The sequence below is a fragment of the Zosterops lateralis genome (assembly GCF_965231275.1).
Source record: "Zosterops lateralis genome assembly, chromosome: 37".
In the NCBI taxonomy this organism is placed as follows: Eukaryota; Metazoa; Chordata; class Aves; order Passeriformes; family Zosteropidae; genus Zosterops; species Zosterops lateralis.
In genome coordinates this window covers 1,315,091-1,370,079 of record NC_139797.1, presented here as the reverse complement: position 1 = coordinate 1,370,079, position 54,989 = coordinate 1,315,091, and the positions used below count along the sequence as shown (strand labels likewise).

The window sequence follows — 54,989 nt, the reverse complement described above, 5'->3', positions numbered from 1 at the left end:
GGTGTGTCCCAGGTGTGTCCCCAGGTGTGTTACCTGTGCAGACAAGCCCTGAGCCCTGCCCAGGTGTGTTACCTGCACACAGGTGTGGCTGTACCATCCCCTCACCTGAGCACACCTGGACTCACCTGAGCACAGCACACCTGTGGGGAAGAGCAGGGACAGGTGAGGGACAGGTGAGCACAGGTGAGGAACAGGGAAAGAGGATTTGGGGAATGGGGAAAGGAGGGAAAAATTGGGAAAAAATTGGGGAAATTTGGGGAAAAGGAGGAGAAAAAATGAGAAAAATGGGGAAAAATCAGGAAAATTGGAGGAAAAGGGAAATTGGGGAAATTTTGGAAAAAATGGGAAAAAGGAGGAAAAAAATTGGGAAAAATCGGGGGGAAAATGGGGAAAATTGGGGGAATTTGGGGGAAATGGGGAAAAATTGGGAAAAATTGGGAAACATCAGGAGGAAAGTGGGAAAAATTTGGGATAAAAGAGGGAAAAATGGGGGAAATGGGAAAATGTGGGGAAAAGGAGGAGAAAATTTGGGAAAAATGGGAGAAATGGGAAAAAAATGGGGAAAATGAAAAATGGGGAAAATGAGGGAAAAGTGGGGAAAAGGAGGAGAAAAAAATTGGGGGGAAATGGGGAAAAATGGGGGGAAAATCTGGAAAAATCAGGGAAAATTGGGGAAATTGGGGAAAAATTGGGAAAAATTGGAGAAAAATTGGAGAAAAATCAGAAAAATCAGAGAAAAAGGGAAAAGGTGGAAAAGTGGGGGAAATGGGGGAAAGGAGGAGAAAAATGAGGAAAAATTTGGCAAAATTGGGAAAAAATCGGGGGGAAAGGGAGAGAAAAGGGGAAAATTGGGCAAAACCTGGGAAATTTGGGAAAAATGGGGGAAAATAGGGAAAAATGGGAAAATTTGGGGAAAATGGGGAAAAAAAGAGGGGAAAACGAAAAATGGGGGAAAATGTGGGAAAAGTGGGGAAAAGGAGGAGAAAAAAAATGGGAAAAATTGAGGAAAAATTGGGGAAATGGGGAAAAAATTGGGAAAAATGGGGAAAATGGGGGAAATGGGGAAAAATGGAGAAAATGGGGGGAAATGGGAGAAAATGGAAAATTGGGGAAAAAGGTGAAAAATGGGAAATAAGGGAAAAAGGTGGGAAATTTTGGGAAAAATGGGGAGAAACGGGAAAAAAGAGGGGAAAATGAAAAATGGGGGAAAATGGGGGAAAATGTGGAAAAAATTGGGGGAAAAATGGGGAAAAAATGGGGAAATTTGGGAGAAATTGGGGGAAAATGGGGGGAAAAAGGTGAAAAATGGGGGAAATAAGAGGAAAAGGAGAAAAATTGGGGAAAAAATTGAGAAAAGGGGAACAAAAATTGGGGAAAATGAAAAATTGGAAAAATGTGGGAAAAAGGGGAAAAATGAGGAGGAAAAATTGGGGAAAATGGAGGGAAAATGGGGAAAAGGGGAGGGAAATTGGGAAAAACTGGAAAAGTGGGAAAATCTGGAAAAAGGTGAAAAATGGGGAAAATGTGGGGAAAAGGAGGAAAAAAATTGGGAAAAATTGGGAGAAAATGGGGAAAAATTGGGGGAATTTGGGGGAAATGGGGAAAATGTGGGAAAAATTTGGGAAAAAATCAGGAGGAAAGTGGGAAAAATTTGGGATAAAAGAGGGGAAAATGGGGGAAAATTGGGAAAATGTGGGGAAAAGGAGGAGAAAATTTGGGAAAAATGGGAGAAATGGGGAAAAAAAGAGGGGAAAATGAAAAATGGGAAAAATGTGGGAAAAGTGGGGAAAAGGAGGAGAAAAAAAAAGGGAAAATTTGAGGAAAAATTGGGGAAAATGGGGAAAAAATTGGGAAAAAAAATTGGGAAAAAAATTGGGAAAATGGAGAAAAATGGAGGAAAATGGGGAAAAATTGGGAAAAAATTGGGAAAAATTGGGAAAAAATTGGGAAAAAAATTGGGAAAATGGGGAAAAATGAGGGAAAATGTGGAAAAATTTGGGGAAATGGAGGAAAAATGATAAAATTGGGGTGGGGGAGGGGCAGCCCAGGGAATTTTGGGAAATTGGGAAAATCGGGGAAAGGTCAAAGGTCGGGCCCGATGAGGCAATTCCGGGATGAGCCAAAATCCTGGAATTTGACCCCAAAAATCAATGGGGGCCCCAAAGGGGGAAATCCGGAATTTGGGGGGGGAAAAATGGGGATTTGGGGCAAAAAAATGGGAATTTTGGGGGAAAAAAAAAGGGAATTTTGGGGGCAAAAATGGGGATTTGGGGGAAAAATGGGGATCTTGGGGAATAAAAATGGGGATTTTGGGAAAAAAATCCCAGAATTTTGGGATAAAATTGACGAATTTTGGGATAAAATCTCAGATTTTTGGGATAAAATCCAGGAATTTGGGGGTGAAATCCTTTGGGGTGGAGCCAAATTTTTCAATTTTGGGTCAGACCCCTCCGAGTTTGGGGGAAAAACCAAAAATTCGGGGCCAAATCTCAGTTTTGGGGGTAAAAAATTATCCCGCAATTCTTGGGGATAAAATCTCTCCATTTTGGCCCCAAATTCCTCAATTTTTTAAATATAAAATCCCTCAATTTTTTGGTTAAAATCCAAAAATTTCAGCCCCGAATCCCACAACTTTGTGAGATAAAATATCTCAACTTTTTGGGATAAAATCCCTCAGTTTTGGACAAAAAATCCTCAATTTTCGGGGAATAAAATCCCAAAATTTCAGCTCCAAATCCCTCAAAATTTTTGGGATAAAATCTCCCAAAATTTTGGGGATAAAATCCCAGAATTTTGGACAAAAATCCTTCAATTTCTTGGGGTAAAATCCTTCAATTTTGGGGGATAAAATCCCCAAATTTCGGCCCCAAATCCCTCGATGTTTTGGGGATAAAATCCCTCAATTTTAGCCAGAAATTCCTCAAATTTTTGGGATAAAATCCTTCAGTTTTGGACAAAAACCCCTCAATTTGTGGGGAATAAAATCCCCAAATTTCGGCCCCAAATCCCAGAATTTTTTGGGATAAAATCCCAGAATTTTGGGGGTAAAATTCCTCAATTTCAGCCCCAAATCCCACCGTGGTTTTGGGATAAAATCCCACAATTTTGGACAAAAATCCCACTTTTTGGGGGGAATAAAATTGCACAATTTTGACCCCAAATCGCTCAATTTCTTGGGATAAAATCCTTCAGTTTTTGGGATAAAATTCCACAAATTCGGCCCCAAATCCCTCGATTTTTTGAGGATAAAATCCCTCAATTTTGGTCCCAAATGACTTAATTTTTTGGGGTAAAATCCTTCAATTTTTTGGGATAAAATTCCACAAGTTCAGCCCCAAATCCCTCAATTTTTTGGGATAAAATCCTTCAAGTTTTGGGGATAAAAACGCTCAATTTTGGACAAAAATCCCTCAGTTTTTTGGGGTAAAATCCTTCAAATTTGGGCATAAAAACCCCCAAATTTGGGCCCCAAATCCCAGAATTTTTGGGTCAAACCCCCCGCATTGGGGACCCCCCGATGACGTCACTCACCGCGCAGGTGGAGCAGCCCCAGGAGGGCCCAGGTGACACACCTGGAGGCCCCGCGCGCACCTGGGGCCGCCATGGCCGGACAGGTGACCCCGGGACCCGCCCCTCCCCCACCCTGACCCCACACCGGGGGGGGAGGGGCGCCGTGACGTCACAGCAGCGCCGGGAAAAGGCGGGAACGGCCCGGCCGGGGGGAGGCGGCGGCGGCAGGTAAAGGGTCACCTGGGGGGGACCTGGGGGGTACCTGGGGAGGGGAAACACCTGAGAGGGTCAACTGAGGGAGGAAACACCTGGGGGGTCACCTGGAGGTCACCTGGGGGAGTAAACACCTGGGGGGTCACCTGGGCACAGACACACCTGGGGGGGGGAACACCTGGGGGGACACCTGGGGGGGGGTTACCAGGGAGGGGAAAAACCTGGGGGGGTCAACTCGGGGTCACCTGGGGAGGGAAACACCTGGGGGGTCACCTGGGGGTCACCTGGGGAGGTCACCTGGGGGTCACCTGGACTGGGACACACCTGGGGGGAGGTTACCTGGGGAGGGGCACACCTGAGGAGTGACAACACACCTGGGGTAGGACACACCTGGGGAGGAACACCTGGGGGGGTCACCTGGGGGGGACACACCTAGCTCAGGTATGGGCAGACCCTCACCTGTTCTGCTCCCTCACCTGTGCCCCAGCTCAGCCTCAGTGCGGAGATCTCACCTGGCCTGGCCACGCCTTCTCACCTGGGCTCACCTGAGCTCACCTGAGTTCACCTCTGCTCACCTGAGCTCACTGTGCTCACCCGAGCTCACCTGAGCTCACCTGCCATGAGGATTTGGGGCCCCCTTTACCTGCCGGCTCACCTGGGGCTGCTCCTGCACCTGTGGGGCTGCGGTGAGTCCCTGGGGGGGACAGGTGACACTGGGACAGGTGAGGGGGGTGGGACAGGTGAGACTGGGACAGGTGAGGGGGATGGTACAGGTGAGGGGGATGGGACAGGTGAGGAGGGGCTGGTGAACAGCGCCCCCACGTGGCTGAGGCGCTGAGCCCTGTCCAGGTGAGCTCACCTGTCCCTGTTCTGTGCTCCAGGTGTGCCCCCAGGTGAGGCCCTGACACCCCCAGGTGTGACCCCGACAACACCCTCAGGTGAGTCCCTGACACCCCCAGGTGAGCCTGGGACACGCCCAGGTGAGCCCCGGGAGGGCCAGGTGAGCTCACCTGTGCGTTGGGTGCCCAGGTGAGCCCCAGGAGGGCCAGGTGAGCTCACCTGTGCGTTGGGTGCCCAGGTGAGCCCCAGGAGGGCCAGGTGCGCCTGGCCGGGGGCCCGCACAGGTGCGCGGGGCGTGTCGAGGTGTTCCACGCGGGCAGGTGGGGCACGGTGTGCGACGACTCCTGGGAGCTGCCGGACGCGCAGGTCACCTGCCGCCAGGTGCGCTGCGGCCCCGCCCTGGCGCTGGCGGGCACAGGTGAGTTCGGGCCAGGTGAGGGCCCCATCTGGCTGGACGAGGTCACCTGCCGGGGCTCGGAGCCGGCGCTGGAGCTCTGCCCCCCCCACACCTGGGGCCAGCACAACTGTCACCACGGCGAGGACGCAGGTGTGGTGTGCGCAGGTGAGTGCAGGTGACACAGCGACAGGTGAGTGTGGACAGGTGTGTGTGCACAGGTGAGTGCAGGGGAGGCATGGACAGGTGAGCGTGGACAGGTGTGTGTGCACAGGTGTGTGCAGGTGAGACATGGACAGGTGAGGCACGGACAGATGTGCTCAGGTGGGCATGGGCAGATGTATGCATGTGAGACATGGACAGGTGTGTGCAGGTGAGTGTGCGTGGACACAGGTATGGACAGGTGTGCTCAGGTGTGCCCCTCCCATCTCTCCCCCCACACACAGGTGACGATCCCCTGCAGCACCCCCAGGTAACGCCACAGGTGAGTCCCCAGGTGAGTCCCCAGGTAAACCCCCAGATACACTCACAGGTGAGCCCCAGGTGGACGCCCAGGTGTATTCACAGGTGAACCCCCAGGTGAGCTCACAGGTGGATGCTCAAGTGGACTCGGAGAGGCAGTTGAAGGTAAGGCCAAAGGTGTGATCCCAGGTGAGCCCAGGTGTGTCCCTGGGTGACCCCAGGTGTCCCCAGGCACCCTCAGGTGACCCAGGTGTGTCCCCAGGTGCGGCTGGTGAACGGCTCCTCCAGGTGCGTGGGGAGGGTGGAGGTGCTGCACAGGTACAGGTGGGGCACCGTCTGCGACGACACCTGGGACATGGCGGACGCACAGGTGAGCTGGGACACCTGGGGTGGGGACACACCTGGGGACACACCTGGGGACACACCTGGGGACACACCTGGGGACACCTGGGACACACCTGGGGACACACCTGGGGACACACCTGGGGACACCTGGGGACACACCTGGGGACAGCTGGGGACACACCTGGGGACACACCTGGGGACACCTGGGGACACACCTGGGGACACACCTGGGGACACACCTGGGACACACCTGGGACACACCTGGGGACACACCTGGGACACACCTGGGACACACCTCGGGACAATGGGACACACCTGGGGACACACCTGGGGACAACGGGACACACCTGCACTGCTCTCACTCCTCTCCCCACACCTGTCCCAGGTGATCTGCCGTTACCTGGGCTGCGGCACCGCCCTGGCCGCCCCCGGCCACGCCCACTTCGGGCAGGGCCAGGACCCGATCTGGCTGGACGGGACCCACTGCACAGGTGAGGAGCTCACCTTGAGCCAGTGCCACCTGCACACCTGGGGGGAGCACAACTGCGGCCACAGCGAGGACGCCGGAGTGGTCTGCTCAGGTGAGACACCTGGGACAGGTGGGGGCAGGTGGGGCAGGGGGCACAGGGGGGACACCTGGGACAGGGGGGACAGGGGGGACAGGTGAGCTCAGGTGAGCTCAGGTGTGCTCAGGTATCAGGTGAGCTCTGCAGGGCCCAAGGAGGGTGCCCAGGTGTGCTCAGGTGTGCCCAGGTGCTCTGTGGGGGGTTCAGGTGGGTCCTGGCAGTACCCAGGTGTGCTCAGGTGTGCTCAGGTGAGCACTGGGGGGCCAGATGTGCTCAGGTAACACAGGTGGCCTCACAGGTGTGCTTGGATGGTGATGGGGTGAGGTGTCCAGGTGTGTCCCAGGTGTGTCTCAGGTGTCCCCAGGTGTGTCCCCAGGTGTATCCCCAGCTGTCCCCAGGTGTGTCCCCAGGTGTCCCCAGGTGTGTCCCCAGGTGTGTCCCCAGGTGTATCCCCAGCTGTCCCCAGGTGTGTCCCCAGGTGTCCCCAGGTGTGTCCCCAGGTGTGTCCCCAGGTGTATCCCCAGCTGTCCCCAGGTGTGTCCCCAGGTGTGTCCCCAGGTGTGTCCCCAGCTGTCCCCAGGTGTGTCCCCAGGTGTGTCCCCAGGTGTATCCCCAGCTGTCCCCAGGTGTGTCCCCAGGTGTGTCCCCAGGTGTGTCCCCAGGTGTGTCCCCAGCTGTCCCCAGGTGTGTCCCCAGGTGTCCCCAGGTGTGTCCCCAGGTGTGTCCCCAGGTGTATCCCCAGCTGTCCCCAGGTGTGTCCCCAGGTGTGTCCCCAGCTGTCCCCAGGTGTGTCCCAGGCGTCCCCAGGTGTGTCCCCAGGTGTATCCCCAGGTATCCCCAGGTGTATCCCCAGGTGTCCCCAGGTATCCCCAGGTGTCCCCAGGTGTGTCCCCAGGTGTGTGACCCCCCTCCCGTCCCGGCAGGTACCGACCCCCCCCAGGTGCGGCTGCAGGGCGGCCCCGGGCCCTGCGCGGGGCAGGTGCAGGTGCTGCTGAACCGCACCTGGCTGCAGGTGTGCGGCCTCACCTGGGGGCTGCCCGAGGCGCAGGTGCTGTGCCGGCAGCTGGGCTGCGGCCCCGCCCTCAGCGCACCTGTGGGGCCGCACCTGCCGGGGGGGGCGTGGCTGGCCCAGCTCACCTGCCGGGGCAACGAGGAGCTGCTGCTCGAGTGCCGCGGGCTCCGCACAGGTACCTGCGACTCAGGTGCGGCCGCCCAGGTGGCCTGCCAGGCGCTGCCAGGTGAGTCAGGGGCTCACCTGGGCTACCTGTGGTCTTCTGTCCTCACCTGTACTCACCTGTCCTCACCTGTGGTCTCTTGTCCTTCTCCTGTCCTCACCTGTGCTGCCCATCCCTCACCTGTCCTCACCTGTGGTCTGCTCTCACCGGTCCTACTCATCCCTCACCTGTCTCACCTCTCTCACCTGAGCCCTCACCTGTTGGTACCTCACCTGCCCCACCTGTCTCACCTGTCCTTCATTGTCACACTTCTCACCTGCCTCTCCTGCTCCTCATTTGTGTCAGCTGTCCCTCACCTGTCTGTATGTCCCCTGTCTCACCTGTACCATTTCCCCTCACCTGTGCTCACCTGTGCTCACCTGTCCAACCCATCCCTCACCTGTCTCACTCTTCTCACCTGAGACCTCACCCTCACCTGTCTCTCACCTGTCTGCATCTCACCTGTCTCACCCTTGTCCCTCTCCTGTCCTTCACCTGTCTCACCTGTCTGTCCCTCACTTGTCCATCTCTCACCTGTCCCACTTGCTCGTATCTCACCCGTCCATCTCACCTGTCCATCCCTCACCTGTCTCACCTGTTTTCCCCTGTCCCCCGTCCCATTTTCTCTCACCTGTCCTCACCTGTATCTCACCTGTCTCACCCTTGTCCCTCCCCTTTCCCTCACCTGTCTCACCTGTCTGTCTCTCACCTGTCTCACCTGTCCATCTCACTTCTCCATCTCTCACCTGTCTCACCTGTGGGTCTCACCTGTCTGTCCCTCATTTGTCTTACCCTCACCTGGCTCACCTGTCTCATCTGTCCATATTTCACCTGTCTCACCTGTTGGTCTCATCAGTCTGTGTCTCACCTGTGTGTCTCACCTGTGTGTCTCACCTATCAGTGTCTCACCTGTCTCACCTGTCTGTATCTCACCTGTCTCACCTGTCTGTCTCACCTGTCTGTATCTCACCTGTCTCACCTGTCAGTATCTCACCTGTGTGTCTCACCTGTCTCACCTGTCTCTCACCTGCGCAGCAGGGCCCAGCTGGTGCTCGGTTCTGGAGGGGCTGTCGGGGCTGTGGGCGGGGCTCTGCGGGGCCCTGCTGGGCCTTTACCTGTGGGCCAGGTGTGCCCCCCGCGGCCCCGCCCGCTGGGGCTGGCGCCGAGCAGGTACGGCCAGGAGCCCCAGAATACCCAAAAATACCCAAAAATACCCAAAAATACCCCCCAAAATACCCCAAAATTACCCCAAAATACCCAAAATTACCCCAGAATACCCAAAAATACCCCCAAACACCCCAAAATACCCCCCAAACCCCCTGAAATACCCCAAAACACCCCAAAACAACCCCAAAATACCCCCAAAACACCCCAAAATACCTCAAAATACCCCAAAATATCACAAAATACCCTAAAATACCCCAAAATACCCAAAATACCCCAGAATACCCCAAAATACCACAAAATACCCCCAAACACCCCAAAATACCCCAAAAAATCCCCAAAACACCCCCAACCCCCTGAAAACACCCTAAAACACCCTAAAATACCCCAAAACACCCCAAAATACCCAAACCCACCCCAAAATACCTCAACCCCCCAAAAAACCCACAAAACACCCCAAAATACCCCCCAAACTACCCCAAAAAACTCCCCAAAATACCCCAAAACACCCCAAAATTACCCCCAAACCCCTGAAAACTCTCCCAAAAAACCCCCCAAACAGCCCAAAAAAAACCACTCAAACACCCCAAAACAGCCCAAAACGCCCCCAAACACCCCCCAAAATAATAAAAAAACTCAAACAGTCCAAAACACCCCCAAAACCACCACAAAACACCCCAAAATTACCTCAAAACCACCCCAAAATACCCCAAAACATCCCAAAATACCCAAAAATACCCCAAAACATCCCAAAATACCCAAAAATACCCCAAAACAGCCCAAAATACCCCAAAATACCCCAAAATACCCCAAACACCCCAAAACCCTAAACCTACCCCAAAAGACCCCCCAAATGCCCCCAAAACATCCCAAAACCTGAAAAACACCCAAAAAAACCTCAAAATTACCCCAAAATTACCCCAAATACCCCAAAATACCCAAAAAAACCTCATGAAACCCCAAAACTCCCCCGGGACTCCCAGACCCCCCAACACTCCCCAAATCCCCCCCAGGACCCCCCAGGGACCCCCAAAATCCCCTAAAATCTCCCGGGACCCCCCAAAATCCTCCCCAGGACCCCCCGGGGACCCCAAAATTCCCCAAAATCCCCCTAAAATTCTCCAGGACCCCCCAAATCCACCCCAAATTCCCGAAGACCCCCAAAATCCATCCCAAACCCTTCAGGACCTCCCCAAGGACCCCCCAAAACCCCTCAGGAACCCCCCAAAATTCCCCGGGACCCCCCAAATTCCCCAAGACCCCCAAAATCCATCCCAAATTCCCCAAAGACCCCCCAGGGACCCCTCAAATCCACCCCAAATTCCCCAAGACCCCCCCAAATCCATCCCAAATTCCCCAAAGACGCGCCAGGGACCCCCAAATCCTCCAAGCCCCCCCAGGGACCCCCCAAAATCCCTCCCAAGCCCCCCCAGGAACCCCCAAAACCTTCAGGACCCCCCCAAATCCCCCCAAAATTCACCAAAGACCCCCCAAAATTCATCCCTAATTGCCCAGGACCCCCCAAAACCCCTCCCAAGCCCCCTCAGGACCCCCAAATCCTTCAAGAGCCCCCAGGGACCCCCCAAATCCACCCCAAATTCCCCCAGAATTCCCCTGGACCCCCCAAAATCCACCCCAAATTCCCCAGGATCCCCCAAACCCTTCAGGACCCCCCAAAATTCCTCTCAAATTCCCCGGGACCCCCCCAAATCCAGCCCAAATTCCCCAGGACCCCCCAAACCTCCAGGACCCCCCAAAATTCCTCTCAAATTCCCCGGGACCCCCTAAATCCACCCCAAATTGCCCAAGACCCCCCCAAATCCACCCCAAATTGCCCAGGACCCCCCAAAATCCACCCCAAGCCCCGCCCAGGGACGCCCAAAATTCCCCTGGACCCCCCAAACCTCCAGGACCCCCAAAATTCCCCTCAAACTCCCCGGGACCCCCCAAATCCACCCAGAATTCCCCAAAGACCCCTCAGGACCCCCAAATCCATCCCAATTTCCCCCAGAATTACTCAGGGACCCCCCCCAGGGACCCCTCAAACCTCCAGGACCCCCCAAAATCCCCCCCAGGACCCCCCAAACCCCCTCAGGGACCCCCCAAAATCCCACCGGGGGGTTCTGGGGGAGGGTCTTGAGGGGGTCCCAGGGAGGGTTGGAAGGAGTTTTGGGGGGTCCTGGGGAATTTCGGGGAGATTTTGGGGGGTCTTGAGGGGTTTGGGGGGGGGGTTGGGGGGTCTTGTGGAATTTGGAGGAATTTTGGGGGTCTTGGGGTGGATTTGGGGGGTGTTGAGGAATTTGGGGTGGATTTGGGGGGTCCCTGGGGAGGTCCTGGAGGTTTGGGGGGTCCCCGAGTAATTTTGGGGGAATTTGGGGGGTTTGAGGTGGATTTTAGGGAGTCCCTGTGGAATTTTGGGGAGTCCCTGGGGTGGATTTGGGGGGTCCTGGGGAGTCTTAGGGGGAATTTGGGGGTCTTGAGGTGGATTTGGGGGGGTCTGGAGGAATTTGGGGTGGATTTGGGGGGTCCTGGGGGTTTGGAGGGGTCCCTGGGGGGGTCTTTGGGGTAATTTGGGGGGTTTGAGGTGGATTTGGGGGGGATCTTAGGGAATTTGGGGGTATTTGGGGGTCTTGGGGTGGATTTTGGGGCGCCCTGAGGGGTTTGGGAGGGGTCCCTGCACGTTTGGGGGGTCTGGAAGAATTTGGGGGGCCCTGGGGGGTCTTTGGGGGGTTTGAGGTGGATTTGGGGGGTCCTGGTGAATTTGGGGGGTTTGAGATGGATTTTGGGGGATCCCTGGGGAATTTGGGGTGGAATTTTGGGGTGTCCTGTGGAATTTGAGGCGGATTTGGGGGGTGCCTGGGAAGTCTCGGCAGATTTGGGGGGGGTTTAAGAAGGATTCGGGGGGTCCTGAAGGGGTTTTGGGGGGTCTCTGGGGGGTCGGGAAGGTTTTGGGGACCCCCCTGACCGCCCCCCCGCCATGTCCCAGGTGAGCCGCCGCTGCTGCCGGAGGAGTCCCCGAGTTCACCTGAGCCCTAGGGACCCCCAAACCACCTCCGAGTGACCTCGAAACACCCCTCAAAACCAATAAAAACCAGTATAAACCAGCACAAACCAGTACAGACCAGTATAAACCAGTATAAACCAGTATAAACCACTCAAGGCCGATAGAACGGCAGCGGGCTCGGGACTACATTACCCAGCGCGCACCGCGCGCGCTTCCGGGGGAAAGGGGGTGTGGCCTGGCCCGAGGAGGCGTGGCCTGATTGGCCGTGGCGAAGGCGGGAAGGCGCAGGGGGCGTGGCCTCGTGAGGCGGAGGGGGCGTGGCCTCGGGCGGCGGCGCGGCCCGGGCGTTGCGCGGCGGCGGCGGCGGCGCCGGGCCCGGTCCTGTCCCGGTTCTGTCCCGGTTTTATCCCGGTTTTATCCCGGTTTTATCCCGGTTCCGGCCCCGGCGGAGCCTCCGCGAGCTCGGCAGGTGAGCGGGGAGCGGGGCAGGAGGAGGAAGAGGAGGAGGAGGAGGAGGAAGCGGCGGGGCCGCGGCGGCGGCGGCTGCGCGGGGCGGGCCTGGAGGAGGCGGGGCCTGCGGGGGCTGAGGGAAAGGGGCGGGGCCTGAGGGCGGTGGGGGCGGGGTCTGTGGGGAAGGGCGGGGCCTGGGGCGGTCTGGTCACACCCCCGTCTTGGCCACGCCCCCTCGTGGCGAGTTTGGGGTTCCACCTGCACACCTGGGCTGGGTCTGGGGTCTCACCTGTCCACCCTGTGTTGGGTTTGGGGTCCCACCTGCACGCCTGGGGTGGGTTTGGGGTCTCACCTGTCCCCGCCATGTTTTATGTTTGGGGTCTCACCTGGCCCCAAGCCTGCCCCGTGCTGGGACTGGTGCCCCACCTGTTCCCATGGTTTGGGGCTGGGCTCTCACCTGTCCCTGTGTTTCATGTCTGGGGCCTCACCTGCCCACCTGTGCTGGGATTGAGGCTTCACCTGTTCCCATGTTCTGTGTCTGGGCTCTCACCTGTCCCTGTGTTTCTCACCTGCCCTGCACGTTTCATATCTGGGCTCTCACCTGTGCCAGGTCTGGGCTCTCACCTTTCTCAGGTCTGTGCTCTCACCTGTCTCAGGTCTGGGCTCTCCCCTGTCCCAGGTGTGTGCTCTCACCTGTCCCCTGTCCCCTGTCCCAGGTGCGGCCATGGCGGGCACAGCGCCCCCCTCAGGTGTCCCCGAGCCGCCGTTCACCTGCCGGGAGTGCGGGAAGTCGTTCCGCTGGTCGTCGCGCCTGGCCCATCACCTGCGCAGCCACACAGGTGAGCGGCCCTACAAGTGCCCCGAGTGCCCCAAGGCCTTCAAGGGCTCCTCTGCCCTCCTCTACCACCTGCGGGGCCACACAGGTGAGCGGCCCTACACCTGCTCCACCTGCGGGAAGAGCTTCAAGCGCTCGTCGCTGCTGCAGACGCACCTGCGCGTGCACACGGGGCTGCGCGCCTTCAGGTGCGCCCAGTGCGGCCTCACCTTCAAGTGGGCGTCGCACTACCAGTACCACCTGCGGCAGCACTCAGGTGAGCGGCCCTACACCTGCCCCACCTGTCCCAAGGCCTTCAAGAACTCGTCCAGCCTGCGGCGGCACCGCCACACCCACACAGGTGAGCGCCCGCACACCTGCGCCACCTGCGGGAAGGGCTTCGCCCAGGCTGCCAACCTGAGGCAGCACCTGCGGGTGCACACAGGTGAGAGGCCCTACACCTGTTCTACCTGCGGGAAGAGCTTCACGCACTCGTCCAACCTGCACCTGCACCGGCGCACGCACGGCCCCGCCCCGCCCTGCCCCACCTGTGCCGCGCCCGTGGCCTCGCACACCTGCCCAAGGGAGCCTCTGCAGGGCCCCGCCCCCTCCGGCCCTGCCCCCTGCACCTCACCTGAGCTGCTCTGGAGGCCGCTGGGGGTCACCTGTGCCGAGCCTGAGAGCGCGGCCACGCCCCACCTGGCCACGCCCCACCTGGCCACGCCCCAGCTGGCCACACCCGACCAGGCCACGCCCCACCCGGCCACGCCCCACCGCTGCCTCACCTGCGGCAAGAGCTTCAAGAACGGCTCGGGGCTGGCGCGGCACCTGCCCGGCCACGCCCAGCGGCCCAGGTGTGCGGCCACGCCCCGAGCCCCGCCCCGCCCGGCCACGCCCCCGCCAGGTGACCCCACGGCCGCCGCCCCGCCCCCGGCCACGCCCCCCGAGCGGCCGTACAGGTGCGGAGAGTGCGGCAAAGCCTTCAAGGGCTCCTCGGGGCTGCGCTACCACCTGCGCGACCACACAGGTGAGCGGCCCTACACCTGCGCCACCTGCGGGAAGAGCTTCAAGCGCTCGTCGCTGCTGCAGACGCACCTGCGCGTGCACACGGGGCTGCGCGCCTTCAGGTGCGCCCAGTGCGGCCTCACCTTCAAGTGGGCGTCGCACTACCAGTACCACCTGCGGCAGCACTCAGGTGAGCGGCCCTACACCTGCCCCACCTGCCCCAAGGCCTTCAAGAACTCGTCCAGCCTGCGGCGGCACCGCCACACCCACACAGGTGAGCGCCCGCACACCTGCGCCACCTGCGGGAAAGGATTCGCCCAGGCCGCCAACCTGAGGCAGCACCTGCGGGTGCACACAGGTGAGAGGCCCTACACCTGTTCTACCTGTGGGAAGAGCTTCACGCACTCGTCCAACCTGCACCTGCACCGGCGCACGCACTCGGCCGCGCGGCCCTTCCGCTGCCCCGCCTGCCCCAAGGCCTTCGTCATGGCCGCCTACCTGCAGAGACACCTGCGCACACATGGCCCCGCCCCGCGCCGCGCCCCTGCGGCATCACCTGCGGCATCACCTGCCGCCTCACCTGAGGCATCACCTGGAGCCACGCCCGCCCCGCCCGCCGCTTACCTGCTGCTGCCCGCCCCGCCCGGCCACACCCAGCGCAAGGTGCTGCTGCTGCCGGCCCTGCCCGGCCACGCCCAGCGGCACCTGGGGCAGGTGGGCAAAGGGGGGAACACCTGGCAGAGCGTGGTGCTGGTGCTGGGGGCGGGGCACGAGGGGGCGGGGCTACAGCTGCAGGTTGCTGAGGTCACAGGGGTGACAGGAGTTACAGGTGTAGGTGTGACAGGTGTAGGGGTAACAGGGGTCACAGGTGTAGGTGTCACAGGAGTCACAGGGGTCAGAAGTGCAACAGGTGTGGCAAGTGTAGGTATGACAGGTGTGACAGGTGTAGGTGTCACAGGAATCCCCAGTGTCACAGGAGTCTCAGGTGTTCAGCTTCAGGTGCTGCCGGTGGCCCCAGAGGTCACCAATGTCCAGGTGCAGGGCAGGGAGGTCACAGGTATCACAGATGTGACAGGTATGACAGGTGTCACAGGTGTGACAGGTGTGACAGGTGTAGGTATGACAGGGGTCACAGGTGTCACAGGTGTGACAGGTGTAGGTATGACAGGAGTCACAGGTGTGACAGGTGTCACAGGTGTCACAGGTGTAGGTGTCACAGGTGTGTCAGGAGTGCAGCTCCAGGTGCTCCCAGTGCCCTCGGAGGTCACCAACGTCCAGCTCCAGGTGTTGCCACCACCTGAGGTGACCAATATCCAGCTCCAGGCGCTGTCACCACCTCCAGGTGTCACCAATGTCCAGCTCCAGGTGCTGCCAGCACCACCTGAGGTGACCAGTGTCCAGCTCCAGGCCCCTGAGGTGACCAGTGTCCAGCTCCAGGCCCCTGAGGTGACCAATGTCCAGCTCCAGGCCACTGAGGTGACCAGTGTCCAGCTCCAGGCGCTGTCACCTCCTGCAGGTGTCACCAATGTCCAGCTCCAGGCCCTGCCGCTGACCTCAGGTGTCACCAACGTGCGGCTCCAGGTGCTGCCACCACCTCCAGGTGTCACCAGTGTCCAGCTCCAGCCCACTGAGGTGACCAGTGTCCAGCTCCAGGCCCCTGAGGTGACCAATGTCCAGCTCCAGCCCACTGAGGTGACCAGTGTCCAGCTCCAGGTGTTGCCAGCATCACCTGAGGTCACCGATGTCCACCTGGAACCTGCGGAGGAGGTGCCCAGTGCTCACCTGGAGCCCATGGAGGTGACCAGTGCCCACCTGGAGACATCAGAAGTGACCAGTGTCCACCTGGAGACATCAGAAGTGACCAGTGTCCACCTGGAGCCCACAGAGGTGACCAGTGTCCACCTGGATATGTCAGAGGTGACCAATGTCCACCTGGAACCTGCAGAACAGGTGCCCAGTGTCCACCTGGAGACATCAGAGGTGCCCAGTGACCACCTGGACATGTCAGAGGTGACCGATGTCCACCTGGAGACCACAGAGGAAGTCCCTGGTGCCCACCTGGACACCTTGGAGATGACCAGTGTCCACCTGGAGCCATCAGGACTGCCCAGTGTCCACCTGGAGGTGCCCAGTGTCCACCTGGACACTTCAGAAGTGCCCAGTGCTCACCTGGAGCCCACAGAGGTGCACCTGGACCCCCCCTAGGAGGTGACCAGTGTCCACCTGGAGACCACAGAGGTGCCCTCTGAGCACCTGGACACACCTTGGAGGTGACCAGTGTCCACCTGGAGACATCAGAGCTGCCCAGTGCTCACCTGGACACACCTTGGAGGTGACCAGTGTCCACCTGGACGTGTCAGAGGTGCCCAGTGCCCACCTGGACACACGTCGGAGATGACCAGTGTCCACCTGGACGTGTCAGAGGTGCCCAGTGCCCACCTGGACACACCTTGGAGGTGACCAGTGTCCACGTGGGAGTGCCCAGTGCTCACCTGGATGTGTCAGAGGTGCCCAGTGATCACCTGGATCCCCCTGAGGAGGTGCCCAGTGCTCACCTGAAGACCTTGGAGATGACCAATGTCCACCTGGAGGTGTCCAGTGTCCACCTGGAGATGACCAGTGTCCACCTGGAGGTGTCCAGTGCCCACCTGGAGGTGCTCAGTGCCCACCTGGACACACATTGGAGATGACCAGTGACCACCTGGACGTGTCAGAGGTGCCCAGTGCTCACCTGGACACACCTTGGAGGTGACCAGTGTCCATGTAGGAGTGCCCAGTGCTCACCTGGACGTGTCAGAGGTGCCCAAGGCCCACCTGGAGATCTCACAGGTGCCCTCTGACTACCTGAGCACACCTTGGAGATGACCAGTGCCCACCTGGCCACATCAGAGGTGCCCACCCCCCACCTCTCACGTGCCCAGGTGCCCAGAGCCCACCTGGAGCCCCCCAGGTGAGGGGGGCTGGGGGATACAGGGGTTACCTGAGCTCACCTGGGGGTACCTGAACTCACCTGGCCCGGGTGAAGGGGGCTGGGGGGTACCTGAGCTCACCTGGGAGTTCCTGAGCTCACCTAGGGATACCTGAGCTCACCTGGGGATACCTGAGCTCACCTGGCCCAGGTGAAGGGGACTGGGGGGTACCTGAGCTCACCTGGGGGTTCCTGAGCTCACCTGGGGATACCTGAGCTCACCTGGCTCAGGTGAGGCTGTTCCCATGTCAATAAAGGTGCCCTTCCCCCCTCAGTGCGGTCTCTGCTTCCGGGAGGGGGCGGGGCCAAGGGAAGGGGGCAGGGTCTCAAAGGGGCGGGGCCAAGGGGGTTATTGGGAGAGGGGGCGGGGCAGTTGTATCGGATTCCCAGTATGATCCCAGTGACTCCCAGTATGATCCCAGTGACTCCCAGTATGATCCCAGTGACTCCCAGTACGGCCCCAGTGACTCCCAGTATGGCCCCAGTGACTCCCAGTATGATCCCAGTGACTCCCAGTATGATCCCAGTGACTCCCAGTACGGCCCCAGTGACTCCCAGTATGATCCCAGTGACTCCCAGTATGATCCCAGTGACTCCCAGTATGATCCCAGTGACTCCCAGTATGATCCCAGTGACTCCCAGTACAGCCCCAGTGACTCCCAGTACGGCCCCAGTGACTCCCAGTACGGCCCCAGTGACTCCCAGTATGATCCCAGTGACTCCCAGTACAGCCCCAGTGACTCCCAGTACAGCCCCAGTGACTCCCAGTATGGCCCCAGTCACTCCCAGTATGATCCCAGTGACTCCCAGTACAGCCCCAGTGACTCCCAGTACGGCCCCAGTGACTCCCAGTATGATCCCAGTGACTCCCAGTACAGCCCCAGTGACTCCCAGTATGATCCCAGTGACTCCCAGTACAGCCCCAGTGACTCCCAGTATGATCCCAGTGACTCCCAGTACAGCCCCAGTGACTCCCAGTATGGCCCCAGTGACTCCCAGTACGGCCCCAGTGACTCCCAGTACAGCCCCAGTGACTCCCAGTATGATCCCAGTGACTCCCAGTACGGCCCCAGTGACTCCCAGTATGATCCCAGTGACTCCCAGTATGGCCCCAGTGACTCCCAGTATGATCCCAGTGACTCCCAGTACGGCCCCAGTGACTCCCAGTATGATCCCAGTGACTCCCAGTATGGCCCCAGTGACTCCCAGTATGATCCCAGTGACTCCCAGTACAGCCCCAGTGACTCCCAGTACGGCCCCAGTGACTCCCAGTATGATCCCAGTGACTCCCAGTACAGCCCCAGTGACTCCCAGTATGATCCCAGTGACTCCCAGTACAGCCCCAGTGACTCCCAGTATGGCCCCAGTGACTCCCAGTACAGCCCCAGTGACTCCCAGTACAGCCCCAGTGACTCCCAGTATGATCCCAGTGACTCCCAGTACGGCCCCAGTGACTCCCAGTATGATCCCAGTGACTCCCAGTATGGCCCCAGTGACTCCCAGTATGATCCCAGTGACTCCCAGTACGGCCCCAGTGACTCCCAGTATGATCCCAGTGACTCCCAGTATGGCCCCAGTGACTCCCAGTATGATCCCAGTGACTCCCAGTACGGCCCCAGTGACTCCCAGTATGATCCCAGTGACTCCCAGTATGGCCCCAGTGACTCCCAGTATGATCCCAGTGACTCCCAGTACGGCCCCAGTGACTCCCAGTATGATCCCAGTGACTCCCAGTACGGCCCCAGTGACTCCCAGTACGGCCCCAGTGACTCCCAGTATGATCCCAGTGACTCCCAGTACAGCCCCAGTGACTCCCAGTATGATCCCAGTGACTCCCAGTACAGCCCCAGTGACTCCCAGTATGGCCCCAGTGACTCCCAGTACAGCCCCAGTGACTCCCAGTACAGCCCCAGTGACTCCCAGTATGATCCCAGTGACTCCCAGTACGGCCCCAGTGACTCCCAGTATGATCCCAGTGACTCCCAGTATGGCCCCAGTGACTCCCAGTATGATCCCAGTGACTCCCAGTACAGCCCCAGTGACTCCCAGTATGGCCCCAGTGACTCCCAGTATGGCCCCAGTGACTCCCAGTATGATCCCAGTGACTCCCAGTACGGCCCCAGTGACTCCCAGTATGATCCCAGTGACACCCAGTATGGCCCCAGTGACTCCCAGTACAGCCCCAGTGACTCCCAGTATGATCCCAGTGACTCCCAGTACGGCCCCAGTGACTCCCAGTATGGCCCCAGTGACTCCCAGTATGATCCCAGTGACTCCCAGTACAGCCCCAGTGACTCCCAGTATGGCCCCAGTGACTCCCAGTATGGCCCCAGTGACTCCCAGTATGATCCCAGTGACTCCCAGTACGGCCCCAGTGACTCCCAGTATGATCCCAGTGACTCCCAGTACGGCCCCAGTGACTCCCAGTATGATCCCAGTGACTCCCAGTACGGCCCCAGTGACTCCCAGTACGGCCCCAGTGACTCCCAGTATGGCCCCAGTGACTCCCAGTATGGCCCCAGTGACTCCCAGTATGGCCCCAGTGACTCCCAGTACAGCCCCAGTGACTCCCAGTATGGCCCCAGTGACTCCCAGTATGGCCCCAGTGACTCCCAGTACAGCCCCAGTGACTCCCAGTATGATCCCAGTGACTCCCAGTATGATCCCAGTGACTCCCAGTACAGCCCCAGTGACTCCCAGTACGGCCCCAGTGACTCCCAGTATGATCCCAGTGACTCCCAGTATGGCCCCAGTGACTCCCAGTATGATCCCAGTGACTCCCAGTACAGCCCCAGTGACTCCCAGTATGATCCCAGTGACTCCCAGTACGGCCCCAGTGACTCCCAGTATGATCCCAGTGACTCCCAGTATGGCCCCAGTGACTCCCAGTATGATCCCAGTGACTCCCAGTATGATCCCAGTGACTCCCAGTATGGCCCCAGTGACTCCCAGTACGGCCCCAGTGACTCCCAGTACGGCCCCAGTGACTCCCAGTATGATCCCAGTGACTCCCAGTATGATCCCAGTGACTCCCAGTACGGCCCCAGTGACTCCCAGTATGATCCCAGTGACTCCCAGTATGATCCCAGTTACTCCCAGTACGGCCCCAGTGACTCCCAGTATGGCCCCAGTGACTCCCAGTATGATCCCAGTGACTCCCAGTATGATCCCAGTGACTCCCAGTATGGCCCCAGTGACTCCCAGTATGGCCCCAGTGACTCCCAGTATGATCCCAGTGACTCCCAGTATGGCCCCAGTGACTCCCAGTATGATCCCAGTGACTCCCAGTACAGCCCCAGTGACTCCCAGTATGGCCCCAGTGACTCCCAGTATGGCCCCAGTGACTCCCAGTACGGCCCCAGTGACTCCCAGTATGATCCCAGTGACTCCCAGTACGGCCCCAGTGACTCCCAGTATGGCCCCAGTGACTCCCAGTATGATCCCAGTGACTCCCAGTACGGCCCCAGTGACTCCCAGTATGATCCCAGTGACTCCCAGTATGATCCCAGTGACTCCCAGTACAGCCCCAGTGACTCCCAGTATGATCCCAGTGACTCCCAGTACAGCCCCAGTGACTCCCAGTACAGCCCCAGTGACTCCCAGTATGATCCCAGTGACTCCCAGTACAGCCCCAGTGACTCCCAGTATGATCCCAGTGACTCCCAGTATGATCCCAGTGACTCCCAGTACGGCCCCAGTGACTCCCAGTATGATCCCAGTGACTCCCAGTATGATCCCAGTGACTCCCAGTACGGCCCCAGTGACTCCCAGTATGATCCCAGTGACTCCCAGTATGGCCCCAGTGACTCCCAGTATGATCCCAGTGACTCCCAGTATGATCCCAGTGACTCCCAGTACGGCCCCAGTGACTCCCAGTACAGCCCCAGTGACTCCCAGTACAGCCCCAGTGACTCCCAGTATGATCCCAGTGACTCCCAGTATGATCCCAGTGACTCCCAGTACAGCCCCAGTGACTCCCAGTATGATCCCAGTGACTCCCAGTATGGCCCCAGTGACTCCCAGTATGATCCCAGTGACTCCCAGTACAGCCCCAGTGACTCCCAGTATGATCCCAGTGACTCCCAGTACGGCCCCAGTGACTCCCAGTACGGCCCCAGTGACTCCCAGTACGGCCCCAGTGACTCCCAGTATGATCCCAGTGACTCCCAGTATGGCCCCAGTGACTCCCAGTATGGCCCCAGTGACTCCCAGTATGGCCCCAGTGACTCCCAGTATGATCCCAGTGACTCCCAGTACGGCCCCAGTGACTCCCAGTACGGCCCCAGTGACTCCCAGTACGGCCCCAGTGACTCCCAGTACAGCCCCAGTGACTCCCAGTATGATCCCAGTGACTCCCAGTATGGCCCCAGTGACTCCCAGTATGATCCCAGTGACTCCCAGTATGATCCCAGTGACTCCCAGTATGATCCCAGTGACTCCCAGTATGATCCCAGTGACTCCCAGTATGATCCCAGTGACTCCCAGTACAGCCCCAGTGACTCCCAGTATGATCCCAGTGACTCCCAGTACAGCCCCAGTGACTCCCAGTATGATCCCAGTGACTCCCAGTACGGCCCCAGTGACTCCCAGTATGGCCCCAGTGACTCCCAGTATGATCCCAGTGACTCCCAGTACAGCCCCAGTGACTCCCAGTATGATCCCAGTGACTCCCAGTATGATCCCAGTGACTCCCAGTACGGCCCCAGTGACTCCCAGTACGGCCCCAGTGACTCCCAGTACAGCCCCAGTGACTCCCAGTACGGCCCCAGTGACTCCCAGTACAGCCCCAGTGACTCCCAGTATGATCCCAGTGACTCCCAGTACAGCCCCAGTGACTCCCAGTACGGCCCCAGTGACTCCCAGTACAGCCCCAGTGACTCCCAGTACGGTCCCAGTGACTCCCAGTATGATCCCAGTGACTCCCAGTATGATCCCAGTGACTCCCAGTATGGCCCCAGTGACTCCCAGTATGGCCCCAGTGACTCCCAGTACAGCCCCAGTGACTCCCAGTATGATCCCAGTGACTCCCAGTACGGCCCCAGTGACTCCCAGCACAGCCCCAGTGACTCCCAGTACGGCCCCAGTGACTCCCAGTATGGCCCCAGTGACTCCCAGTACGGCCCCAGTGACTCCCAGTACAGCCCCAGTGACTCCCAGTACGGCCCCAGTGACTCCCAGTACGGCCCCAGTGACTCCCAGTACAGCCCCAGTGACTCCCAGTATGATCCCAGTGACTCCCAGTATGGCCCCAGTGACTCCCAGTACGGCCCCAGTGACTCCCAGTATGATCCCAGTGACTCCCAGTACAGCCCCAGTGACTCCCAGTATGATCCCAGTGACTCCCAGTATGATCCCAGTGACTCCCAGTACAGCCCCAGTGACTCCCAGTATGATCCCAGTGACTCCCAGTATGGCCCCAGTGACTCCCAGTATGATCCCAGTGACTCCCAGTATGGCCCAGTCGCCCCCAGTCCCCCCCAGTCCCCCCCAGTTCCCCCCAGTTCCCCTCCCCCCCCCGGTTATTTCGGGCCCCCCGCACCTGTCCCGGCCCCTCCCCCACCCGGGCCCCGCGCCAGAGCCCCTCCCCCACCCAGACACGGCCTGGGACTGGGGGGACTGGGAGGGAACTGGACTGAACTGGGATGAACTGAGATGCACTATACTGGTCTGTACTGGTCTGTACTGGTCTGTACTGGTCCATACTGGTCCATACTGGTCTGTACTGGTCCGTACTGGTCTGTACTGGTCCGTACTGGTCCATACTGGTCCGTACTGGTCCGTACTGGTCTGTACTGGTCCATACTGGTCCGTACTGGTCCATACTGGTCCGTACTGGTCTGTACTGGTCCATACTGGTCTGTACTGGTCTGTACTGGTCCATACTGGTCTGTACTGGTCCATACTGGTCCGTGCTGGTCCATACTGGTCCATACTGGTCCATACTGGTCTGTACTGGTCCATACTGGTCCGTGCTGGTCTGTACTGGTCCATACTGGTCCATACTGGTCTGTACTGGTCCATACTGGTCCATACTGGTCCATACTGGTCTGTACTGGTCCATACTGGTCTGTACTGGTCCATACTGGTCCATACTGGTCTGTACTGGTCCATACTGGTCTGTACTGGTCCATACTGGTCTGTACTGGTCCATACTGGTCCATACTGGTCTGTACTGGTCCATACTGGTCTGTACTGGTCCGTACTGGTCTGTACTGGTCCATACTGGTCCGTACTGGTCCATACTGGTCCGTACTGGTCTGTACTGGTCCATACTGGTCCGTACTGGTCTGTACTGGTCCATACTGGTCTGTACTGGTCTGTACTGGTCCATACTGGTCCGTGCTGGTCTGTACTGGTCCGTACTGGTCCATACTGGTCCATACTGGTCTGTACTGGTCCATACTGGTCTGTACTGGTCCATACTGGTCCGTACTGGTCTGTACTGGTCTGTACTGGTCTGTACTGGTCCATACTGGTCCATACTGGTCCGTACTGGTCTGTACTGCTCCATACTGGTCCATACTGGTCCATACTGGTCCGTACTGGTCCATACTGGTCTGTACTGGTCCATACTGGTCCATACTGGTCCGTACTGGTCCATACTGGTCCGTACTGGTCCATACTGGTCCATACTGGTCTGTACTGGTCCATACTGGTCCATACTGGTCCATACTGGTCCATACTGGTCCGTACTGGTCCATACTGGTCTGTACTGGTCCATACTGGTCTGTACTGGTCCATACTGGTCCATACTGGTCCGTACTGCTCCATACTGGTCCGTACTGGTCCATACTGGTCCATACTGGTCTGTACTGGTCCATACTGGTCCGTACTGGTCCGTACTGGTCCGTACTGGTCCATACTGGTCTGTACTGGTCCATACTGGTCCGTACTGGTCCGTACTGGTCCGTACTGGTCCATACTGGTCTGTACTGGTCCATACTGATCTGTACTGGTCCATACTGGTCCGTACTGGTCCGTACTGGTCCATACTGGTCTGTACTGGTCCATACTGGTCTGTACTGGTCCATACTGGTCTGTACTGGTCCGTACTGGTCTGTACTGGTCCGTACTGGTCCATACTGGTCCGTACTGGTCCATACTGGTCTGTACTGGTCCATACTGGTCCATACTGGTCCATACTGGTCCGTACTGGTCCATACTGGTCCATACTGGTCCGTACTGGTCTGTACTGGTCCATACTGGTCTGTACTGGTCCGTACTGGTCTGTACTGGTCCGTACTGGTCCATACTGGTCTGTACTGGTCCGTACTGGTCTGTACTGGTCCATACTGGTCCATACTGGTCCATACCATTCCATACTGGTCCGTACTGGTCTGTACTGGTCCATACTGGTCCATACTGGTCTGTACTGGTCCATACTGGTCCATACTGGTCCGTACTGGTCCATACTGGTCCATACTGGTCCATACTGGTCCGTACTGGTCCATACTGGTCCATACTGGTCCGTACTGGTCTGTACTGGTCTGCACTGGTCTCTCGTTCCTGCCCCGGGAGGAATCCGGGCCGCCCCTCCCCCCCCGGCCACCTGTGGCTGCGTTAATTGGCCCCGAGTCATTAACGGGGATTGATTACCCGGGGCGTGATTAATGACCCGGATTAATTACCTGAGGAGTGATTAATGACCCGGATTAATTACCTGAGGAGTGATTAATGACCCGGATTGATTACTGGAATGATTAATTACCTGGGGAGGAATGATTAATGACCCCGGAGAGTGATTAATGACTCAGGGGAAATTAATTATCTGGGGGAATGATTAATTATCTGGGGGAATGATTAATTACGGGGAGAAAATTATTAATTACGGGGAGAAATTATTAATTACTGAGGGAAAATTATTAATGACCAGGGAGTGATTAATTACCGGGGAGTTTGATTAATTACCGAGGAATAGTTAATTACCGGTAGCACGTTGTTAATTACCCGGGAATGATTAATTACCTGGGGATGATTAATTACCAGGGGATAATTAATGACTGGAGTACTGACGGCTGCAGGGCAGGGGTTAATTACCCCGGATAATTAATTACCCTGAGCAGGGCAGGGGTTAATTACCAGGGATAATTAATTACCGGGGCAGGGCAGGGGTTAATTACCCGGCGTTAATTACCGGGGCAGGGCAGGGGTTAATTACCGCGGTGATTAATTACCGGGGCAGGGCAGGGGTTAATTACCCGGCGTTAATTACCGGGGCAGGGCAGGAGTTAATTACCGCGGTGATTAATTACCCGGGCAGGGCAGGGGTTAATTACCCGGCGTTAATTACCGGGGCAGGGCAGGGGTTAATTACCAGGGATAATTAATTACCCGGGCAGGGCAGGGGTTAATTACCGCGGTTAATTACCCGGGCAGGGCAGGGGTTAATTACCAGGGATAATTAATTACCCTGAGCAGGGCAGGGGTTAATTACCAGGGATAATTAATTACCGGGGCAGGGCAGGGGTTAATTACCCGGTGATTAATTACCCTGAGCAGGGCAGGGGTTAATTACCAGGGATAATTAATTACCCGGGGCAGGGCAGGGGTTAATTACCAGGGATAATTAATTACCGGGGCAGGGCAGGGGTTAATTACCGCGGTTAATTACGGGGAAGGGCAGGGGTTAATTACCGCGGTTAATTACCCTGAGCAGGGCAGGGGTTAATTACCGCGGTTAATTACGGGGAAGGGCCGCGACAGGTGCGGAACAGGTGCGGGGGGGAGGGGCGGGGGGGCGGGGGGGGTTGGGTTATACTGGGATAAACTGGGATAAACTGGGATAAACTGGGATAAACTGGGACAAACTGGGGGGACTGGGGGGAACTGGGGGGGACTGGGGGGATCTGGGAGAGACTGGGGGGAACTGGGTTATACTGGGATGAACTGGGAGAGACTGGGAGGGACTGGAGTGGACTGGGAGGGACTGGGATATACTGGGAGTGACTGGGAGGGACTGGGATAAACTGGGGGGACTGGGGGGATCTGGGAGAGACTGGGATGGACTGGGATGAACTGGGAGGGACTGGAGAAGACTGGGAGCACTGGGAGGGACTGGGATATACTGGGGGAACTGGGAGGGACTGGGGGGGACTGTGAGGGGATTTGGGGGGACTGGGATGGACTGGGATGGACTGGGAGGGACTGGGATATACTGGGGGGGACTGAGGTGGACTAGGGGGGACTGGTTTATACTGGGTTATACTGGGATAAGCTGGGATAAACTGGGGGGGACTGGGATGAACTGGGGGGGACTGGGGGGAACTGGGAGAGACTGGGATGGACTGGGTTATACTGGGATATACTGGGAGGGACTGGGGGGGAACTGGGTTATACTGGGATGAACTGGGAGCTACTGGGAGGGATTAGAGTGGACTGGGAGCACTGGGAGGGACTGGGATATACTGGGGGAACTGGGAGGGACTGGGAGCTACTGGGAGGGGATTTGGGGGGACTGGGATATACTGGGATATACTGGGCGGGACTGGGTTATACTGGGAGAGACTGGACTAAACTGGGGGGGAACTGGAAGGGACTGGGAGGCACTGGGGGGAGATTTGGGGGGACTGGGATATACTGGGATATACTGGACTAAACTGGGAGGGACTGGGATGGACTGGGATATACTGGGGGGACTGGGAGGGACTGGGATGGACTGGGAGAAACTGGGATGAACTGGGAGGGACTGGGGAGAACTGGGAGGGAACTGGGAAGGAACTGGGTGGGACTGGGAGGAACTGGGCTGTACTGGGAAGGGTTCAGTGGGGTTTGGGGTGTACTGGGATGAACTGGGATGAACTGGGGGGGCACTGGGAGGTCCTTGGCACAGGGTTTGGGGACACCAGTATGGCCCCAGTATGGACCAGTATGGCCCAGTATCCTTCCACTATGGCCCAGTACAACCCGAGTATGGCCCAGTATGGGCCCCAGTACAGCCCCAGTACAGCCCCAGTATGGCCCCAGTACAGCCCCAGTACAGCCCCAGTATGGCCCCAGTACAGCCCCAGTACAGCCCCAGTATGGCCCCAGTACAGCCCCAGTACAGCCCCAGTATGGCCCAGTATGGCCCAGTATTGCCCAGTATGGCCCAGTATGGCCCAGTATTGCCCAGTATTGCCCAGTATGGCCCAGTACAGCCCCAGTATGGCCCCAGTATGGCCCCAGTATGGCCCAGTACAGCCCCAGTATGGCCCAGTATGGCCCAGTATGGCCCAGTATTGCCCAGTATGGCCCAGTATGGCCCAGTATTGCCCAGTATGGCCCAGTACAGCCCCAGTACAGCCCCAGTACAGCCCCAGTACAGCCCCAGTATGGCCCCAGTATGGCCCAGTACAGCCCCAGTATGGCCCCAGTATGGCCCAGTATTGCCCAGTATGGCCCCAGTACAGCCCCAGTACAGCCCCAGTATGGCCCCAGTATGGCCCAGTACAGCCCCAGTATGGCCCCAGTATGGCCCAGTACAGCCCCAGTATGGCCCAGTACAGCCCCAGTACAGCCCCAGTACAGGCCCAGTACAGCCCCAGTACAGCCCCAGTACAGCCCCAGTATGGCCCAGTACAGCCCCAGTATGGCCCCAGTACAGCCCCAGTATGGCCCAGTATGGCCCAGTATGGCCCCAGTACAGCCCCAGTACAGGCCCAGTACAGGCCCAGTACAGCCCCAGTACAGCCCCAGTACAGCCCCAGTATGGCCCAGTATGGCCCAGTATGGCCCCAGTACAGCCCCAGTACAGGCCCAGTACAGGCCCAGTACAGCCCCAGTACAGCCCCAGTACAGCCCCAGTATGGCCCAGTATGGCCCAGTATGGCCCCAGTACAGCCCCAGTACAGGCCCAGTACAGCCCCAGTACAGCCCCAGTACAGCCCCAGTACAGCCCCAGTACAGCCCCAGTATGGCCCAGTATGGCCCAGTATGGCCCAGTATGGCCCAGTATGGCCCAGTCCAGCTCCCTGCACCCCCAGGGACACTCCCAGTCCCTCCCAGTATATCCCAGTGTCCCCAAACCCCCTCCCAGTACACCCAGTGCCCCCCTTGTCCCCTGTCCCTGCCTTGTCCTGCTGTCCCCTGTCCCCTCTGTCCCCACCACTGTCACCCCATGTCCCCCTGTCCCCTGCTTGTCCCCCTGTCCCCTCTTGTCCTCTCCTGTCCCCTCTGTCCCCTCATCCCCCTGTCCCCTCCATGTCCCCTGTCCCCTCTGTCCCCTCAGTCCCCATCACTGTCACCACTGTCACCCCTGTCCCCCCGTCCCCTCCATCCCTGTCCCCTCTTGTCCCCTCCTTGTCCCCTGTCCCTCTGTCCTGCCCTCCCTCTGTCCCCTCTCTCCTTTTGTCCCCTCCTGTCCTGTTCTCCCTGTCCCTCCTTGTCCCCTTGTCCCTCTGTCCCCTCCTTGTCCCACTCGTCCCTCTGTCCCCCTGCCTTCCCCTCCTCCCCCCGTGTCCCCTCCTTGTCCCCCTGTCCCCTCAATCCCTGTCCCCCCGTGTCCCCCGCTGTCCCTGTCCCTCTGTCCCTGTCCCCCCGTGTCCCTCTGTCCCCTCAATCCCTCTCCTCCCCGTGTCCCCCTCGTGTCCCCCCCCGTGTCCTCTCGCTGTCCCCGCACTGTCCCCTTCCCATGTCCCCGTACTGTCCTCCCCGCACTGTCCCCTCGCTGTCCCCGCTCTGTCCCCCCCCCGTGTCCCCCCCGCACTGTCCCCGCACTGTCCCTTTGCTGTCCCCGCACTGTCCCCTCGCTGTCCCCGCACTGTCCCCCCCTCCGTGTCCCCCCGTGTCCCCCCCGCACTGTTCCCCCTCCGTGTCCCCGCACTGTCCCCGCACTGTCCCTTTGCTGTCCCCGCACTGTCCCCTCCCCGCGCTGTCCCCCCCCGTGTCCCCCGCTGTCCCCGCGGTGTGGCGGCGCAGGTGACAGATCCCGGCGGGGCCACGGGAAACTCTGAGTCACAACCGCGGGGCCACCGGGGGGGACACGGGGACAGCGGGGACAGCGGGGACAGCGGGGACAGACACACAGCCGGGACACAGGTGGGACACCTGCGGCACCGCGGGGACACCCGGGCCCCCCTGGGGACACTCGGGGACAGCTGGGCCCCCCTTGGGGACAGCTGGGGACCCTTGGCGCGCCCTTAGGGACACTTGAGCCCCCCTTGGCGACAGCTGGGCCCCCCTTGGGGACACTTGGGGACCCTTGGGGCGCCCTGGGGACAGGTGGGGGACTCTTAGGGACAGCTGGGCCCCCCTTGGGGACACTTGGGGACCCTTGGGGCACCCTGGGGACAGGTGGGGGACTCTTAGGGACAGCTGGGCCCCCCTTGGGGACACTTGGGGACCCTTGGGGCACCCTGGGGACAGCTGCAGCACCCTGGGGACAGCTGGGCCCCCCTTGGAGACAGCTGGGCCACCCTGGGGACAGGTGGGGACCCCTGGGGCACCCTGGGGACACTTGGTGACAGCTGGGCCCCCCTTGGGGACAGCTGGGGACCCCTGGGGCACCCTGGGGACAGGTGGGGCACCTCTGGGGACAGGTCGGGGACCCTGGGGAAACTCGGGGACACTTGGGGATCCTTGGGGCACCCGGGGGACAGCTGGGCCACCCTTGGGGACAGTTGGGGACCCTTGGGGCACCCTTAAGGACAGCTGGGCCCCCTTGGGGACAGCTGGGGGACCTCTGGGCCACCCTGGGGACAGATGGGCCACCCCTGGGGCACCCTGGGGACATTCGGTGACAGCTGGGCCCCCTTGGGGACAGCTGGGCACACTCGGGGCACCCTGGGGACAGCTGGGGACCCTTGGGCCACCCTTGGGGCACCCTGGGGACAGCTGGGGGACCCTTGGGGACAGTTGAGCCCCCCTTGGGCCACCCTTGGGGCACCCGGGGCACAGGTGGGGACCCCTGGGGACAGCTGGGGCACCCTGGGGACAGCCGGGCCCCCCCTCGGGCCACCTGGGCCACCCCTGGTGACACTTGGCGACACTCGGGGCCACCTGGGCCACCCCGGGGCAGGCGGGGACACGGGACAGGGGACAGGTGGCACTGGTGGCACCGCGGGGGGAGGGGAACAGCTGGGGAGGGGGAGGGGAGGGGAGGGGGGGACACCGGGACTGGGCTGGACTGGGCTGGACTGGGACGGACTGGGATAGACTGGGAGAGACTGGGGTGGACCGGAGTGTACTGGGGTGTACTGAGTTAGACTGGGATAGACTGGGTTATACTGGGTTATACTGGTTTTTACTGGGACAGACTGGGTTGTACTGAGATTGGGATAGACTGGGATAGACTGGTGTGTACTGGGTTATACTGGGATAGACTGGGATAGACTGGTTTAGGCTGAGTTTAGACTGGGATGGGCTGGGTTAGACTGGGATATACTGGGATAGACTGCATTGGACTGGTTTATACTGGGTAATGCTGGTTTAGATTGGGTATAGACTGGGATAGACTGGGTATAGACTGGGTTGTACTGGGATAGACTGGGTTATACTGGGTTATACTGGTTTTTACTGGGACAGACTGGGTTGTACTGAGATATATTGGTTTATACTGGGATATAGTAGGATATACTGGGTTATACTGGGATACACTGGGATATACTGGGATGTACTGGGATAGCCTGGGTTAGACTGGTGTGTACTGGGGTGTACTGGGTTATACTGGGATATACTGGGATAGGCTGGTATGTGCTGGGTTATACTGGGATATACTGGGATAGGCTGGGTTGTACTGGGATAGGCTGTGTTATGCTGGTTTTTACTGGGACAGACTAGGTTGTACTGAGATATATTGGTTTATACTGGGATATACTGGGATATACTGGGTTATACTGGGATACACTGGGATATACTGGGGTGTACTGGGATAGACTGAGTTTAGACTGGGACAGACTGGGATATACTGGGATATACTGGGATATACTGGTTTATACTGAGTTTATACTGGGTTATGCTGGTTTAGACTGGGATAGACTGGGTATAGACTGGGATAGACTGGGTTATACTGGTTTATACTGGGGTATACTGGGATAGACTGGTGTGTACTGGGGTATACTGAGTTATACTGGGATACACTGGGTTATACTGGGACAGACTGGGATAGACTGGTTTAGGCTGAGTTTAAACTTGGATAGACTGGGTTATACTGGTTTATACTGGGGTGTACTGGGACAGACTGGTGTGTACTGGGGTGTACTGGGTTATACTGGGATGGACTGGGTTGTACTGAGATAGACTGGGATATACTGGGTTATACTGGTTTAGACTGAGTTTAGACTGGGACAGACTGGGATATACTGGGATATACTGGGATATACTGGTTTATACTGTTTTTTACTGGGATAGAGTGGGATAAACTGGGATATACTAGAATATACTGGGATACACTGGGTTAGACTGGTTTATACTGGGAAAGACTGGTTTATACTGGGTATGCTGTTTTATACTGGGATGTACTGGGATACACTGGGTTAGACTGGTTTATATTGGGTTAGACTGATGTGTACTGGGGTGTACTGGGTTATACTGGGATAGACTGGGTTATACTGGGTTATGCTGGGTTATACTGGATTAGACTGAGTTTAGACTGGGATAGGCTGGGTTAGACTGGTTTATACTGGTTTTTACTGGAATAGACTGGGTTATACTGGGATATACTAGGATATACTGGAATATACTGGGTTACACTGGGATACACTGGGTTAAACTGGTTTATACTGGGTTATACTGGTGTGTACTGGTGTGTACTGGGTTATACTGGGATAGACTGGGCTGTACTGGTATAGACTGGGTTATACTGGTTTAGACTGAGTTTAAACTGGGATAGGCTGGGGTATACTGGGTTATACTGCGTTGGACTGGTTTATACTGGGTTATGCTGGTTTAGACTGGGATAGACTGGGATCCACTGGGTTATACTGGTTTATACTGGGATATACTGGGTTATATTGGTTTATACTGGGTTATACTGGGATAGACTGGGTTATACTGGTTTATACTGAATTTAGACTGGGATAGACTGGGTTAGACTGGGATATACTGATCCATACTGGTTTATACTGATCCGTACTGGTCCATACTGGTTTATACTGGTCCATACTGGTTTGTACTGGTCTGCACTGGTGCCCAGGCCATGGAGGCCCCCTCAGAGGCCAGCGAGGACGAGGATGAGGGTGGAGCTGGGCTGGGTTATACTGGTCTGTACTGGGTTATACTGGTCCATACTGGTTTATACTGGTCCATACTGGTTTATACTGGTGTACAGGCCATGGAGGCTCCATTAGAAGCTGATGAGGATGAGGGTAGAACTTACTGGGTTATACTGGTCTGTACTGGTTTATATTGATCCATACTGGTTTATACTAGCTCATACTGGGTTATACTGATGTATACTGGTCTATACTGGTCCGTACTGGTTTATACTGGTTTATACTGGTGCACAGGCCATGGAGGCTCCATTAGAGGCTGGCAAGGACATGGGTGAGGGTGGAACTGGGCTGGGTTATACTGGTCCATACAGGTCCATACAGGTCTGTACTGGTCCATACTGGTCCATACTGGTCCATACTGGTCCATACTGGTCCATACTGGTCCGTACTGGTCCATACTGGTCCGCAGGCCATGGAGGCGCCCCCGGAGGCCAGCGAGGACGAGGATGACGACGAGCAGTCGGTGGCCGAGGCCCAGGAGCGGCTCCTGCAGGCGCTGATGGCGCGGGCGGGGCGGGACCTGCCCCGGCGGGAACTGGAGCGGGACTGGGACGTGCTGGGAGAACTGGGCAGCGGCTCCTACGGGCGGGTCCTGCTGGCACAGCCCCGGCACGGAGGTGAGGACACCTGGGGTACCTGGGAACACACCTGGGGACACCTGGGGTACCTGGGGATACCTGGGGATATCTACAGATACACCTGGGGACACCTGGGGACACCTGGAGACACCTGGGGACACCTGGGGACACCTGGGGACACCTGGGGATATCTACAGACACACCTGGGGACACCTGGGGACACCTGGGGATACCTGGGGATACCTGGGGAGACACCTGGGGACACCTGGAGGCACCTGAGTCATTCTCCCCAGGCGGCCCCAGGTGAGCCCAGCGGTGTTACCTGTCCCCAGGTCTGTCCGTACCTGACCCAGGTGTGTCTGTCCCTGTCCCTGAGCCAGTTGTGTTACCTGTGCAGGTGTGTTCCCTGTCCCCATCCCAGGTGCATTACCTGTCCCCAGGTGTGTTCCCTAACCCAGGTGTGTTACCTGTCCCTAGTGTGTCAGTCTCTAACCCAGGTGTGTTACCCATCCCAGGTGTGTTGTTCTCTAACCCAGGTGTGTCTCTAACCCAGATGTGTTACCTGTCCCAGGTGTGTCAGTCCCTGACCCAGGTGTGTTACCTGCCCAGGCATGTCTCTAACCAGGTGTGTTACCCATCTCAGGTATGTTACCTGCCCAGGTGTGTCTGTAACCCAGGTGTGTTACCTGTCCCCAGGTGTGTCAGTCCCTGTCCAGGTGTGTCAGTCCCTGTCCAGGTGTGTCCCTAACCCAGGTGTGTCTCTAACCCAGGTGTGTTACCTGCCCAGGTGTGTCTCTAACTCAGGTGTGTCTCTAACCTACGTGTGTTACCTGTCCCCAGGTATGTCCCTGTCCCAGGTGTGTCAGTCTCTAACCCAGGTGTGTCCCTGTCCCAGGTGTATTCCCTGCCCAGGTGTGTCCCACCTGTCCAGGTGTGTCTCTAACCCAGGTGTGTCCCTGCCCAGGTGTGCCAGTCCCTAACCCAGGTGTGTCCCACCTGTCCAGGTGTGTCTCTAACCCAGGTGTGTCCCACCTGTCCAGGTGCGCAGGTGGCGCTGAAGCTGCTGTCCAAGGCCCGGACGGGCAGGGCCGCGTTCCTGCGGGAGTTCTGCACTCACCTGTGCCTGCGGGGGGCGCTCACCTGTGTGCAGGTGCTGCCGCCGCCCTTCGAGACCCCCACGGAGTTCGGCTTCGCCCAGGAGCTCGCACCTGCCGGGGACCTGTGCGGGCTCCTCACACCTGGGGTGAGTCACCTGCACACACACACAGGTGGGGACAGGTGAGACAGGTGGGACAGGTGGGGACAGGTGAGACAGGTGGGGACAGGTGGGGACAGGTGAGACAGGTGGGGACAGGTGAGAAGGATGAGACAGGTGGGGACAGGTGGGACAGGTGACAGACAGGTGAGGACAGGTGACAGACAGGTGAGAACAGGTGGGAGCAGGTGGGGACAGGTGAGAGGGATGGGACAGGTGAGGACAGGTGGGACAGGGGAGGGACAGGTGATGACAGGTGTGACAAGTGAGGGGAAGGTGAGGGCCAGGTGAAGACAGGTGAGGAGAGGTGAAAGGTGTGGGGATGGGGGACAGGTGGCGACAGGTGAGACAGGTGAGGGACAGGTGTGGACATGTGTGGGGATGGGGGACAGGTGAGGGACAGGTGTGGGAAAGTGAGGACAGGTGGGGACAGGTGAAACAGATGGGGACAGGTGTGAGACAGGTGTGAGGATGGGGGACAGGTGAGGACAGATGAGACAGGTGATGGACAGGTGAGGGGACAGGGACAGGTGATGGATAGGCAAGGGACAGGTGAGAACAGGTGAGACAGGTGGGGACAGGTGAGAAGGATGGGACAGGTGAGGACAGGTGAGACAGGTGAGGACAGGTGTGGGGATGTGGGACAGGTGAGGGACAGGTATGGGGATGGGGACAGGTGGGGACAGGTGAGAAGGATGGGACAGGTGAGGACAGGTGAGGAAGGGGACAGCCGTGAGCCTGTGTGGGAGGACAGGTGTGCACAGGTGAGCTCTCAGGTGTCCCTCAGGTGACACAGCCCTGGGTCGGTGACGGTGCCGAGTGTCCCCAGGTGCCCCCAGGTGTGTCCCTGTCCCCAGGTGGGTCTGAGTGACCCCAGAGGTGACCCCGGGTGTGTTACCTGTCCCCAGGTGTGTCTCCTGTCCCCAGGTGGGTCTCCCCAAGTCTCAGGTGAATCCCTGACCCTCTCAAGTGTCCCCAGGTGACCCCAGGTGTGTTACCTGTCCCCAGGTGGGTCTCCCCGAGGCGCAGGTGAAGCGCTGCCCCTCCCAAGTGTCCCCAGGTGTATTTACCTGACCCCAGGTGTGTTACCTGTCCCCAGGTGGGTCTCCCCGAGGCGCAGGTGTATTTACCTGACCCCAGGTGTGTTACCTGTCCCCAGGTGGGTCTCCCCGAGGCCCAGGTGTATTTACCTGACGCCAGGTGTGTTACCTGTCCCCAGGTGGGTCTCCCCGAGGCGCAGGTGAAGCGCTGTGCTGTCCAGGTGTCGGCAGCCCTGTCGTACCTGCACGGCCACGCCCTCGTGCACCGGGACCTGAAGCTGGACAACGTCCTGGCCTTCGACCCCGAGTGTCACCTGGTCAAGGTGTGCGACTTCGGCCTCACGCGGGTCCTGGGCTGGCAGGTGCGGCCGGCGCCGGGCCCCGCCCCCTACGCGGCCCCCGAGCTGTGGCGGGCGAGCGCGGGTGAGGCGCAGGTGAGCTCGGGGGAGGCGCAGGTGGGCCCAGGTGAGGCGCAGGTGAGCTCAGGTGAGGCGCAGGTGGGCTCAGGTGAGGCGCAGGTGAGGGCGGAGCCCGCGCTGGACACCTGGGCCTTCGGGGTGCTGCTGTTCGCGCTGCTCACCGGCACCTTCCCCTGGGCCTCACCTGCGCGCTCCGACCCCGCCTTCCGCCGCTTCCGCGCCTGGCACCGCCGCACCTGCGCAGGTGAGGCCCCGCCCCGCCCCCCGCGCACCTGGCGGGCCCTGGGGGAGGCGGCGCTGCGGCTGCTCCGGGGGCTGCTCCACCCCCAGCCCGCCCGGCGCTGCCCACCTGGCCAGGTGAGCGCCTACCTGGGCAGGCCCTGGACAGCGGGACAGGTGAGCGCGGGGGGACAGGGGGAGTCCTCAGGGGAGAGCGGACAGGTGAGCCCTGAGGGTGAGAGTGAGAGTGGACAGGTGAGCCCTGCGGGGGGGAGCGGACAGGTGAGCCCTGAGGGGGGGAGCGGACAGGTGAGCCCTGAGGGTGAGAGTGAACAGGTGAGCCCTGAGGGAGGGAGTGGACAGGTGAGCCCTGAGGGGGGGAGCGGACAGGTGAGCCCTGAGGGTGAGAGTGAACAGGTGAGCCCTGAGGGGGAGAGCGCACAGGTGAGCCCTGCAGGTGAGGGGGGGAGCGGACAGGTGAGCCCTGAATATGAGGGTGGAAGTGAACAGGTGAGCTCTGAGGATGAAAGTGGGAGTGGCCAGGTGAGCCCCACAGGTGAGAGTGAGAGCAGCCAGGTGAGCTCTGCAGGTGAGAGCTCTGCAAGTGAGGAGAGGAGTGACCAGGTGTTCTCTGCAGATGAGAGTGACCAGGAGCTCTCTGCAGGTGAGAGCAGCCAGGTGAGCCCTGCAGGTGAGGAGGGGAGTGACCAGGTGAGCCCTGCAGGTGAGGAGAGGAGTGACCAGGTGTTCTCTGCAGATGAGAGTGACCAGGAGCTCTCTGCAGGTGAGAGTGGCCAGGTGAGCCCTGCAGGTGAGGAGGGGAGTGACCAGGTGTTCTCTGCAGGTGAGAATGAGAGTGACCAAGTGAGCCCCACAGGTGAGAGCCCTGCAGGTGAGATTGGGAGCAGCCAGGTGAGCCCTGCAAGTGAGAGTGAACAGGTGATCTCTGCAGGTGAGGAGGGGAGTGACCAGGTGTTCTCTGCAGGTGAGAGTGGCCAGGTGAGCCCCACAAGTGAGAGTGGCCAGGTGACTCTCTCAGGTGAGAGTGACCAGGGATCCCCCACAGGTGAGAATGAGAGTGGCCAGGTGAGCCCCGCAGGTGAGGGGGGACAGGTGAGCCCCACAGGTGACCCAGGGTCCCCCCGCAGTGAGGTGGGGACACCTGGGCAGGTGAGGGAAAGGCCCAGAAGTTGGATAGAAACACCTGGACGTGGGTTAGACACACCTGGGCAGGTGAGGGCAACACCTGGGCGTGGGCTGGGAACACCTGGACAGGTGAGGTGGAAACACCTGGAGATGGGATAGGGACACCTGGAGTGGGCTGGACACACCTGGACAGGTGATGGACACAGCTGGAGATGAAACACCTGGAATGAGCTGGAAGCACCTGGACAGGTGATGGGCACACCTGGAGATTAAACACCTGGAATGGGACAGGGACACACCTGGAGTGGGATGGACACACCTGGACAGGTGATGGACACATCTGGAATGGGATGGACACACCTGGAGAGGAAACACCTGGGATGGGACAGAGACACACCTGGACAGGTGATGGATGCACCTGGAATGGGATGGACACACCTGGAGTGGGACAGGGACACACCTGGACAGGTGATGGACACACCTGGAGTGGGATGGACACACCTGGAGTGGGATGGACACACCTGGAATGGGATGGACACACCTGGGCAGGTGATGGTCACACCTGGAGTGGGATGGACACACCTGGACAGGTGATGGACACACCTGGAGTGGGATGGACACACCTGGGCAGGTGATGGTCACACCTGGGGATCCCAAACTCAATAAAATTCCGGATTTTGCCTCGTTTTGGTCTCCGGGTGTTACCTGTGAGGTGTGGCCGGGTGGGGGAGGGGCGGGAAAATGGGGGGAAAAAAATGAGAAAAAAATGGGAAAGGTCAGAAAAGGATTTTCCGGGATTTTAAAGGACTTTTAGGAATTTTTAAGGTTTTTAAAGGGTTTTTTTTTCAGGATTTTAAGGATTTTTTTTTCAGGAGTTTTTGGGATTTTTTCAGGATTTTTCAGGATTTTTGGGATTTTTCAGGATTTTTTTCGGGATTTTTCAGGATTTTTTTCGGGATTTTTCAGGATTTTTCGGGGGATTTTTTTCGGGATTTTCCGGGATTTTTTTTCGGGATTTTTCGGGATTTTTGAGGATTTTTTGGGGGGATTTTTCAGGATTTTTGGGGGGGGCTTTTTGAGGGGATTTTTGGGGGAGATTTTTCAGGATTTTTCGGGATTTTTTTCGGGATTTTTCAGGATTTTTGGGGATTTTTTTCGGGATTTTTCAGGATTTTTCAGGATTTTTGGGGGATTTTTGAGGGGATTTTTGGGGGGGATTTTTCAGGATTTTTTAGGATTTTTTAGGATTTTTCAGGATTTTTGGTGGGATTTTTGAGGGGATTTTTGGGGAGATTTTTCAGGATTTTTTAGGATTTTTCGGGATTTTTTGGGGGGATTTTTCAGGATTTTTTGGGGGGATTTTTGGGGCAGATTTTTCAGGATTTTTCAGGATTTTTCAGGATTTTTGGGGGGATTTTTTGAGGGGATTTTTGGGAGAGATTTTCCAGGATTTTTCGGGATTTTTTTGGGGATTTTTCAGGATTTTTCGGGATTTTTTTCGGGGAATTTTTCAGGATTTTTGGGGGGATTTTTTGAGGGGATTTTTGGGGGAGATTTTTCAGGATTTTTTAGGATTTTTTCAGGATTTTTGGGGGGATTTTTCAGGATTTTTGGGGGATTTTTTGAGGGGATTTTTGGGGGGATTTTTGAGGGGATTTTTGGGGGGAGATTTTTGAGGATTTTTCAGGATTTGGGGGGGATTTTTCAGGATTTTTCGGGATTTTTTTTTTTCCGGGATTTTTCGGGATTTTCCGGGATTTTTTTTCGGGATTTTTCAGGATTTTTCGGGATTTTTGGGGGGATTTTTTGAGGGGATTTTTTGGGGGAGAATTTTCAGGATTTTTCGGGATTTTTTTTTTTCCGGGATTTTTCGGGATTTTCCGGGATTTTTCAGGATTTTGGGGGGGGATTTTTGAGGGGATTTTTGGGGGAGATTTTTCAGGATTTTTCAGGATTTTTTAGGATTTTGGGGGCGGATTTTTGGGGGATATTTTTCAGGATTTTTCGGGATTTTTTTCAGGATTTTTCAGGATTTTTGGGGGGATTTTTCAGGATTTTTCAGGATTTTTCAGGATTTTCGGGATTTTTGGGGGGGATTTTTCAGGATTTTGGGGGGGATTTTTTGAGGGGATTTTTGGGGGAGATTTTTCAGGATTTTTCAGGATTTTTCGGGATTTTTTCCGGGATTTTTCAGGATTTTTCGGGATTTGTTTTAGGATTTTCCAGGCCAATCCCACAAACCCCGGGCCCTTCCCACTTTTCCCCGGGGTGACCTCGGGAATTGCGGGAATTCCGGGAGCGAAGGTTCTGCCGGGAACACTCCGGGATCCCGAGGGGATTTTCTGGGATTTTCCCTCAATTCCGGCAGCTTTGGGAACATTTCCTGGATCCAGGTGGATTTTTGGGGGAATTTCCCTAAATCCAGGTGAATTTTCTGGAATTTTAAGTGAATTTTGGGATTTTTTTTCCCCTGAATTCCGGCAGATTTTTGGGATCATTTCCTGGTGGATTTTTGGGGAATATTTCCTGGCTCCAGGTGAATTTTCTGGAATTTTTCCCTGGATTTAAGTGAATTTTGGGATTTTTTTTCCCTGAATTCCAGCAGATTTTTGGGATCATTTCCTGGCTCCAGGTGGATTTTCTGGATTTTTTTTTTTTTTCTTGGATCCAGGTGGATTTTTGAGAGAATTTCACCGAATTCCGGCAGATTTTTGGGAATTTTTCCTGGATCCAGGTGGATTTTTGGGAACAATTCCGGGATCCAGGTGGATTTTGGGAGAATTTTTTTTTTTTCTTTTTCCCCTTTTTTCCCTTTTCCCCCCTTTTCTCCTTTTTTCCCTTTTTCCCTTTTTTCCATTTTTTCCCTTTTTCCCCTTTTTTTCCTTTTCCCCCTTTCCCCCCTTTTTTCCCCTTTTTTCCCCTTTTTTCCCTTTTCCCCTTTTTTCCCTTTTTTTCCTTTTTTCCTTTTTTTCCTTTTTCCCCTTTTTCCTTTTTCCCCTTTTCCCCTTTTTCCCTTTTTCCCTTTTTTCCCTTTTTCCCTTTTTTTCTCTTTTTTCCCTGTTTTTCCCCCTTTATCCTCCTCATTCCCTTTTCCCCTTTCCCATCCCATTCCCATTTTCCCTCTCCCCATTTCCTCTCCCAACCCCAAACCGACCCCAAACCCTCCCTGGGGAATTCCCGACCCCAATTCCGGCCCCTCATCCCTGGGATTTCCCTTTTCCCAAAGGACCAGGACCAGGACCAGGATTGGGGCCAGGACCAGGACCAGGATCAGGACCAGGACCAGGATCTGGATCCGGATCAGGATCGGGATCAGGAATGGGATCAGGACCGGGAATGGGATCGGGATTGGGATCAGGACCGGGACCGGGATCAGGACGGGGAGTCCCGGCCCCGCTGCTGCTCCTGCTGCTCTGGGCCCTCCATCCCATAACAGGTGAGTCTGGAAATTTTGGGATCTGAATTCCCACAGGAGGCCGGGAATTCCCAGGGATGGGGAACCCAAAAAGTTCAGGAATGTAGGACCCAAAGAATTCCGGGATATTGAAACCAAACAATACAGGAATATCAGACCCCAAAATTCCAGAATGTTTAAACACCCCCCAAAAAAATTCCAGGATATCGAACCCAAAGAATTCCGGGATATCGAACCCAAAGAATTCCGGGATATCGAACCCAAAGAATTCCGGGATATCGAAACCAGGCAATTCTGGGAATGTTAAACCTCCAAATTCCTGAATATTGATCCCAAACAATTTGGGAATATGGAACCCAAACAATTCCGGGATATCGATCCCAAAGAATTTGGGAACATTGAACTCCAACAATTCCGGGAATGTTAAACCCCCAAATTCTGGAATGTTGAACCCAAACAACTCCAGAATGTTGAACACAAAAAATTTTGGGACATTGATCCCCAAAAAAAATCCAGGATGTTGAACCCAAAGAATTCCAAGATATCAAACCCAAGGAATCCCGGGATATCGATCCCAAACCCTTTGGGAATATCGATCCCAAACAATTCGGGAATATCAAACCCAGAGAATTCTGGAATATCGATCCCAAACAATTTGGGAATATCAATCGCGACCAATTTGTGAATATTGATCCCAAACCAATTTGGGAATATTGGTCCCGACCAATTCGGGAATATGGATCCCGACCAATTTGGGAATATCAATCACAACCAATTTGGGAATATCGATTCCGATCAATTTGGGAATATGGATCCCGACTAATTTGGGAATAATGATTGCAACCAATTTGGGAATATTGGTCCGAACAAATTTGGGAATATCGATCCCAACCCAATTGGGAATATCGATCCAAACCAATTTGGGAATATTGAGCCCAACCAATTTGGGAATATTGGTCCAAACCAAATTGGGAATATGGATCCCGAACAATTCCGAGATATCAATCCCCCATTCCCCTCTCTCTCCCCCAGGCTCCCTGCCGGCCCCGGTGCTGCAGCTGGCGGGGCGTGAGCGCGGCGGGATCCGCCTGCGCTGCCTCTGGGAGCGACAATTCCCGCAGGTTCTGCTGCTCTGGAGCGACGGGAACGGCCGGAACCTGTCGGGAATCCCGGAGCCCCCCGGGGACCCTCCGGCCGGGAACTGGGGCAGCTCCGTCCTGCTGGGGCCGCGCTCCGGGAATGGCGCGTCCTGCCGGGCCCTGGACCCGCAGCGCGGAACCGGAGCGGCCTCCACCGTCATCATCAACGGTGCGAAAACGGGAATTCTGACCCGGGGAAACGGGAATTCTGACCCGGGATAAACGGGAATTCTGACCTGGGATAAACGGGAATTCTTACCCGGGGAAACGGGAATTCTGACCCGGGATAAACGGGAATTCTGGCCTGGGATAAACGGGAATTCTTACCCGGGGAAACGGGAATTCTGGCCTGGGATAAACGGGAATTCTGACCCGGGATAAACGGGAATTCTTACCCGGGGAAACGGGAATTCTGACCTGGGATAAACGGGAATTCTGACACGGGATAAACGGGAATTCTGACCCGGGATAAACGGGAATTCTGACCCGGGATAAACGGGAATTCTGACCGGGATAAACGGGAATTCTGATCTGGGGAAACGGGAATTCTGATCCAGGATAAACGGGAATTCTGACCCGGGATAAACGGGAATTCTGATCCGGGGAAACGGGAATTCTGACCCGGGATAAACGGGAATTCTGACCGGGATAAACGGGAATTCTGACCCGGGATAAACGGGAATTCTGACCCGGGGAAACGGGAATTCTGACCGGGATAAACGGGAATTCTGACCCGGGGAAACGGGAATTCTGACCCGGGATAAACGGGAATTCTGACCGGGATAAACGGGAATTCTGACCCGGGGAAACGGGAATTCTGACCCGGGATAAACGGGAATTCTGACCGGGATAAACGGGAATTCTGACCCGGGATAAACGGGAATTCTGACTGGGATAAACGGGAATTCTGACCCGGGATAAACGGGAATTCTGACCCGGGATAAACGGGAATTCTGACCGGGATAAACGGGAATTCTGACCCGGGGAAACGGGAATTCTGACCCGGGATAAACGGGAATTCTGACCGGGATAAACGGGAATTCTGATCTGGGGAAATGGGAATTCTGGCCGGGATAAACGGGAATTCTGACCGGGATAAACGGGAATTCTGACCCGGGATAAACGGGAATTCTGACCGGGATAAACGGGAATTCTGACCCGGGGAAACGGGAATTCTGGCCCGGGATAAACGGGAATTCTGACCCGGGATAAACGGGAATTCTGACCGGGATAAACGGGAATTCTGATCGGGATAAACGGGAATTCTGACCCGGGATAAACGGGAATTCTGACCCGGGGAAACGGGAATTCTGACCCGGGGAAACGGGAATTCTGACCGGGATAAACGGGAATTCTGATCGGGATAAACGGGAATTCTGACCCGGGATAAACGGGAATTCTGACCCGGGGAAACGGGAATTCTGACCCGGGATAAACGGGAATTCTGACCCGGGATAAACGGGAATTCTGACCCGGGATAAACGGGAATTCTGACCGGGATAAACGGGAATTCTGACCCGGGGAAACGGGAATTCTGACCCGGGATAAACGGGAATTCTGACCGGGATAAACGGGAATTCTGATCTGGGGAAATGGGAATTCTGGCCGGGATAAACGGGAATTCTGACTGGGATAAACGGGAATTCTGACCCGGGATAAACGGGAATTCTGACCGGGATAAACGGGAATTCTGACCCGGGGAAACGGGAATTCTGACCGGGATAAACGGGAATTCTGACCTGGGATAAACGGGAATTCTGACCCGGGATAAACGGGAATTCTGACCCGGGGAAACGGGAATTCTGACCCGGGGAAACGGGAATTCTGACCGGGATAAACGGGAATTCTGATCGGGATAAACGGGAATTCTGACCCGGGATAAACGGGAATTCTGACCCGGGGAAACGGGAATTCTGACCCGGGGAAACGGGAATTCTGACCGGGATAAACGGGAATTCTGATCGGGATAAGCGGGAATTCTGACCCGGGATAAACGGGAATTCTGACCCGGGATAAACGGGAATTCTGACCCGGGGAAACGGGAATTCTGACCGGGATAAACGGGAATTCTGACCCGGGATAAACGGGAATTCTGACCGGGATAAACGGGAATTCTGACCTGGGGAAACGGGAATTCTGACCCGGGGAAACGGGAATTCTGACCCGGGATAAACGGGAATTCTGACCGGGATAAACGGGAATTCTGACCCGGGATAAACGGGAATTCTGACCCAGGATAAACGGGAATTCTGACCCGGGGAAACGGGAATTCTGACCCGGGGAAACGGGAATTCTGATCTGGGGAAACGGGAATTCTGACTGGGATAAACGGGAATTCTGACCCGGGATAAACGGGAATTCTGGCCTGGGATAAACGGGAATTCTGACCTGGGATAAACGGGAATTCTGACCTGGGATAAACGGGAATTCTGACCCGGGATAAACGGGAATTCTGACCCAGGATAAACGGGAATTCTGGCCTGGGATAAACGGGAATTCTGACCTGGGGAAACGGGAATTCTGGCCCGGGATAAACGGGAATTCTGACCCGGGATAAACGGGAATTCTGGCCCGGGATAAACAGGAATTCTGACCTGGGGAAATGGGAATTCTGCCCCGGGAACCCAAAGGGTTAATGGGAAAATGAGGAATTCAAAGGGTTAATGGGGAAATTCCCAGTTTGAGGACAGAATTCCCAGGTTGGGAATGATGGGAATTCCGAGTTGAGAGATGGGAGAATTCCCAGTTTGGGCACGAGGGGGGGAGGAGTTCCCAGTTTGGGATGGAATTCCCAGTTTGGGAATGGGGAGAATTCCCAGTTTGGGGCTGGGAAATTCCCAGTTCTGGAATAGAAATCCCAGTTTTGGAATGGAATTCCCAGTTTTGGGATGCAAAATTCCCAGCTTTGGGAATGGGGGGAATTCCCAGTTTTGGGGCTGGAATTCCCAGTCTGGGAATGGGAAATTCACAGTTTGGGAATGAGGGGAATTCCCACTCTGGGTCTGGAATTCCCAGTTTGGAAATTGGGGAATTTCCAGTTTTGGGAATGGGAAATTCCCAGTTTGTGGCTGGGATTCCCACTCTGGGGCTGGAATTCCCAGTCTGGGAATGGGAAATTCCCATTTTGAGGCTGAAATTCCCAGTTTTGGAATTGGAAATTCCCAGTTTTGGGAATGGGGGGAATTCCCAGTTTTGGGGATGGGAAATTCCCACTCTGGGAATGGGAAATTCACAGTTTTGGGAATTGGAGGAATTCCCAAATTGGGAATGAGAAATTCCCAGTTTTGGAATGGGATTCCCAGTTTTGGGATGGGAAAATCCCATTTTGAGGCTGGAATTCCCAGTCTGGGAATGGGAAATTCACAGTTTGGAAACTGGGGAATTCCCACTCTGGGTCTGGAATTCCCAGTTTGGAAATTGGGGAATTCCCAGTTTTGGGAATGGGAAATTCCCAGTTCGAGGCTGGAATTCCCAGTCTGGGAACAGGAAATTTCCAGTTTTGGGATGGGAAATTCCCACTTTGGGAATGGGAAATTCACAGTTTGGGAATGAGGGGAATTCCCAAATTGGGAATGAGAAATTCCCAGTTTTGGGATGGGAAAATCCCATTTTGAGGCTGGAATTCCCAGTTTGAGGCTGGAATTCCCACTCAGGGGCTGGGAAATCGCCCCTCCGGGTCTGGAATTCCCAGTTTTCCATCCCCAATCCCGTTTTCCACCCCAGAGCTGCATTTCCCGGGCACGTCGCGCTGGCTCGGGGCCTTCGTGCTGCTGCTGCTGCTGACGCTGCTCCTGGTGCTGGCGGCCGCGGCGAGGCTGCGCCGTGAGACACAGAATTCCTCCTTTTCCCTCTTTTATTTCCCTATTTTCCCTCCTCTTTTCCCCTTCCCCCTTTGGTTTTCCCATTTTCCCGCCTTTTCCCCATTTTATTTCCCATTTTTCCTCCTCTTTTCCTCTTTCTCCTCTTTCATTTTCCCATTCCTTCCTCTTTTCTTCCCGTCTGCCGACTGCGCCATGAGACACAAAATTCCCCAAATTCCACTTTTTGTTCCATATTTTCCCTATTTTTCCTCGTCTTTTCCCATTTTCCCCCTTTGGTTTTCCCGTTTTCCCGCCTTTTTCCCCATTTTATTTCCCATTTTCCCTCCTCTTTTCCTGTTTTCCTCTTTCATTTTCCCATTTCTTCCTCTTTTCTTCCCACCCGCCGACTGTGCCGTGAGACACAAAATTCCAAATTTCCACTTTTCCCCTTTTATTTCCCATTTTTCCTGCCCTTTTTCCATTACCCCCTTTCCATTTTTACCATTTTTTCCTCTTTTCTTCCCCTTTTCCCTGTTTTCTTTTCACCCCTTTTTTCCCATTTCCCCCCAAATTTCCCCATTTCCCCTTTTTTCCCTTTTCCCATTTTCCCCCTTCTCTCTTTCCCCTTTTTCTTCCCCTTTTATTTCCCATTTTTCCTCCTCTTTTCCCATTTCCCCCCTTTGGTTTTCCCATTTTCTTCCCCTTTTCCCTTTCCCCCTTTTTCCTTTTCCCTTTTTCTTCCCTTTTCCCATTTTATTTCCCATTTTCCCTCCTATTTTCCCAATTATCCCCTTTCCATTTTCCCATTTTTCCCTGTTTTCCTTTCTCCCTTTTCCCCTTCCCCCCCCATTCTCCTTCTCCCTTTTTCCCCATTTTTCCCCATTTTTTCCCCATTTTTTCCCCTTTTCTTCCCCTTTTCCCCTCCTCTTTTCCTGTTTTCTTCCCCTTTTTCCTGTTTTCCTTTCTCCGTTTTCCCTTTTTTTCTCCCATTCCCCTTTTTTCCCCCCATTTTTTTCTCTCTCTTTTCCCATTTTCCCCCTTTTCCCCATTTTATTTCCCATTTTTCCTCCTCTTTTCCCATTTCCCCCTTTGGTTTTCCCATTTTCTTCCCCTTTTCCCTTTCCCCCTTTTTCCTTTTCCCTTTTTCTTCCCTTTTCCCTTTTTATTTCCCGTTTTTCCTCCTATTGTCCCATTACCCCCTTTCCATTTTTACCATTTTTTCCTCTTTTCTTCCCCTTTTCCCTGTTTTCTTTTCACCCTTTTTTCCCATTTCCCCCCAAATTTCCCCATTTCCCCTTTTTTCCCTTTTCCCATTTTCCCCCTTCTCTCTTTCCCCTTTTTCTTCCCTTTTTATTTCCCATTTTCCTCCTCTTTTCCCATTTTCCCCTTTCTGTTTTTCAATTTTTTTCTTATTTTTTTCCTCTTTTCCCCCTTTCCCTCTTTTATTCCACATTTTTCCTCCTCTTTTCCTGTTTTCTCCCTTTAATTTTAATTTTTTTTCTTATTTTCTTCCCATTTTCCTCATTTTCTTTCCCTTTTTCCCATTTTTCCTCCTTTTTTCCCGTTTTTCCTGTTCCCCATTTTTCCATTTTTTTCCTTTTTTCTTCCCCTTTTTCCCCTTTTCCCTTTTTTCCCTTTTATTCCCTTTATTTCCATCACAATTAAAAATTAATTACCCATTAATTACCCATTAATTACCCATTAACTACCCATTAATTACCCATTAATTACCCATTAATTAACCATTAATTACCAATTAATTGCCCATAATTTACCTATTTATTAGCCAATTATTAATTATCAAAAATAATAATATTAATAATAACTTAACCCTTAGTTACCCATTAATTACCCATTAAAAACTCATTAATTACCAATTAAATTACATATTTATTACCCAATTATTACCAATTAATTACCCATTACCCAACCATTAGTTACCCATTAATTACCCAATATTTACCCATTATCTATCAATTAATTACCAATTAATTCCCCAGTAATTCCCCACTAATTTCACATTGAAGGCACATTAATTATCTATTAATTACCCATTATTTTCCCATTAATTACACATTCATTACCCATTAATTACCCATTAATTGTCCACAATTTACCTATTTATTACCCAATTATTACCAATTAATTACCCATTACCCAACCATTAGTTACCCATCAATTACCCAATATTTACCAATTATTTATCAATTGATTACCAATTAATTCCCCAGTAATTCCCCATTAATTACCCGCTAATTTCCCATTGAATGCTCATTAATTATCTATTAATTACCCATTATTTTCCCATTAAATTACCAATTAATTACCAATTAATTACACATTCATTACCCATTAATCATGCATTCAGTTCCCATTAGTTACCCATTAATTACCCATTAATTACCCATCAGTTCCCATTAATTACTCATTAATTACCCATTAATTACCCATTAATTGTCCACAATTTTCCTATTTATTACCCAATTATTACCAATTAACGACCCAATATTTTCCCAATAATTACATATTAATTACCAATTAATTACTCAATCATGACCCATTAATTACCCGCTAATTTCCCATTGAAGGCCCATTAATTATCTATTAATTACCCGTTACTTTACCATTAATTACCAATTAATTACCCATTCATTACCCATTAATTACCCATTCAGTTCCCATTAGTTCCCATTAATTATCCATTAATTTCCCATTAAATACCCATTACTTGCCCATTAATTGTCCATAATTTACCTATTTATTACCCAATTATTACCAATTAATTATCCATTATTATTTAATCGTTAGTTACCCATCAATTACCAATATTTACCCATTATTACATATTAATTAACAATTAATTACCCAGCAATTCCTCATTAATTACCCGTTTATTTCCTATTGAATGCACATTAATTATCTATTAATTACCCATTAATTACCCATTAATTACCCATTAATTGCCCATCAGTTCCCATTAATTACCCATTAATTTCCCATTAATTACCAATTAATTACCAATTAATTGTCCATAATTTACCCATTTATTACCCAATTATTACCAATTAATGACCCAATATTTACCCAATAATTACATATTAATTACCAATTAATTACTCAATCAAGACCCATTAATTACCTGCTAATTTCCCATTGAAGGCCCATTAATTATCTATTAATTACCCGTTACTTTACCATTAATTACCAATTAATTACCCATTCATTACCCATTAATTACCCATTCAGTTCCCATTAGTTCCCATTAATTACCCATTAATTTCCCATTAAATACCCATTGATGACCCATTAATTGTCCACAATTTGCTTATTTATTACCCAATTATTAACAATTAATTACCCATTACCCAACCATTAGTTACCCATTAATTACCCAATATTTACCCATTATTTATCAATTAATTACCAATTAATTCCCCACTAATTACCCATTAATTACCCGCTAATTTCCCATTGAATGCACATTAATTATCTATTAATTACCCATTATTTTCCCATTAATTACACATTAATTACACATTCATTACCCATTAATCATCCATTCAGTGCCCATTAATTACCCATTAATTGCCCATCAGTTCCCATTAATTACTCATTAATTACCCATTTAATACCCATTAATTACCCATTAATTGTCCACAATTTACCTATTTATTAACCCATTATTAACAATTAATTACCCAATATTTACCCATCAATTACATATTAATTACCCATTCACTTATTATTAATTACTCATTAATTACTCATTAATTACCCATTAATTACCCATTAATTACTCATTAATTACCTCTCCCCCCTGTTTCCCAGGGAACCGCCGTGTCCTGGCTCAGCAGGGTGAGTGCAAATAATTAATTAATTAATTCATTAATTAAATTCATTAATTAATTTAATTAAAATCCCAATTAAATTTGTTGGTGGGAAAATGTGGGAAAAGTAACTGGGCTGGGAATAAAATAAAAATAAAAATAAAAATGAAAATAAAAATGAAAATAAAAATAAAAATAAAAACAAAAAACAAAAATAAAAATAAAAATAAAAATAAAAATTAAAATAAAATAAAAATAAAAATAAAAATAAAAATAAAAAAATAAAAATAAAAATAAAAATAAAAATAAAAATAAAAACAAAAATAAAAATGAAAATAAAAATTAAAATTAAAATTAAAATAAAATAAAAATAAAAATAAAAATAAAAATAAAAACAAAAATAAAAATGAAAATAAAAATGAAAATAAAAATGAAAATAAAAATAAAAATGAAAATGAAAATATAAATATAAATATAAATATAAATATAAATAAAAATAAAAATAAAAATGGAATGAAAATAATAGAAAAACAAAAACTGAAGAAGAAATAAAAAAATTATAAAACTGGAAAATAAATTAAAGTACATTAAAAAATAAAAAATACAGAATATGAAATGTAAACTCTAAAAAATGAAATGTAAAATAGGAAATGTAAAATATTAAATGTAAAATATGAAATATAAAATATTAAATGTAAAATGCAATATTAAAATATAAAATAAAATATAAAATGCAAAATATAAAATATTAAATATAAAATATAAAATGCAAAAAATAATATTGAATATAAAATATAAAATTGAATATAAAATATTAAATATAAAATATAAAATGCAAAAAATAATTTTAAAAAGTAAAATATAAAATGCAAAATAAAAAATAAAAAAGGAAAATATAAAATGTAAGATGTAAAATATAAAATATATTTTATAGGAAATATAAAATTTATATTTATTTAATTTAATATAAAATTTAATTTATATTAAATTAATTAAATAAAATATATTTCCCATATATAAAATATAAAATATAAAATATATAAAATATAAAATATAGAATATCAAATATCAAATATAAAATGTAAAATGTAAAATGTAAAATGTAAAATATATAAAATATAGAAAATTAAATATAAAATATAAAATATAAAATATAAAATATGAAATATGAAATATAAAATATAAAATGTAAAATATAGAATATAAAATATAAAATATAAAATGTAAAATATAAAATATAAAATGTAAAATGTAAAATATCAAATATAAAAATGCAAAATATAATTTTAAAAAGAGAAATATAAAATGGAAAATAAAAAAATAAATAAAGGAAAATATAAAATGTAAAATGCAAGATATAAAATATAAAATATATTTTATATGAAATGTATATTTATATTTATTTAATTTAATATAACATTAAATTTATATTAAATAAATTAAATAAAATATATTTCCCATATATAAAATATAAAATATAAAATGTAAAATATAAAATATAAAATATAAAATATAAAATGTAAAATATAGAATATAAAATATAAAATATAAAATACAAAATAGAAAATGTAAAATATAAAATATTAAATATAAAATATAAAATGTAAAATATAAAATATAAAATATAAAATGTAAAATATCAAATATAAAAATGCAAAATATAATTTTAAAAAGTGAAATATAAAATGGAAAATAAAAAAATAAATAAAGGAAAATATAAAATGTAAAATGCAAGATATAAAATATAAAATATATTTTATATGAAATGTATATTTATATTTATTTAATTTAATGTAACATTAAATTTATATTAAATAAATTAAATAAAATATATTTCCCATATATAAAATATAAAATCTAAAATATAAAATGTAAAATATAAAATATAAAATCTAAAATATAAAATCTAAAATATAAAATGTAAAATATAAAATATAAAATATAAAATATAAAATATAAAATGTAAAATGTAAAATATAAAATATAAAATATAAAATATAAAATATGAAATATAGAATAGAAAATATAAAATATTAAATATAGAATATAGAATATTAAATATAGAATATTAAATATAGAATATAAAATATAGAATATAAAATATGACATATAAAATATAAACTATAAACTATAAAATATAAACTATGAAATATAAAATAAAAAATATGAAATATAAAATATAAAATATGAAATATAAAATATCAAATATCAAATATAAAATACAAAATATAAAATATAAAATAAAAATATAAAATACAGAATATAAAATATGAAATATAAAAATATAAAATATAAAATATGAAATATAAAATATGAAATATGATATATAAAAATATGAAATATAGAATATAAAATATAGAATATAAAATATAAAATATCGAATATCGAATATGAAATATAAAATATAAAGTATAAAATATCGAATATCAAATATAAAATATCAAATATAAAATATCAAATATCAAATATAAAATATAAGATATAAAATATCAAATATGAAATCCAAAATAGAAAATAAGTAAATAGTTTTTTTAAAGAATTATTAAATTATTCTAAAATCAATCTGTGAAATATTAAAAACCAAAACTGAAAGTCGACGCGACGTCGTGTGAAAAGAGAAAATCAAATGGAAAGAAATAAAAAACAAGGGAGAAATAAATAGAAAAAGAAAGGGAGAAATAAATACTTTTTAAAATGAAATGAAGTGAAATTAAATAAATAAAAATTAAATGAAAAATGAAATCAAATGAAATTAAATTAAATTAATAAAAATTAAATGAAAAATGAAATTAAATGAAAAATGAAATTAAATAAATAAAAATTAAATGAAAAATTAAATTAAATGAAACAGAATGAAATGAAACTAAATTAAATTAAATTAAATAAATAATAAAAATAAAAATACCCCAAGTAGAATAGAATAGAAAAGAAAGTGAAATTAAATAAATAAAAATTAAATAAAATTAAATGAAATGAAATAAAATAAAATAAATTTTAATTAAATTAAATTAAATTAAAAAATAAAAATAAAAATACCCCAAGTAGAATAGAATAGAATAAAAGAAAGTGAAATTAAATAAATTAAAATTAAATTACATTAAATTAAATTAAATTAAATTAAATTAAATTAAAAATAAAAATAAAGTACCTCAAATAGAATAGGATAGAATAAAATAAAATAAATTAAAATAAAATAAAATAAAATAAATGAAATAAATATGAAATAAAATAAAATAAAATAAAATTAAAAAATAAAATTAAAGTACCTCAAATAGAATAGGATAGGATAAAATAAAATAAAATAAATTAAAATAAATTAAAACAAAATAAAATAAAGTAAAATAAATAAAAATTAATGAAATGTAATGAAATAAAATTAAATTAAATTAAATTAAATTAAAAAATAAAAATAAAGTACCCCTAATAGAATAGGATAGAATAGAATAAAATAAATTAAAATAAATTAAATTAAAATAAAATAAAATAAAATAAATAAAAATTAAATGAAATAAAAATGAAATGAAATGAAACTGAATGAAATTAAATTCAATTCAATTCAATTTTAAAATAAAAATACCCCAAATAGAATAGAATAGAATAGAATAAAACAGAATAAAGTGAAATTACATAAATAAAAATTAAATTAAATAAGATTGAAATTAAATGAAACAGAATGAAATTAAATGTAATGTAATGAAATGAAATGAAATGAAATTAAAAAATAAAAATACCCCAAATAGAATAGAATAGAATAAAATAAAATAAAATAAAATAAAATAAAACAAAATAACATAAAATAAAATAAAATGAAATGAAATAAAATAAAATAAAATAAAATAAAATAAAATGAAATAAAATAAAATGAAATAAAATAAAATAAAATAAAATAAAATAAAATAAAATAAAAATAAAATTCCCCAAGTTTCTCCGGTCGCGGTTCCAGTTCCCTTTTCCCATTTTGTGTCCCAGGAAAGGCCCAGCGGGAGCTCCAGGAGGGTGAGCGGAACCTGAACCGAAATTCCTGCCCCAAATTCCCAGAAATTCCATAGAAATTCCCCCAGAATTCCCAAAAAAAAAAGCCCTGAAATCCCCCTGGAATTCCCAAAAATGTCCCCAAAAATTCCCAGAAATGTCCCCAAGAATTCCCAGAAATTGCCCTGAAAAATTCCCCGGAACTCCCTGAATTTTCCTCAGAATTTTGGGAATTTTTCCCCCAGAATTCCCAAAAATTGCCCTGAAATTTCCCCGGAATTTTCTCCAGAATTCCTGGAAAATGTTTCCCAGAATTCCCAAAATTTACCCCTGAAATTCCCCTGGAATTCCCCAAAAAATGTCCCCAAAATTCCCAGAAATGTCCCCAAGAATTCCAAGAAATTGCCCTGAAAAATTCCCCGGAATTCCCAGAATTTTCCTCAGAATTTTGGGAAATTTTTCCCCAGAATTCCCAGAATTTTCTCCGGAATTTTGGGAAATTTTCCCTCAGAATTCCCAAAAATTGCCCTGAAATTTCCCCGGAATTTTCTCCAGAATTCCTGGAAAATGTTTCCCAGAATTCCCAGAATTTGCCCTGAAATTCCCCTGGAATTCCCCAAAAAATGTCCCCAAAATTCCCAGAAATGTCCCCAAAAATTCCAAGAAATTGCCCTGAAAAATTCCCCAGAATTCCCAGAATTTTCCTCGGAATTTTGGGAAATTTCCCCTCAGAATTCCCAAAAATTGCCCTGAAATTTCCCCAGAATTTTTGGGAATTTTCCCCCAGAATTCCTGGGAAATATTTCCTGGAATTCCCAAGAAATTTTCCCCAGAATTCTTAGAAATGTCCACAAGATTCCTGGAAATTCCCCTGGAATTCCAGGAATTTTCCATAAAATTCCCAGAAATTTCCCCCAAATTCCAAGAAATTCCCAGAAATTTCCCCAAATTTCCCCAAAATTTCCCAGAATTCCCAAAAATTCCTGGAATTTCCCCAGGAATTCCTGGAATTGCCCCAAGAATTTCCCCAGAATTCCCAAATTCCCCCCAAGTTCCCCAAATTTTCCCTGGAATTCCTGAAAATTCCCCTGAAATTCCAGGAATTTTGCCCAGAATTCCCAGAAATCTCCCCAAAATTTCCCCAGAATTCCCAAATTTCCCCCAAATTCCCAAAATTCTGGGAATTTGTCACCGATGTCCCAATTCCCTCCAGAGATGGAAGAGCTCAGGATGGAGCTGGGTAAGAGCATCCATTAATTAATTATTAATCGCTAATTAATCACTTATTAGCTTCTAATGAATCAATTATAAACCTCTCATTGATTATTTTTAGTATTTAATTGGTTATTAGCGTGTAATTAATGATTTATTAGCCTCTAATCAGTTAGTTATTAGCGTCTAATAATTTATTTGTCTCTGATTATTAGTTATTAGCCTCTAATTATTAGCTATTAGCATCTAATTATCTATTAGTCTCTAATTATTAGCTATTAGTCTCTAATTATTAGCTATTAGCCTCTAATTAATAGTTATAAGTCTCTAATTATTAGTTATTAGTCTCTAATTATTAGCTATTAGCCTCTAATTAATTAGCTGTTAGCTTCTAATGATCTATTAGTCTCTAATAATAATAATATATTCATTATTATTAGCTTCTAATTAATTATATATTAGTCTTTAATTAGTTATTATATCTAACTAATCATTTTTTTGCCTCTAATTGATTAGATATTGGTCTCTAATTAATTATTTATTAGCCTCCAATTAATTTGTTATTAGCCTTAAACCAATTATTTATTAGCTTTAAACTGTTTATCAGACTAATTATTTATTATTTCCTTGATTTGTTCTAATTGTTAATTAGACTAATAATTAATTAGACTTGGATTAATTACTTATTAGATTAATTATAAAACTCAGACTAATTATTAGACTGATAGCAATTGTTTATTAGACTAATTTTAATTAATTATTAGACTAATTTTAATTAGTTAATAGACTTGCATTAATTAGTGACTATAATTAAGCCAATTATCAGATTC

The 54,989-nt window shown here is 51.2% G+C and overlaps 4 protein-coding genes across 4 annotated transcripts in view; 3 read left to right on the top strand and 1 right to left on the bottom strand.

Moving 5' to 3' along the window:
- LOC310921894 (scavenger receptor cysteine-rich domain-containing protein DMBT1-like) overlaps positions 1–3,604 on the bottom strand; it is a gene marked incomplete at both ends in the record, with an annotated part of 13,230 nt that extends 9,626 nt beyond the window's left edge. Inside the window, 2 exons of the mRNA XM_083882155.1 lie at positions 126–140; positions 3,532–3,604. Coding sequence (XP_083738281.1) covers positions 126–140; positions 3,532–3,604 — 88 coding nt within the window. The remainder of the gene's footprint in view (positions 1–125; positions 141–3,531) is intronic.
- A 709-nt stretch (positions 3,605–4,313) lies between these two features.
- LOC310921893 (scavenger receptor cysteine-rich domain-containing group B protein-like) lies at positions 4,314–11,744 on the top strand (the record flags this gene model as incomplete). Its single annotated transcript, XM_083882154.1, has 10 exons — positions 4,314–4,409; positions 4,605–4,661; positions 4,802–5,125; positions 5,404–5,453; positions 5,525–5,584; positions 5,682–5,789; positions 6,150–6,345; positions 7,254–7,568; positions 8,580–8,714; positions 11,695–11,744. The coding sequence occupies exons 1-10, from the start codon at positions 4,343–4,345 to the stop codon at positions 11,742–11,744; spliced, it is 1,362 nt and encodes a 453-aa protein (XP_083738280.1). The 5' UTR covers positions 4,314–4,342.
- A 2,723-nt stretch (positions 11,745–14,467) lies between these two features.
- Positions 14,468–16,971, top strand: LOC310921892 (uncharacterized protein; the record flags this gene model as incomplete). Its single annotated transcript, XM_083882153.1, has 6 exons — positions 14,468–14,816; positions 14,931–15,074; positions 15,186–15,397; positions 15,458–15,613; positions 15,674–16,382; positions 16,851–16,971. 5 exons carry the CDS (start codon positions 14,468–14,470, stop codon positions 16,184–16,186), a joined length of 1,374 nt encoding a protein of 457 aa, XP_083738279.1. The 3' UTR covers positions 16,187–16,382; positions 16,851–16,971.
- Positions 16,376–35,790, top strand: LOC310921891 (putative serine/threonine-protein kinase SBK3; the record flags this gene model as incomplete). Its single annotated transcript, XM_083882152.1, has 10 exons — positions 16,376–16,405; positions 16,522–16,635; positions 32,547–32,754; positions 33,376–33,411; positions 33,594–33,610; positions 33,680–33,719; positions 33,756–33,958; positions 35,190–35,433; positions 35,518–35,653; positions 35,760–35,790. The coding sequence occupies 10 exons, from the start codon at positions 16,376–16,378 to the stop codon at positions 35,788–35,790; spliced, it is 1,059 nt and encodes a 352-aa protein (XP_083738278.1).
- Between the last annotated feature and the right edge of the window lie 19,199 nt (positions 35,791–54,989).